The 50879-nt window shown below is 37.8% G+C and overlaps 2 protein-coding genes across 3 annotated transcripts; both read right to left on the bottom strand.

Moving 5' to 3' along the window:
- Positions 1-9885: 9885 nt before the first annotated feature.
- Positions 9886-11875, bottom strand: LOC131547970 (CD209 antigen-like protein 2). Its single transcript, XM_058788795.1, has 5 exons — positions 11704-11875; positions 11332-11487; positions 11078-11181; positions 10899-11002; positions 9886-10550 (listed from the first exon to the last, which is right to left on the bottom strand). Exons 1-5 carry the CDS (start codon positions 11810-11812, stop codon positions 10412-10414), a joined length of 612 nt encoding a protein of 203 aa, XP_058644778.1. The 5' UTR covers positions 11813-11875; the 3' UTR covers positions 9886-10411.
- Positions 11876-15506: 3631 nt separating this feature from the next.
- Positions 15507-33687, bottom strand: LOC131545099 (CD209 antigen-like protein E). Of its 2 annotated transcripts, none has more exons than XM_058783696.1 (5): positions 33564-33687; positions 17128-17430; positions 16909-17018; positions 16548-16651; positions 15507-16306 (listed from the first exon to the last, which is right to left on the bottom strand). In XM_058783696.1, the coding sequence occupies exons 1-5, from the start codon at positions 33673-33675 to the stop codon at positions 16156-16158; spliced, it is 780 nt and encodes a 259-aa protein (XP_058639679.1). In that variant the 5' UTR covers positions 33676-33687; the 3' UTR covers positions 15507-16155. The 2 variants fall into 2 exon arrangements, with proteins under 2 accessions (XP_058639679.1, XP_058639680.1); XM_058783697.1 differs by lacking the exon at positions 33564-33687 and adding an exon at positions 17778-17913.
- Positions 33688-50879: the final 17192 nt, after the last annotated feature.

Genomic DNA, 50879 nt, shown 5'->3' with positions numbered 1-50879 from the left:
CACCTGCCTGTGACCATGTTGTTATACAATATGACAAATGAGGGAGAATCAAAGTATGTACAAAAAGTAGTGCAGCTGATTGAGACAATTGATGCCTGATGTGTTTAAAATTATTTAGATTAAATTTAACATTATTTATAATCCTTCTTACTTGTTTTTAAAAGATAGGTGCTGATCAATTATTATTCCTAAATATTTGACATGTGTCACACATTTAATTGCTTCACCATTAAATACAATGTCTGGATTCACCGAATTATGTTTTCGTGCAGTGAAATACATGCAAACTGTCTTGCTTACATTAAGAGACAGACAAGACATGTTTAACCAATCAAAAACTTCCACTAATGCAGATGTCAATTTGCTTGCAACAAGTTCTTTAGTTCTTGCATGGACAAAAGTACAGTATCATCTGCATACATTAGAACGTTAACACCTAGACATACTTGAGGAGATCATTAATATAAAAAATAAAATACAATAATACAATCAACACAACAAGGAAACGGCGTAAAAGGAAAACAAAGTTCAAATGAACAGAAACCTTGACCGTAAGAACTATCATTATAGTGCACTTCTGTTTTTATGCTGCACAGTACACATATAAAAAACTGCCATTAAAAGCATGTTTAAAAAAATAATTTGCTGCCTAGACAGCAACATAGTCAACATTGGTTGCTGTCTGGGTGGGTATGTAAACTCCCAAATATGTTTTAGGATAACTGGGCCACATTTGTGGCATCATAAGCGGCCACTTTAAGCTCACAGCCACATTAGCCAGTGCTTACCATGCCATATCTTTGCCAAAACTGGCCCAGATACTGTTTAGGATAACTGGGCCAGATTTGTGCCATCATATGCGGGCCACTTTAGACTCTCAGCCACATTAGCCAGTGCTCCCTGTGCCATATCTTTCCCAAAACTGGCCCAAATATGTTTTTAGGGTAACTGGTCCACATTTGTGGCATCATTTAAGGGCCACTTTAGGCTCACAGCCATATTAGCCAGGGCTCACTGTGCCACATCTTTGCCAAAACTGGCCCAGATACGTTTTAATATACCTGGGCCACATTTGCTGAAACAAAAATGTAACTCTGATTACAAGTACTTAATTTTTCGAATCTGATTACGTAATCCAGATTACATGTAATCAGTTACTACCCAGCTCTGATCACTACATATTAAAAACTGTTGGCACCGCTTTCTACAATCCAATCTACTGCTTCCAAAATGGCAACTAACTTCAAGTAGGGCTCGCTGCACAACACAAGATCCAGGGGTCGTGGATGGATCCACATCTAGGGGGTGGAGATTGGTAGGTTTAGGGGTGGAGATGGGTGGGTTTAAGGATCAGGGGGTGGAGATGGGTAGATTTAAGTATATGTAAGGTGGGAGGGGTTGGATCTGGATCCAACCACGACCCCTGGATCTTGTGTTCTGCAGCGAGACGCTCCTCACTAACTTTACAGCATATTCACTTAAATAGTCAGATGTTATTTTACTAATATCCACCTTATACCTTTGCACAGTTCTGGAGGAAATCTCTCCATAGTCAGGTGTCAAATACAGTGAAGCAGATGCACAAGAATATGAAATGAAAACAAAAATGCTGTGCTAATACCGTCAATCAACAGTTTTATTAAAAAAGAAAGCAATGTAAATCAAAAGCAGTTGCACAGACACTTAATATCAGCATAATCGGACGAATAATTGCAACCTCAACACTTCAGACCAACAAATGAGACTCAGCTGAAATAAGGACATATATTAACATGCTGCTATAATGGAGCAACACATAAGAGGTTTGTTGTGCCATAGTACCCAGCCGTTAATATGATGAAATAAACTAAAACAGACAGTAAACTCAATCGGAAATTATACATTCTCATATCACAATAAGAATGACTCCATACGATAATACAAGTAAAAACATGACAAGCCTATGTATTTCTCAGTATTTCTCACAAATCCGTTTCTTGTGTAATTGCATGACAGATCATTCCAGTTGCTCAGGATAGGGCCTGCAGCATTCAGAACAATACAGTCCTCATATCCACCAAGGTTATTTGGCTCACCCTCGACCCAAAACCTGGAGAAAATGTGTCAGATGTTCAATCATAACTTAAGTGCTCAGACCAAACAAGGATAATTAACTAGGCACACCTGAACAGAATAATTTATTTATTTTATTGTTTATTTTTACAGGGACAATGAACAATTAGAAGTAATTGAACCAGAGTTAGCTAATAGCTAATTTACATCTGCTGTCCCTGGGCAGGTAAACAAATAAAATAACATACAATATTACATATACACCACATAAACATCACAATACATATATCCAAAATATAAAATAAATAAAAACAGTATATGAAAAAACACAGAACTTACAACACAGTCATTAATGGTTACAGATTTGTTCAGATAGTAGCCAATGCTTAAGATTAGTTTTAAAAACTGTGAAACTGTCAATACTTCGGATGTTTGTAGGTAAGGAATTCCATAACCTCACTACTCTAACCGAAAACGCTGTTTGACCAAAGACTGTTTTTCTATACTGCGGTACTAAATCTCCCCTAGCAGATGCTCTTGTCCTACCGGCACTGCCGTTATGGACCAGGCATCCCCTAAGAGGAGGGGGAGCAAGATTATGAATAATTTTGTACATCAGGCATACATCACTATAAAATACAAAATTATCAAAATTAAAAAAATACAACTTTTTCAAAATAGTACAATAATGATGGTCCCTTGTTTTTTTGTCTAGCACTTTCAAAATTTGTTTATAAAGAGAGTACACAGGCTTAAGTGTAGTCGCACCTGCCTGTGACCATGTTGTTATACAATATGACAAATGAGGGAGAATCAAAGTATGTACAAAAAGTAGTGCAGCTGATTGAGACAATTGATGCCTGATGTGTTTAAAATTATTTAGATTAAATTTAACATTATTTATAATCCTTCTTACTTGTTTTTTAAAAGATAGGTGCTGATCAATTATTATTCCTAAATATTTGACATGTGTCACACATTTAATTGCTTCACCATTAAATACAATGTCTGGATTCACCGAATTATGTTTTCGTGCAGTGAAATACATGCAAACTGTCTTGCTTACATTAAGAGACAGACAAGACATGTTTAACCAATCAAAAACTTCCACTAATGCAGATGTCAATTTGCTTGCAACAAGTTCTTTAGTTCTTGCATGGACAAAAAGTACAGTATCATCTGCATACATTAGAACGTTAACACCTAGACATACTTGAGGGAGATCATTAATATAAAAAAATAAAATACAATAATACAATCAACACAACAAGGGAAACGGCGCAAAAGGAAAACAAAGTTCAAATGAACAGAAACCTTGACCGTAAGAACTATCATTATAGTGCACTTCTGTTTTTATGCTGCACAGTACACATATAAAAAACTGCCATTAAAAGCATGTTTAAAAAAATAATTTGCTGCCTAGACAGCAACATAGTCAACATTGGTTGCTGTCTGGGTGGGTATGTAAACTCCCAAATATGTTTTAGGATAACTGGGCCACATTTGTGGCATCATAAGCGGCCACTTTAAGCTCACAGCCACATTAGCCAGTGCTTACCATGCCATATCTTTGCCAAAACTGGCCCAGATACTGTTTAGGATAACTGGGCCAGATTTGTGCCATCATATGCGGGCCACTTTAGACTCTCAGCCACATTAGCCAGTGCTCCTGTGCCATATCTTTCCCAAAACTGGCCCAAATATGTTTTTAGGGTAACTGGTCCACATTTGTGGCATCATTTAAGGGCCACTTTAGGCTCACAGCCATATTAGCCAGGGCTCACTGTGCCACATCTTTGCCAAAACTGGCCCAGATACGTTTTAATATACCTGGGCCACATTTGCTGAAACAAAAATGTAACTCTGATTACAAGTACTTAATTTTTCGAATCTGATTACGTAATCCAGATTACATGTAATCAGTTACTACCCAGCTCTGATCACTACATATTAAAAACTGTTGGCACCGCTTTCTACAATCCAATCTACTGCTTCCAAAATGGCAACTAACTTCAAGTAGGGCTCGCTGCACAACACAAGATCCAGGGGTCGTGGATGGATCCACATCTAGGGGGTGGAGATTGGTAGGTTTAGGGGTGGAGATGGGTGGGTTTAAGGATCAGGGGGTGGAGATGGGTAGATTTAAGTATATGTAGGTGGGAGGGGTTGGATCTGGATCCAACCACGACCCCTGGATCTTGTGTTCTGCAGCGAGACGCTCCTCACTAACTTTACAGCATATTCACTTAAATAGTCAGATGTTATTTTACTAATATCCACCTTATACCTTTGCACAGTTCTGGAGGAAATCTCTCCATAGTCAGGTGTCAAATACAGTGAAGCAGATGCACAAGAATATGAAATGAAAACAAAAATGCTGTGCTAATACCGTCAATCAACAGTTTTATTAAAAAAGAAAGCAATGTAAATCAAAAGCAGTTGCACAGACACTTAATATCAGCATAATCGGACGAATAATTGCAACCTCAACACTTCAGACCAACAAATGAGACTCAGCTGAAATAAGGACATATATTAACATGCTGCTATAATGGAGCAACACATAAGAGGTTTGTTGTGCCATAGTACCCAGCCGTTAATATGATGAAATAAACTAAAACAGACAGTAAACTCAATCGGAAATTATACATTCTCATATCACAATAAGAATGACTCCATACGATAATACAAGTAAAAACATGACAAGCCTATGTATTTCTCAGTATTTCTCACAAATCCCGTTTCTTGTGTAATTGCATGACAGATCATTCCAGTTGCTCAGGATAGGGCCTGCAGCATTCAGAACAATACAGTCCTCATATCCACCAAGGTTATTTGGCTCACCCTCGACCCAAAACCTGGAGAAAATGTGTCAGATGTTCAATCATAACTTAAGTGCTCAGACCAAACAAGGATAATTAACTAGGCACACCTGAACAGAATAATTTATTTATTTTATTGTTTATTTTTACAGGGACAATGAACAATTAGAAGTAATTGAACCAGAGTTAGCTAATAGCTAATTTACATCTGCTGTCCCTGGGCAGGTAAACAAATAAAATAACATACAATATTACATATACACCACATAAACATCACAATACATATATCCAAAATATAAAATAAATAAAAACAGTATATGAAAAAACACAGAACTTACAACACAGTCATTAATGGTTACAGATTTGTTCAGATAGTAGCCAATGCTTAAGATTAGTTTTAAAAACTGTGAAACTGTCAATACTTCGGATGTTTGTAGGTAAGGAATTCCATAACCTCACTACTCTAACCGAAAACGCTGTTTGACCAAAGACTGTTTTTCTATACTGCGGTACTAAATCTCCCCTAGCAGATGCTCTTGTCCTACCGGCACTGCCGTTATGGACCAGGCATCCCCTAAGAGGAGGGGGAGCAAGATTATGAATAATTTTGTACATCAGGCATACATCACTATAAAATACAAAATTATCAAAATTAAAAAAATACAACTTTTTCAAAATAGTACAATAATGATGGTCCCTTGTTTTTTTGTCTAGCACTTTCAAAATTTGTTTATAAAGAGAGTACACAGGCTTAAGTGTAGTCGCACCTGCCTGTGACCATGTTGTTATACAATATGACAAATGAGGGAGAATCAAAGTATGTACAAAAAGTAGTGCAGCTGATTGAGACAATTGATGCCTGATGTGTTTAAAATTATTTAGATTAAATTTAACATTATTTATAATCCTTCTTACTTGTTTTTTAAAAGATAGGTGCTGATCAATTATTATTCCTAAATATTTGACATGTGTCACACATTTAATTGCTTCACCATTAAATACAATGTCTGGATTCACCGAATTATGTTTTCGTGCAGTGAAATACATGCAAACTGTCTTGCTTACATTAAGAGACAGACAAGACATGTTTAACCAATCAAAAACTTCCACTAATGCAGATGTCAATTTGCTTGCAACAAGTTCTTTAGTTCTTGCATGGACAAAAAGTACAGTATCATCTGCATACATTAGAACGTTAACACCTAGACATACTTGAGGGAGATCATTAATATAAAAAATAAAATACAATAATACAATCAACACAACAAGGAAACGGCGCAAAAGGAAAACAAAGTTCAAATGAACAGAAACCTTGACCGTAAGAACTATCATTATAGTGCACTTCTGTTTTTATGCTGCACAGTACACATATAAAAAACTGCCATTAAAAGCATGTTTAAAAAAATAATTTGCTGCCTAGACAGCAACATAGTCAACATTGGTTGCTGTCTGGGTGGGTATGTAAACTCCCAAATATGTTTTAGGATAACTGGGCCACATTTGTGGCATCATAAGCGGCCACTTTAAGCTCACAGCCACATTAGCCAGTGCTTACCATGCCATATCTTTGCCAAAACTGGCCCAGATACTGTTTAGGATAACTGGGCCAGATTTGTGCCATCATATGCGGGCCACTTTAGACTCTCAGCCACATTAGCCAGTGCTCCTGTGCCATATCTTTCCCAAAACTGGCCCAAATATGTTTTTAGGGTAACTGGTCCACATTTGTGGCATCATTTAAGGGCCACTTTAGGCTCACAGCCATATTAGCCAGGGCTCACTGTGCCACATCTTTGCCAAAACTGGCCCAGATACGTTTTAATATACCTGGGCCACATTTGCTGAAACAAAAATGTAACTCTGATTACAAGTACTTAATTTTTCGAATCTGATTACGTAATCCAGATTACATGTAATCAGTTACTACCCAGCTCTGATCACTACATATTAAAAACTGTTGGCACCGCTTTCTACAATCCAATCTACTGCTTCCAAAATGGCAACTAACTTCAAGTAGGGCTCGCTGCACAACACAAGATCCAGGGGTCGTGGATGGATCCACATCTAGGGGGTGGAGATTGGTAGGTTTAGGGGTGGAGATGGGTGGGTTTAAGGATCAGGGGGTGGAGATGGGTAGATTTAAGTATATGTAGGTGGGAGGGGTTGGATCTGGATCCAACCACGACCCCTGGATCTTGTGTTCTGCAGCGAGACGCTCCTCACTAACTTTACAGCATATTCACTTAAATAGTCAGATGTTATTTTACTAATATCCACCTTATACCTTTGCACAGTTCTGGAGGAAATCTCTCCATAGTCAGGTGTCAAATACAGTGAAGCAGATGCACAAGAATATGAAATGAAAACAAAATGCTGTGCTAATACCGTCAATCAACAGTTTTATTAAAAAGAAAGCAATGTAAATCAAAAGCAGTTGCACAGACACTTAATATCAGCATAATCGGACGAATAATTGCAACCTCAACACTTCAGACCAACAAATGAGACTCAGCTGAAATAAGGACATATATTAACATGCTGCTATAATGGAGCAACACATAAGAGGTTTGTTGTGCCATAGTACCCAGCCGTTAATATGATGAAATAAACTAAAACAGACAGTAAACTCAATCGGAAATTATACATTCTCATATCACAATAAGAATGACTCCATACGATAATACAAGTAAAAACATGACAAGCCTATGTATTTCTCAGTATTTCTCACAAATCCGTTTCTTGTGTAATTGCATGACAGATCATTCCAGTTGCTCAGGATAGGGCCTGCAGCATTCAGAACAATACAGTCCTCATATCCACCAAGGTTATTTGGCTCACCCTCGACCCAAAACCTGGAGAAAATGTGTCAGATGTTCAATCATAACTTAAGTGCTCAGACCAAACAAGGATAATTAACTAGGCACACCTGAACAGAATAATTTATTTATTTTATTGTTTATTTTTACAGGGACAATGAACAATTAGAAGTAATTGAACCAGAGTTAGCTAATAGCTAATTTACATCTGCTGTCCCTGGGCAGGTAAACAAATAAAATAACATACAATATTACATATACACCACATAAACATCACAATACATATATCCAAAATATAAAATAAATAAAAACAGTATATGAAAAAACACAGAACTTACAACACAGTCATTAATGGTTACAGATTTGTTCAGATAGTAGCCAATGCTTAAGATTAGTTTTAAAAACTGTGAAACTGTCAATACTTCGGATGTTTGTAGGTAAGGAATTCCATAACCTCACTACTCTAACCGAAAACGCTGTTTGACCAAAGACTGTTTTTCTATACTGCGGTACTAAATCTCCCCTAGCAGATGCTCTTGTCCTACCGGCACTGCCGTTATGGACCAGGCATCCCCTAAGAGGAGGGGGAGCAAGATTATGAATAATTTTGTACATCAGGCATACATCACTATAAAATACAAAATTATCAAAATTAAAAAAATACAACTTTTTCAAAATAGTACAATAATGATGGTCCCTTGTTTTTTTGTCTAGCACTTTCAAAATTTGTTTATAAAGAGAGTACACAGGCTTAAGTGTAGTCGCACCTGCCTGTGACCATGTTGTTATACAATATGACAAATGAGGGAGAATCAAAGTATGTACAAAAAGTAGTGCAGCTGATTGAGACAATTGATGCCTGATGTGTTTAAAATTATTTAGATTAAATTTAACATTATTTATAATCCTTCTTACTTGTTTTTTAAAAGATAGGTGCTGATCAATTATTATTCCTAAATATTTGACATGTGTCACACATTTAATTGCTTCACCATTAAATACAATGTCTGGATTCACCGAATTATGTTTTCGTGCAGTGAAATACATGCAAACTGTCTTGCTTACATTAAGAGACAGACAAGACATGTTTAACCAATCAAAAACTTCCACTAATGCAGATGTCAATTTGCTTGCAACAAGTTCTTTAGTTCTTGCATGGACAAAAAGTACAGTATCATCTGCATACATTAGAACGTTAACACCTAGACATACTTGAGGGAGATCATTAATATAAAAAAATAAAATACAATAATACAATCAACACAACAAGGGAAACGGCGTAAAAGGAAAACAAAGTTCAAATGAACAGAAACCTTGACCGTAAGAACTATCATTATAGTGCACTTCTGTTTTTATGCTGCACAGTACACATATAAAAAACTGCCATTAAAAGCATGTTTAAAAAAATAATTTGCTGCCTAGACAGCAACATAGTCAACATTGGTTGCTGTCTGGGTGGGTATGTAAACTCCCAAATATGTTTTAGGATAACTGGGCCACATTTGTGGCATCATAAGCGGGCCACTTTAAGCTCACAGCCACATTAGCCAGTGCTTACCATGCCATATCTTTGCCAAAACTGGCCCAGATACTGTTTAGGATAACTGGGCCAGATTTGTGCCATCATATGCGGGCCACTTTAGACTCTCAGCCACATTAGCCAGTGCTCCCTGTGCCATATCTTTCCCAAAACTGGCCCAAATATGTTTTTAGGGTAACTGGTCCACATTTGTGGCATCATTTAAGGGCCACTTTAGGCTCACAGCCATATTAGCCAGGGCTCACTGTGCCACATCTTTGCCAAAACTGGCCCAGATACGTTTTAATATACCTGGGCCACATTTGCTGAAACAAAAATGTAACTCTGATTACAAGTACTTAATTTTTCGAATCTGATTACGTAATCCAAATTACATGTAATCAGTTACTACCCAGCTCTGATCACTACATATTAAAAACTGTTGGCACCGCTTTCTACAATCCAATCTACTGCTTCCAAAATGGCAACTAACTTCAAGTAGGGCTCGCTGCACAACACAAGATCCAGGGGTCGTGGATGGATCCACATCTAGGGGGTGGAGATTGGTAGGTTTAGGGGTGGAGATGGGTGGGTTTAAGGATCAGGGGGTGGAGATGGGTAGATTTAAGTATATGTAAGGTGGGAGGGGTTGGATCTGGATCCAACCACGACCCCTGGATCTTGTGTTCTGCAGCGAGACGCTCCTCACTAACTTTATAGCATATTCACTTAAATAGTCAGATGTTATTTTACTAATATCCACCTTATACCTTTGCACAGTTCTGGAGGAAATCTCTCCATAGTCAGGTGTCAAATACAGTGAAGCAGATGCACAAGAATATGAAATGAAAACAAAAATGCTGTGCTAATACCGTCAATCAACAGTTTTATTAAAAAAGAAAGCAATGTAAATCAAAAGCAGTTGCACAGACACTTAATATCAGCATAATCGGACGAATAATTGCAACCTCAACACTTCAGACCAACAAATGAGACTCAGCTGAAATAAGGACATATATTAACATGCTGCTATAATGGAGCAACACATAAGAGGTTTGTTGTGCCATAGTACCCAGCCGTTAATATGATGAAATAAACTAAAACAGACAGTAAACTCAATCGGAAATTATACATTCTCATATCACAATAAGAATGACTCCATACGATAATACAAGTAAAAACATGACAAGCCTATGTATTTCTCAGTATTTCTCACAAATCCCGTTTCTTGTGTAATTGCATGACAGATCATTCCAGTTGCTCAGGATAGGGTCTGCAGCATTCAGTTCAATACAGTCCTCATATCCACCATGGTTATTTGGCTCACCCTCGACCCAAAACCTGGAGAAAATGTGTCAGATGTTCAATCATATCAGCCCCAAAGTTTTTACTCTTTCAGCAACTAACAACTGAGGAGCATCACAAGCATTTCATGAATCAACAATACAAACAGTACCGCAAAGTTTAGAGAGTAAACTAAAGTAGTGCAGAAGCTTGAGCAAAAGTGGAAGTGCAGAAAACTAAAAGAGAGAAGTTTTCTGTTAATTTTTTTTTTTTTTTTTTTTTTGAATGGGAAGTCTCTTGAATTGTGGTTGTTGTCGTGATTGCGTTCGTGGAAGAGCAGAGTCTTCTGATTTGTAATTTTTTTTGAAGGTCTCAAAAAAATATTTCTGTGTTTTTAGCACTTACCCTTGTTTCATTGGTGAATTATCCACCCATGTCATGTTGCCCTCGTTCTCTGTGTCAGACAAACCAATCCAAACACTCTCTGTGGTGAATGAAGATATGAGTCTCTGTGTGAATAAAATCAGGAATAAGTGTGATTCCTCTCATTCATTAACAGAAACCTCACCTTAACACAAACTCACCTGCTTCTCTTCAGTGTTGATAATGACCAGATCACCACCACGATCCCTGCAGTACTGCCTGCTGTCAGACCAGCTCTTCAACTCATTGGACATGAAAAACCAACCTGAACCACACATATTTTCATACATAAACACTTTTCAAAGCTATACAAAAATATGTGGGAAAAATGATATAAAAACGGATTTGATCCAACCTCGTTTAGATGCTGCCTACTTCAGTTCATCACTCAAAGACAAGACTCTTTCTAACTTACCTTTCTTCTGCATTAGATCCGTGTTATTGTCCTGTAAGCTCTTTATCAGGTCTCTCTCTGCTGTGATGGTGATGTGCTGCAGTATGATGAAGACCAGCAGAAGAACACAAATGAGCCCGAGACCCACTGTGATCAACACCAAACAACTACTTCCTCCTGACAAACACGAACAAAACACTCAAATATCAGTTAATAACAATTTGCTGAAAAGTATTAGACAACACCTCAAATCAACATGTAAGTAAAGTGTATGTTTATTTATAATAACAAACAACTGGAATTCCTATAAAGTAAAATACGCAAAGACATATGTTGAAAAAGTAAATAGAAAAAAAAGAGAAAGAAACTATATTAAAATGTTAATAAACTTACTGCAATTTTTAGCTTTTCCTTGTACCTGCTTGTGATTTTGTGTTTGAGGTCCAAATGTGTCCTTAATGTCTTTGTGTTCAACATTTTGATAAACATCCTCGTCCTCCATTAGTCACTGTGGATGACAGTCTTCACAGATGAGTTGTGATCTTTAGCACGTTGCCTATAATGTGTCAAACACCCTAAACCTACAGAGGGAGTGATTTCAATCCCTAAACTGGTTACAAAAACATAAGACGTTGTGACAGATGATGTAATCATTATGTTTCTATTGCATGTGCATTTTCTTGTTTGAATCATTAGGATCAGCTATACTCCTGACAAACAGACTTTAGTCACATCACAGGTCTATGTCAGAAAATAACATCAAATATAATTTAACAAAAATCACTCCATTTCCAATATAACATTTAAAATCAACCTTCTATCCACTTTATTATACTTAGATAATAAAGGGCTTGTAGCAAATCAAGCTCAAAAGGGAAATGTATATAAATAATTAAAATTAATTATGATTAATTACAATTATTTATATCGGCTGACAGTAATAACTGTAGCAGAATTAATTTGCCATCAACTGATCTGTTCGTCCAGTGAACATTCAGTCTAAGTTCATATCAACTCTAAGAAAGGATATTTTCGTGGCCACAGAAAATACTTTCCTATTAATTTACATTTCATTTCTTATCGTTTTAACATTATTTATTCTTAAGACATATTCCTCTTCAAATACAATAAGTTATTTGTTGTATACAAAGTGACCAATGTTTTTTATTTATTTATTTATTTTTGACCATGAAATTGGGTAAAATTCAACATTCTGGACATGGAGCCACATTGAGGTGCAAAAATGCAAACAAGGTGTACACATGCCACAAACCCAAATAGGGCTCAAGTGCAGGACAGAAAGGACAAACTGAAGTAAAAATACAAAAGTAATGTTCGTACACTGATATAAATGCTCCATTAAAAAAATAAAATGAAATAAAATATTGCAACGTTTTGACCAGCATGTCTTCGTCCAGATGACGAAAAAACAGTGCAGTGTTGCCAACTAATTTTCACAATAGTATATCTCAATTTTCAGGGGAAGTCGAAGGAAGGTTGACTTGCTGCTTAAGGTTGCAAAATGACGTTGTGACATCACTGCATCAAATCTCAGCAAAAATATACTTTATATATGTTAATTTAGATTTGTTCCTAAAATAATATACATGCATAATATAATATTAAAATGTAAATAACTATTTTTAAATACATTACATTTTTGAAAACGTACCTTTAATGTTCCTTTTTATCATTTGAGTCACTTATCAAAACTAGGGTAGTCTGAAAAGTTGCTAAATTTAGCAACACTTTAGTGTGAGAATGATCTTTGGCGCCCTCTAGTGTATAAACCTTTCTAGCACTGAGTTCAAAGGTGGTTTTTAATATTACACATGAGCTGCTTCTTATTTGGTAAATTGTACATCCTGGTTTCGTTTTCTTCCTTCATTTTCTTGCCTCTTCCAAGCATGGAGAAATGCTGGCTCGTGATCCCTGATGCTCTGAAGTTCCCCTGATTGAACCGGTAAAAGATTCAAAGCCACGGAGGATCAATTGAGTTGCAGAAATTGAATTTCAATTGAATTGAATTGCTTTGAGTCATTAATGTTTTATTTGATTTTTAACCACAGGGGTGGTTTGAGGCAAATAAAGCAGAGCAGATATTGCTCCAGAGCAATAAAGCAGATACAGTGTGTTGTAGGCTATGTTGTTGTAAAGCTGTATGTTGTTGATCAGCAGAAGAACACAAATAATCTTGAATCACACTGTGATCAACACCAAACATCTACTTCCTCCTGATAAACATGACCAAAACATACCAATTAACAAATTGACATTAGTAAGTAACTGACAGGGCTTTTAAAAGTGTGCTCTTTCATAATGACTAACCTCTAGAAATGCTGTACAGTAAAATATCCAACCAAGAAAAAACAACAACAACAACAACAACAAAAACATTTATTATAAAAGCAGAAACATTGACACATTGATCCTAGAAAAGGTCTTTTTTTTTTTTTTTTTTTTTTTAATAGTGCTAAACTTACACAGAAAGTGGTTTTATTATCAGACGCAGGAAAATCTAGAGTTTCTTCCCCCATGTTTAATTTCTCACTCTGTGATTGAATGTTTACTGTACATTTATGTAGACACTGTAAATTTTATTTTTCTCATAATCATGTTGGCAGCTACAAAAGCCAAAAAGTGACCAGTCAAATGAACTCAAAAACCCAAAACAGGATAAAAACTGGACCTGTGTATTTATGACATTATCAGTGTTTTTGCATCAATATCACACTCAGGGACAGAGAGGAAAACAGAAGTAAACAGTCTTGCTTTAAAGCTATTTAACATGATCATGCCTTCATGTTTATTATTTTAATATGTTCTTTGAGGTTCACTCATAATTAGATAGATAGATAGATAGACAATTTTCAACCTTCATTCTGACTCTCTGTCTAAATGACCTGTTTTTAAGGGGCAGGTTCTTTAAGGCTTGAAGCAAGGAAAAGACGTCTTGTGACCCCTGGTACTTAATAGAGTGGTGGAACTATCGCCGGAAGCGAGTGCATTTTAGCACGTCCGGTTCCATCGTCCCAGATTCAATGGGTTTTTTGAATGGGAGTTTGGTTAAATCCCTTAATCCTAAAATTAAATGTTTACGGCTGCATGAAGCTGTTAGAAAACATATAGATTGAGGATTTCCTAGAAGCAAGGATAAAATAACATTTTGTGTACCCACCCTAACAAAACGATAGCTGAAATGTGGTACTTTATTCACTAAAATCAGTTTAATCTTACCATATCTAAAAAACTCATTCACTCTGCTGTTATTTAATAGATTTAATGCACTGGAATTTTATTGAATAGCACGTGGAGACACCTTTTTAATTAAAATATGAATGTAATCAAGGACTTATTGACTTTTAATGAACCTTATTTCGAAATGTACAGAAATACGTGCTTTTATATGTCCTTTAGTTATGATTATTTCATTTATCCACTATACTATTTATTACTAATGTCTCATTTCAGTTTTAGTTTGGCTCTAGTTTTTTATATGAAAAGGTTCATGTAGAGTGGATTACAATTCATATACAGATTAAATCCTTTTCACTGAACGTTAAAAATAAGTTTTAAAAAGTTGTCGGGAGCGCGGTGGTGGTGACGCAGAAGGCGAGCGACCGTGGTGCTGTAGTTCGTTTATAGCTTAAGTTTAGTTTTTAAGTTCTGGCGCTTTTATTTATGCTTCAAAATTCATAAAAGTTATATTATTTTGTGAAGATTATCTTGACGGACAAAATGTGTAAATTTCATGAACTATGGTTGAACACAGATCTTATTTTTTGCAATAATCCAAAAGCCTATGGAAAAATCCTATTGGCTTTTTGTTGAGGAAACCAGTTTCATGCTAACAGCCCATCCGCCTATAAAGTGTCATAGTTCCTCCACTCTATTATGCCTTGAATTAATCACTTAAAGCCTCTGAGTATAGCCAACAGCGCCATCTGCTGACTCATGACATTTGCAACAGCCATAAAGCAAGGAAATATAGCCTACATATGAAAGTGAACTAAAATGATAAACCTTTTGTTTAGGTGAGGACTACAGTGCAATGACCTTACACAACAGTTTCTTCTGTCTCAATTTATTTATTCAATTGCTTGGAATCATGATTCCTTTTGCCAGCCACAGGACTGGTGTAACTGCCGAGAAGTCAGTTTGTATTTCTTGTTTATTTAATTATTTTAGGTGTTTTTGTTTAGGACTTTTAATTTGAGGTTGCTTAGTGTGCGCCGGATAGAAGAGACGTTTATTATGAAAAGGTGCATAGTAAAGGAGAAGAAAAAGTATGACGAATTAAAGTGTTTTTTGACATTTATTCTACTCATCGTGAGTTAAACAACTCCACAAACAGCATTACCAGCTTCACTGACAGTATTATTAACCAGATTGACTGATGTCAGATGTCTACAAAAGTTCTTATTGAGAATTAAAAGGAGTTTAGATGTTGATGTCTTATTGAATATGTTTCGTTTGTGGTCACCATCATGTAGATCAGTGCTTTAGTTGGGCTCTTGACCCTTGATTAATGTTGAATTGCTTTAATACATTTTAATAACAGACAAATGACTGCATTAAAGTGGTTTAAATAACTTGTAACACTGCTGTTGTACTTTAGATGTTGATGCTTGGCAGTGTATAAACACTATCATTGTTATTTTATTTATTTATTTATTTTTTTGTTTAAAATGTCCTTTGTGTCATTACTACACTCACATACATCAACATGGGGCATATGAAACACAACAATGGTGACATCAATGGTGATTAAATAAGAAATCATGCGTTCACAATAAGAATGATAACATTAGATAATAGAAGCAAAACCACAAGGTTGGATGAACCTTATTTCTCACAAATCCCTTTTATCATCTCTGAGCATAAGCGATCATTCCAGCTGTTCAGGGGTGACCATCCCTGCTGCTCTCTTAGATAATTCAGTTCAATACAGTCTTCATTTCCGCCACCATCATTCGGCTCATCTTTGATCCAAAACCTGAACAACATGTATCAGATGTTCTTTTTTTTTTTCAAGAGCACAACTTTATGAATCAACAATACAACAGCACATTTCGAGAGTAAACTAAAGTAATACAAAAGCTTGACTAGAATTGAAGAGAAGAAAAGTTTTCATGATATAATTCACTGTATTTAAAGTGTCTCGTTTAGAGAATCAAAAATACTAACACAAACGAATACAAGGTTTTAATTAATTAATTAATTTATTTAGCTCTTACCCTTGTTTCAGTGTTGAATTATTCACCCATGTCATGTTGCCCTCGTTCTCTGTGTCAGACAAACCAATCCACACTCTCTCCTTGATGAATGAAGATATGAACCTCTGTGTGTGAATAATAAAAGGAATAAGTGTGATTCCTCTCATTTAAAAATTAATCAGAAAACAGGCAATATTTTATATTTTACTATTTTTTGTTTTTGTTTTGTTATATTGTTTATAATGAATAGATTGAGAAATACTAAGAAAGCTGATGTCTAACTTTAAAAAATGAAGGAGGGAGAGGGTAGAGAATTATGTACTGGGTTGCTAAAGACCCGAGGTATGCATTTAAGGATTAATAGACACTCACATAAACTCACCTGCTTCTCTTCAGTGTTGATAATGATCAGATCACCACCATGTTCCCTGCAGTACTGCCTGCTGTCAGACCAGTTCTTCAACTCATTGGATATGAAAAAACAAACTAAACCTTTTTTTTTTTCACACAGAAACACACAATTGCTTTAGAACAGTAAACATAAAAACTAACTAAACTAGAAAAAAAGAAATTTCTTACACTAAAACAGATGTGAACTAACCTCGTTTAGAAGCGTCCATGTTTAGTTCTTCACTCAGAGAAGTGACTTTGCTTTCTAGCTCCAGCTTCTTCTGACTCAAAGAGCTGAAGTTGTTCTGCAGTTGGTGTTTTTCCGTCATTAGATCAGTGTAATTGTCTTGTAAGCTGTTGATAGTTTGATCAAACTCTTCAACTGTGTTCTTGTAACTCTTTATCAGGTCTCTCTCTGCTGTGATGGTGATGTGCTGCAGTATGATGAAGACCAGCAGAAGAACACAAATGAGCCCGAGACCCACTGTGATCAACACCAAACATCTACTTCCTCCTGACAAACAGGACACGAAACACACAAATATCAGTTAATAACAATTTATTGCATATTATTTAGGGATAATATCTCAAATCAACCTTTATCTACCTTGGTTGGAATTATGAGGCTTTTTGAAGACTATATTCTTTTATGATGACAAAAATATGGAATTACTGTAAATGTAAACCGTACTGTTTACAGTACAGTTAAAAAGCCTATGCAAACAAGAATATACACAGAAAATGTAAACAGAAAATAACTGTTTCTGAGAAAATGATTGAATTTTATTTAACAATTCTCATCCCCTCAAACATTAACGATACCCATCACCGCCTTTGCTTCAAACTAAACTTTCTGCTTACTTTGCTTTCGAGCTTTTCCTTCATCCTGGCAGCGACTCTGTGTTCGAGGTCCAGATCTGTTATAAATATTTCTGCATACATAAAAGTTCCCTGATTCCATTATTTGCTCTTACTTACAGTAGAGTACAGTATGTGTGCACAGATGAGGTGTGGTCTTTATAATGTGTAGCGTGTTTTTAAATAGTGCAAACCCTACACAGGAAGTGGTTTCATTAGTTCAGAAAAATCTAGATTTTCATTCTCAGTCTAAATCTCTCTATAAACTCATACTACTTTATGGCTGAATATTTACTGCATATTCAGCTTCATGATGTCAAAGCAATGTGAAGTTTTTCCCGTGATCATGTTAGCAGCTAAAATATCCAACAAGAGGAACCTGTGACCATCAAAATGGACTCAAACACCTTAAACAGGCCTAACTGGAGCTTTGTACTGAAGACAATTTAACTGAAACTGGAATTATTATGGAAATTAATAATGCTTTTAATCTGCACCACTGTGGCATTAAGAGACGGAGAGGAGGATGGTGGAAAATAGAGATTGTGGGATGATGACTTCCTGTTTACAGCTATTAAACACAAATGGGTGACAACAGGATCACATTTTCATTTTCTCAGTAGGTGTCACTGTTCTGCCATTTTTAACTAAGATGGTGTAAATAAATAACTTGAGTTGAATTTGAATGTCAGAAGATCAGCAGATTGTACTTTATTGCCAGGAAACTCAAAACAGTTCTTTTACTGGCATTTCTCAAAAATTATAGTCATTGATTCTGGTCTCCAACGCCAGTTTATTACTCTGCAGCAGACATTTTTCAGTAGTTTAATCACTGTAGCTGGCCTGCAGTCTGAAATCTAATCTGAGCATGAGAGATAATTTGTCAATACAATACTTATTTGTGCCATTCAGCTCACCAATTCATAAATTAACAATACTCACAGTACAGCAATGGCCAAGCTAATGTCAATGTCTTTTTTAATGATCAGTGGGCTTTCCTAATGTGTGTCAGTTCAGTAAAGGTTAAGGTCAAGTTCAGGTGATGTCATATAATCATACAAGATCACATAACAAAATCAGTTTAAGTCCTTCAGCTGAAGCTATGGCTGTGTTCCAGTTCTTTTTTTATGCCCTTCTTTAGCAAACTTCTCTTCGTCTTGTTGACTCGTCATTGCACACATAGCACAAGTGCTCACTAAAGGTGTAACACTTGCAATTGGCAGAACTGGATCTAATAAACTCTTGATCACTTTGAATCCACTATGGAGTAGTGATGTGTCGTTCGTGAACGAGCCGGCTCTAAGAGCCGATTCTTTGTAGCGAACGAGACGACTCCCGTCGGGGAGAGACGGACCTTGTGTGATGGTAAGTCATTTTTTATTTGTTTGTATTTCAATCGGTTAAATCACTTGTTTTTAAACCACAATGCTTAAAAACACGTACAAATTATGAGTTTTCGTGACCATAGCGCACACAGCAATGTGACATGTGCGCACTAAATAGGCTAAAGCTTGCCACAAAGCCCCAGCAAAAGTTACAATGAATGTGTCTGGGGGAAATAGTAAGGAGATATTTGAATGATTTATTAATGAACTAGTGTTTTCTGAGTCAGTTAAAAATCCTGACTCGCCATTTCCTCATTGGACGCTTATTTAGAAAGAAATGTATCTTTACGGATTATAATGAAAAAGTTTTGTTTTGGATATGAATTATCGTATGACATTGTCTCATTTGATGCTCATAAATTTCTTCATATTGCGTTAGTATCTCATAACAGCAAATCAGTAAAAGAATAAAAATTGCACTAAGATCTCCATGATTGGCCTGTTTTTGGCCTGTTTTGTTAATCCCTTGTCCAACAAATAAATACACACACGGTCAGGGACCATTTCTATTTTTTTGTGTGTTATATGCAAGTGAAATCCCAGGAGATAGATAGACCAAATGGCTAAAGACCTAAGCCATCCATTCCGTTATGAGAGCTCGCTCTCTCTCTCTCTCTCTCTCTCTATGGTGACTTTTTTTTTGGAGTGTTTTGTATTGTATCAGACAATAGTTTGAAAAGCAACTAACTGAGGCATTGTAAGTGAGGTAAAGTCTTAATAAAAATGTAATGGTTGTTTTTTATTATTATTGAAAATGTTTGTAAAAGCTATATTAGAATAACATAAAATCTAAATAAACAAAATGGATCGGCATTAATCTAATATCCCCAGTTAAATTTAAATAAACATGACGGATACAATCAAAAAGGCATTTAGGCAAACTCTGTCAGAGGGATACAGTATATCTTAATAATTAGCCATTTACAGTGCAACGTCATATCAATCATGTTACAGTGCTTGTTGTATCCTTATAATAATGGATACAGCACTGATGTGCATCCTGGTGATAACATATGAAATGCAGGCTATTAAATAAATACATAAATAAATAAATAAAGCTTTGAAGTTGCCAGTATAGGTTAAAACATTGTGGATGAATTTAGACATTAAAGTTACATTGTAATGTAATGTAGGTCAAAAACTCTTGCTACAATTACTGTGTTAGATTTCACTTAGACCAAGTCGTTAGACTAAGTCACTTTGGATAAAAGCATCTGCAAAATGATAAAATGTAAATAAAAATACAAATTTATTCGACACCTACTACAGCGCATGCGTGTAAACTACATAGTGGATATAGTCTAGCTACGTCATCGTGCTACCAACACGGAAGCAATTCATCGATTTTCCGCTAGAGACTGGCTCCAAAAGGGAGTTATGCTGCCTTCACGTGCTATTGGAAATTTCCTATTTCCCACTTACGAAGTCGTGATTACGAGCTTGTCATATTCAAGTGCTTTAATGTCGGAAAGAATAAAATATAGCATCCCATTGGTTGAAAATCATATAAACATTAACCATGCTATACATGCAGTTTACTGACAATTCTGGAATTTCAGTCAAATACATGCTTATTTCACTGCTTATAAAACATACAATATGCTTTGAATGATCGTTCATATCTATAAATACTGTAGGGAGTGAATTTATTTCCTTATAAAATTAATTCTGAGGCCAAAACTCAGGAACTCTCCCAAAGACAGATGCCATGCAATAAAGCCATGAAACTAACCTGGAGAAGATATCTCAAGTCAAGTCAAGTTGAGCTTTATTGTCATTCCGCTACATGCGGGGGCATACAGTGGAACGAAATGTCGTGCCTCACAGGACCACGGTGCTACATAAATACAGGCATACAACAATGGAGTAAGACAATATAAACCTATACACAACTATCCTACTGATAGATTTTGACTATAAATATAAATATACAATCTATAAAAAAGTACCTATACAAACTAAAAAATACAAACTATACAAACTATACGAATGCTTCAGATAAGTACTGTACATGTGCAAGGAGAAACATTGAGTTCAAGCAGCTGGCTGGGGAACAGTGCAGGAGGATTTGTAGTGCATGAGCATGTAAACATACATATGTTACGGAGTTCTTTTTGTGGGATTTGTGTACACACAGCAGTGTGTGTGTGAAAAGTGACTAGTGCGCATAGAGGAGGAGAGTGTGCTACTACAGGTGGATTGTACAGGCCCACTCACCTGTGTGTAGCACACTTCGAATTGCACGTTACATGTTACAGGAGGTAGGGGGTTTGTATGGGGTTCAGAGAGGGGCGGGTGATTTGAGTTCAGGGCTCTCACAGCCTGGGGAAAAAGCTGTTGAGCAGTCTGGCAGAGCGGGCTCTGATGCTCGCACCGTCTTCCTGATGGTAGGAGCTGGAAGAGACTGTGGGAGGGTGTGTGGAGTCCTTCACGATACTATTGGCTTTGCTGGAGCATCATGTGAGGAAAATATCCAGGATGGAGGAGAGGGGCACCGATGATCCTTGCAGCAGTGTTCACTGTCCGTTGTAGGGTCTTGCGGTCTGCTGCAGTACAGTTCCCGTACCAGACAGTGATGCAGCTGGTCAGCACACTCTCAATGGTGCCCCTGTAGAAAGTGGTGAGGATGGGTGGAGGGAGACTTGCTCTTTTCAGCCGGCGGAGGAAGTGTAGGCCCTGTTGTGCCTTCTTGGAGAGTGACATGGTGTTGGTGGACCAGGTGAGATCCTCTGTGATGTGCACCCCCAGGAATTTAGTGCTGCTGACTCTCTCCACAGGCGAGCTGTCGATGGTCAGTGGGGGGTGATCAACGGAGTTTCTCCTGAAGTCCATCACAACCTCCTTTGTCTTACTCACATTGAGGGACAGGTTGTTAGTGCCACACCATTCAGCCAGCTGTGCCACTTCCTCTCTGTAGTGCGTTTCATCGTTGTTGCTGATGAGGCCTACCACTGTTGTGTCATCAGCGAACTTGATGATGTGGTTGGAGCTGGACTTGGCAGTGCAGTCGTGGGTCAGCAGCGTGAAGAGCAGCGGGCTGAGCACACAGCCTTGTGGGGCACCTGTGTTCAGTGTGGTAGTGCTCGAGGTGTTGTGGCCGACACGGACTGACTGAGGTCTTCCGGTTAGAAAGTCCAGGATCCAATTGCAGAGGGAATTGTTAAGGCCCAGCAGGTTGAGTTTATTTATGAGCTGTTGTGGGATTATTGTGTTGAATGCTGAGCTGAAGTCAATGAACAGCATTCTAACGTAGGAGTCTTTATTTTCTAGGTGGGTAAGAGCCAGGTGGAGAGTGGAGGAAATTGCATTGTCCGTGAGCGGTTCGGACGGTATGCAAACTGGAGCGGATCGAGTGTGTTGGGAGGCTGGTTTTGATGTTGTGCATGACTAACCTCTCAAAGCACTTCATTATGATTGGAGTCAGTGCTATGGGACAGTAGTCATTTAGACAGGACACAGGTGATTTCTTTGGTACCGGTATGATTGTTGTGGATTTGAGACATGTGGGGACGACTGCCTGGCTCAGCGAGGTGTTGAAGATATCTGTTAGGACATCTGTCAGCTGTGCAGCAGTCTTTCAGTACACGGCCAGGTATGTTGTCGGGACCCGCAGCCTTGCGTGGGTTGATCCTAGATAGGGACTTCCTTACGTCGGCTGGAGACAGACAGAGCGCCTGGTCGTTGGGAGGTGTGGGCAGTTTTTGTGCAGGTGTGTCATTCTGCATTTCAAACCGTGAGTAAAAGTGGTTGAGTGTATCTGGGAGGGATGTGTCGTCATCACAGGCCTGTGGCGGGGGCTTGTAGTCTGTGATGGTCTGAATAGCTTGCCACAGGCTCAGGCTGAATAGCTTGCCACAGGCTCCGTGTGTCACTGCTGTCTGTGAAGTGATTGTTGAAGATATCTCCAAAGACAACGAAAGATCTTCAAAGAGAACAAACACCACCCTGACCAAACTTATCTCGTTGATCATTTACGACCCCATTCTCCCCCTGCCCTCTCTACCTCTCTCTCTTTTCCCCCAAAAAAGCTTCACTCAAAGTTCATTGAGAATAACTATATACCTATCATATATCTTGTGAACCCGTTGCTTTTCACCTTCATGTTTGGTATCATTTTAAAGGTCTCTGTGTGATTGGAAAAATGCTCTCAATTTCACAGTAGTCACTTATATTATGGGAAATATTGGAAACTTAAGTGAATTCTGTACCTCTATTGTGGGGGCGGTCTCCTTTCAAAACCTGATAAACATTGCTCTACAGGTGTGACCATTTGGGGCACGAGAACAGCTCCTAGAGAGGTTTCTCATCCCCCACACAGAGATCTAATCTGTTTTGGAGCAGAGAATAAATGTTTATGGGCCTTTTGCTCTGGTAGTATTTAAGGGAAAGTTGCAAATCAGTCGGGGCGATTTGTAGTCAGATCAGCCCGTAGTGTGGAGGGTATTTAATATGTTCCATACTATGTATTTTCTTCTTGAATTCAGGTAAACATTTTAATCTTAGATTCATCTTTGAACAACTGATGTTATGCATTTTCTTATTTTTGAATTGGCTTCTTATTGTTTTATGTAATTGGCACGACACGTTTACTTGACTAATAATAAATTGTTATATTTGGTTTATTCTGAACCGTCCTGAAATCATTATGACTATTAGACTGTGAGGAGGCTTTTGTTACCGCAAATCTACGGCCAGGATAGATCAAACTGAAGGCTCATGAATGAACGGAGCAGTAGGCACGTCATCGGAGACCTCATATTTCTGTCTATCACTGGTGCTAGCAAGTTGTACGGGAAAAGACTAAGTAAACTACACTTTCTGTCATAAGCAAGCAGTTGGTGGCAGACAGATTAGTCTACCTACATCCTCTGACTAACATCGGACTGGCGAGTTTGTGATCGTGAGACCGGCTCCTTCGGCCGACGCTATAGGCTCAAAAGAGACATTAGGTCCCCAGTGAACGGATAATTGAAAGTATGGGATGTCGAGGATAATCAAATATCTAAATTAATATATAAGCGATATTTGTGACCAGTTTTTAATTAGTCTAAATTTAATGATCACTTGGAATTGGAGTCAGATCAGAATTGGAGCTAGATCAAAATTGAAACTAAATCCTGATAAATTCAGAAGCGCAAGTAAAAGACCGAACATGCATTAAACCTTCGACCAGGCCGCTGGATTCCGTTGTTTGGACTAGCGGGTGGATCCTTACAATACACTACTTTAGCAACAAGAAAAAGGGATGCAGTTGTTGTAAGAACAGCATTGACAGCAGCAATGGTTGTCCCCTCCACTATGTTTAAATTTTATGCCCTGCCCAACTCGGAAACTCTGGTATCAAAATTATTTCAGAATTTCCCAGTAGTAAATACGACTTGAGAGGCCATTCACATCTAATTTCCGATTAGACAACTCATATTTACGATAATTCCAATAGAACGTGAAGGCATTAGTCCTCTTCATGGTGCAATTAGGAAATTGAGATGCACATCAACATGGGTAACTTTGATCAGTTTCTGGGTCATGGGCTCGAGGACAGTGAAGAGAGGAAATGAGGAAGCATCAATCTGAGTATTGAGAAGCACCCAAAGAATGAAGTATGAAATGAAAACCAAAATGCCAAGTTCACTATGGTAATGATGGTAATTGGACATTTTATTAAATGAGAAACCGATTCAACTCAAAAGCTGTTTTACAGACACTCAATATCAGAATAACAGGGTCAAATCAATCAGAAAATAATGACAATTTCACATTTTCCTTCTAAAAACTCGTATCAGTTGACAGTGTTTTAAAAAGCAGGGACTTGAAATCGTAAACCATGCATTAAGAATAATTATATTATATACAATTATAGACGGGATGAATCCTATTTCTCACAGAACCCTTTTCTCTTCTCTGAGCATGGCAGATCATTCCAGTTGTTCAGGATGGGATTTGAAGGCATCAGTTCAATACAGTCCTCATTTCCAGCTTGGTCATTCGGCTCACCATTGAGCCAAAATCTGAACAACATGTATCTGATTTTCAGTTTTTCAGGACCACAAATTTATGAATCAAGACACAGTGATGTTTTGCACTTACCCTTGTTTCAGTGGTGAATTATTCACCCATTTCATGATGCCCTCCTGCTCTCTGTCAGACAAACCAATCCACACTCTCTCCTTGTTGAATGAAGATATTTGTCTCTGTTACATGTGCATGTATTTTTGTTATTGTTTGTCTGCCCGCTAGGGGGCTGGCAATTTGTTACCTATGTTTGTGATTGAGCAGATTACCTACAGCGCTGGACCATCAGCGCGTGTTGAAAAGAAGCCACATAGATGCATTTGAGGGGGCGGAATTTGAGGGGCCGTCCAGACGTGGAGTTCAGTCCAGTGTGGCCGTTCTGTCTTTGATGTGATTGTTTGGATTATTTTTGTTTGTCTGTGGGTAACTATTGGCGTCTCAAGTGAGTATTTGCCCTATTTATTTTTGTAGTCGTCGGGTAGGTTTGAACCTGCCATTTTGTTATTTTGTCTTTCTTATTTTTAGTGGTTATTTGGAGTGGGGGTACGCTTCAGTTCACCTGCCGCTGCTCTTGTTAATGGGATCGGTGTGCAGGCGTTCATGATTTCAGCGTTTAAAGTCGCCTCGAGCCCCTAACGCCACTGAAGACTAGGGAGTAATAGTTAATGCTTAAATGGGGTAGATACATTTGTGTTGTGGGACCATTTGTATGATTGTTGGAGTTCATTTTGAATCCGTAGAATTGTTGTAGTACTTTTGTGTAGCGGCCAAATTTAGGTTATCCTTTGCTTAGTCGGGTAATTGGTCTTTCGAGTGATTTAACTGGTACGTGCTTATGCCGTTTTCGGTTTAAGAGGAAAAAAAAAAAAAGGTGCTATTTTTTTTTCATAAAGCTGCTAATTTACGTGGGATAGAGCTCCTGCTACTTTACCTGTTTCGGCTTTTCAAAAAACTACCAGCAATAAGCCTATTGTTACGGCTGCTGATCGGGTTTGTTTTTATTGTAAGGCTCCTGGTCATTTAATTGCAAATTGTCCCGTTCTTAAGAAGAAGTCTAGCCAAAAGTTTGTGGGACTGATTTCGGGAAATTTTCAGTCTGATTTTGCCGATAATGCTTGTGACACTGTAGTTCATTCTTCTAAGTCCAGTTATGGACCTTTCCTGCAAAATGGAACTGTGTCTGTTCCTGGCCTGAAGGAACCTGTACCTGTTCGCATGCTTCGGGACACTGGTGCTGCTTTATCGTTCCTTTTGGATGGGATACTGCCATTTTCTGATGAGACCGCTACTGGCAGTGTTGCTTTGGTTCGAGGTTTTGAGATGGGAGTTATGGAGGTTCCGTTACACAGAATTCATTTGAAGTCTGAGTTGGTTACGGGGGATGTAGTTGTGGGTGTAAGGAGTAAAATTATTTCCTTTATGAAAATAACTCCTCGTGAAGCCAAAACTTAGGAACTCTTACAATTCAAATGTCAGGCCACAAAACAAACTCTTCAATCAGGCTTTGATCTCTTTGTGAAGCCAAACACCCAGGAACCCTTACAATGCAAATGTCATGCCGCAAGACAATAAACTCTCTAATCAGACAAGAAGATCTGAGAGAAAGACCATTTGGTCCACTCACCCATCCTTCCACCTTGGGCTCATGGTACTGGTCACTGAAAGAACTCAAGTTGCTACTCTTACATAAATATTTACTATATCTTAAGAATTAATGATCTTAACCCTTTCATGTTTGGTATCATTTTAAAGGTCTCTGTGCGATGGGTAAACTGGTGTCAATTTCACAGTAGTTACTTATATTATGGGAAATATTGGAAACTTAAGTGAATTCTGTACCTCTGTTGTGGGGGCGGTCTCCTTTCAAAAACTGATAAACATTGCTCTACAGGTGTGACCATTTGGGGCACGAGAACAGCTTCTACTGAGGTTTCTCATCCCCCATACACAGATCTAATCTGTTTTGGGGCAGAGAATAAATGTTTATGGGCCTTTTGTTCTGGTAGTATTTAAGGGTAAGTTGCAAATCAGTCGGCGCGATTTGTAGCCAGATCAGCCCGTAGTGTGGAGGGTATTTAATATGTTCCATACTATGTATTTTCTTCTTGAATTCAGGTAAACATTTTACACTTAGATTCATCTTTGAACAACTGATATTATGTATTTTCTTATTTTTGAATTGGCTTCTTATTGTTTTATGTAATTGGCACGACACGTTTACCTGACTAATAATAAATTGTTATATTTGATTTATTCTGAACTGACCTGAAATCATTATGACTATTTGACTGTGAGGAGGCTTTTGTTACCGCAAATCTACGGCCAGGATAGATCAAACTGAAGGCTCATGAATGAACGGAGCAGTAGGCACGTCATCGGAGACCTCAGATTTCTGTCTATCACTGGTGCTAGCAAGTTGTACGGGAAAAGACTAAATAAACTACGCTTTTTGTCATAAGCAAGCAGTTGGCGGCAGACAACTAGGTATTAGTCTACCTGCATCCTCTGACTAACATCGGACTGGCGAGTTTGTGATCGTGAGACCAGCGCTTCGGCCGACGCTATAGGCTCAAAAGAGACATTAGGTCCCCGGTGAACGGATAATTGAAAATATGGTATGTCGTAGTGCTGGGCGGTATGACCAAAAATTTATATCACGGTATTTTTCAAAATTATACCGGTTTCACGGTATATGATGGTATTTATTTTTTTCATGTATGACCGGGTGTTAACCACATTTTGTACTGATTGAGGGAGGAAAAACTGCAGTTGATTGACTCAGTTGATAGAATGCCCTATTTTACTGTCATGATGAGCGAATATTGTAGAAAAATTCCACACTAAATAGTGACTAAACACGACTCATTAATACCCTACATGTTAACCAGGAGTCACTCTCATTTATAATCGCGACATCGTCTGATAAAATCAACATGCATCTAACGTTACACTAAAGAGTGGCTATGCGGTGGTTTTGGCTATATTACTTTTTTGTCTCATGCAGTGCACTGCCTGCGTCTGAATAACAAACTAAAAAATAAAAATAAAAACAACAAACAAAAAAGTGCATAATATTAACATACGAACTATGCTCATATTTATAATTCCAAACAGTCAGTTAGCAGCAGGTGCTTGGAAACGCTGTTTTGTACTCATTTACTGACGAGTCTGCTGCGGTACGGCCAGCTGAATGCGGTGCTTCGCTGCCGCTCGCTGCACAGAACAGACGCCGAGAGAGGCGACACTGCGCTGGGAGTCAGATCTCGCGCTCGCGGGGCAGCACTGGCGACATCTTCCAACTGAACCATAGCTAAGGTTTATCCAAAAAAGTCGCTAGGTTTGTCAGTTTGTATGTTCTATGTAAAAAAAGCCGCTAAAAGGGTCTGAAAGTTGCTAAATATAGTGCTAAAGTCACGCTCGTGTGTGTGAGACGCGGGAGCTGATGGCAGCGGGCGGTGGATATTGTGGATGAGTTCTTCTGTGTCATCACGTTCTACTAGTTCTACAGCTTCAGAACTTTCACGCTTAGTAACACATACAGCTGCGTTCTTGCCACAATGCAATAGTGAAAAGAAACCCCTCTCAAACATGTCGCGTTCCGAACGTTATTTAAATGACACCGGTATTGCAGTATTTTAAAAATTCATATCATAAGAAAAATAAACACCGGTATTCGGTATGAACCGGTATACCGCCCAGCACTAGTATGTCGACAATAATCAAATATCTAAATTAAATATATAAGCGATATTTGTGATCAATTTTTAATTAGTCTAAATTTAATGATCACTTGGAATTGGAGTCAGATCAGAATTGGAGCTAGGTCAAAATTGAAACTAAATCCTGATAAATTCAGAAGCGCAAGTAAAAGACCGAACATGCATTAAACCTTCGTCCAGGCCGCTGGATTCCGTTGTTTGGGCTAGCGGGTGGATCCTTACATGGGTGTTCGTCCATCTCTTCCAATTCCTGATGTAACTTTCATCTTGGGGAATGATTTAGCTGGAGGTAATGTGTGGAGTTGTTCTGATGTGCCACCTGAAGTTGTGTCTGTGCCTTTTGTTTCTACTGTGGATGAGTGTGCTTTGAAGTATCCTGATGTTTTCTCGGCGTGTGCGCTTACTCGCTCTATGGCTAGATCTGCTGATATTTGTAAGTCAGATGAGGTGGATTTGTGCGAGACGTTCATGGCAAATCCTAAATTGATTGAATTGTCTTCAGTTGTTCCGCAGGAAAAAGCAGATTTGATCTCCGTGAGCGAAAGAGAGGCTGTTTCTAAAGATGGTGCTGACTTTACTTTGTCACCTGCTAAATTAATTGCTGCTCAAAGGTCAGATTCTACGCTTGTTCCGTTGTTTGAGTTAATTCATTCAGGACAGGGGAAGGTGGGAGATTTACAGGAATACTTTCTCAAAGATGCTATTTTGATGAGAAAGTGGACATCTCCCAATTCTCCTGATGACTGGAATATGGTTAGTCAGATCGTAGTTCCAGAAGTCTATCGAGAGATGATTTTGAATGTGGCACATAATGGTCCCGCTGGTCACTTAGGTGTTGTGAAAACATATGATCGGATTTTGCGAAGTTTCTATTGGCCTGGTCTCAAGAGAGATGTTTCCCGTTATTGTCAAACCTGTCATGTTTGCCAGATGGTTGGAAAGCCAAACCAAATTATTCAGCCTGCTCCACTTTATCTGATTCCGATGGTGTCTGAACCATTTGAGCACATAATGTAGTCTAGCCATAAATACCTGTTGACACTAATGTGCGCGGCAACGCGTTTTCCCGAGGCCATTCCTTTACGTACTATTACTGCAAGAACGATCTCGAAAGCACTTGTTAAGTTTTTCACATTGTTCGGTTTGCCAAAAGTGATTCAAACTGACCGGGGAACGAATTTTACATCTCTTACATTTTCGAAAGTGCTTAAACTTCTCCGTATTCAGCATAATGTTTCTGCTGCTTATCATCCCGAGAGTCAGGGTGCGTTGGAGAGATTTCACCAGACCCTGAAGTCTATGCTTCGTGCTTATTGTTTTGAACTTGAACGAGACTGGGAAGAGGGAGTCCCATGGTTACTTTTTGCTTCACGTGAAGTGGTACAAGAATCGCTCGGTTTCAGTCCTGCTGAATTAGTTTTTGGCCACACTCCGCGCGGTCCTTTGACTGTGCTAAAAGAGAAGTGGCTATGCAATTCAACATGTGGTATCCTCCCCGAGTATGTCACAAAGTTCCGTACTCGCCTTTATCGCGCCCGCGAGTTAGCCAAACAAAATCTCGAGAAGACCCAAAACAAAATGAAGACTTGGTTTGATAAAAAAGCTAGAGAACGGATTTTTAGCCCTGGTGATAAAGTTTTGGTGCTGTTACCTGTACCAGGGGGATCGCTGCAAGCTCGTTATAGTGGTCCTTATGTGGTTGAAAAGAAACTGTCAGATCGTGATTATGTGATTCACATTCCAGATCGGCGTCAAAGTTCCCGAGTTTGTCATGTTAACTTGATAAAGGCTTATCATGACCGGAAAATGGGCGTTCAAAATTTATCAAACTGTGTTCCTTTTGTGATCGATCCAGGTGAGGTGTCTGCGGTTGGGATGACTGTTCAAGAACAGCTGGATGAAGAAGTGAGTCTTTCAAGGTGTGCGGTTGAAGGCAGATTAAAAAATTCTGAGATGCTTTTAACTTTGTCCAGTCAGTTGCCACATTTGTCTCCAGTGGAGAAAGCTGATATCTTGGAATTAGTAAGTCACTTTTCGACTTTGTTCAGTGACACTCCTGGCCAAACATCAGTTATCGTGCACGATATTGATGTGGGGTCCTTTCAACCTATTAAGCAACACCCATATCGTGTTATTCCGTCGAAGAGAGCTCTTTTGCAGAATGAGGTGCAGTATATGTTAGAAAATCACATCGCTGAATCTAGCTCCAGCTCTTGGTGTTCGCCGTGTTTGCTTGTCAGCAAATCCGATGGTACTTATCGGTTTTGTACTGATTATCGGCGAGTAAATGCTATTACGAAAACTGATTGTTTTCCGTTGCCGAGAGTGGATGACTGTGTGGATCGTGTGGGATCTGCGGTATACGTTTCGAAACTTGACTTATTGAAAGGGTACTGGCAGGTTCCTTTGTCAGAACGTGCTAAGGAAATTTCAGCTTTTGTGACTCCGGATGCTTTCCTTAATTATAAGGTAATGGCTTTTGGCATGAAAAACGCTCCAAGTACTTTTCAAAGGCTTGTTAATACTGTGCTGGCCGGGGTGCCTGGCTGCGAAGCCTATTTAGACGATTTGGTACTATACAGTTCCTCTTGGGGGGAGCACTTGAGTTTACTCCAGCAAGTTTTTCACCGACTGGCAGAAGCAAATCTAACAGTTAATTTAGCCAAATGTGAATTTGGTAAAGCCACCTTAGTTTACCTGGGGAAGGTTATAGGAAAGGGACAAGTACGGCCCATTGCTGCAAAGGTTATGGCTATTTGTGATTTTCCACCGCCAGCTGACCGAAGGCAACTACGGCGCTTTTTTGGGAATGGTGGGGTACTACCGTACGTTTTGCAAAAATTTTGCAACGGTAGTGTCTCCCCTTACAAATCTGTTGAGTCCCAAAACATAATTTCAGTGGTCTGATGTTTGTCAGCGTGCATTTGAGAATGTGAAGTCTTTGTTGATTGCGGTACCAGTTTTGGCCGCACCAGATCATTCAAGAACATTTAGCCTCGCAGTAGATGCTAGTGATGTGGGGGTGGGAGCTGTTCTTCAGCAGGTGGGGGCTGATGATGTAGAACATCCTGTATGTTATTTTTCGAAGAAGTTTTCCTCTGCATAGTGGAATTACTCTACTATTGAAAAGGAGGCTCTGGCTTTAGTCTCCGCAATTCAACATTTTGAGGTATATGTAGCTTGCTCGCATCCCCTTATCGTATATTGCGATCATAATCCTCTGATTTTCTTGAATTTGATGCGCAATTGTAATCAGCGTCTTATGCGCTGGAGCTTGTATTTGCAGCCATACAACCTCGAGATCAGGCATATTCAAGGTAAAGACAATGTGGTGGCTGATGCCCTATCCCGGATTGGGTAGGGGCATAGGAGTGTGTTTAAAAAAAAAAAAAATCTTTGCATGTTTTTGGGAAAGGTGTCTTTTAATAGATGCTTGTTCCTTTTATGGTGATAGTTCACTTTTTGGGGGATGAAGGTGTTACATGTGCATGTATTTTTGTTATTGTTTGTCTGCCCGCTAGGGGGCTGGCAATTTGTTACCTATGTTTGTGATTGAGCAGATTACCTACAGCACTGGACCATCAGCGCGTGTTGAAAAGAAGCCACACAGATGCATTTGAGGGGGCGGAATTTGAGGGGCCGTCCAGACGTGGAGATGTGTTCTCCGGTGGACTTTTGCTCGCCTGATTAGTTCCTCCCATTCGTGGTTCCTATTTTTGTGTTACTTTAAATAAATCTCCCTATGAATCGAGCCTTGTTGTGTTGTCCTTCATTATGTTATAGCGTTGGCCGTAACAGTCTCTGTGTGTCAGTAAAAACAGGAATAAGTGTGATTCCTCTCATTCATTAATAGACACTCACACAAACTCACCTGCTTTTCTTCAGTGTTGATAATGACCAGATCAGCTCCACGATCCCTGCAGTACTGCCTGCTGTCAGACCAGCTCTTCAACTCACTGGACATGAACAACCAACCTGAACCACAGAGAAATATGTACTTTATGACACCGTGTACATTAAAGATAAAAAAGTAATAAAACAACAACAAATCATATTTGTACTGACCTTCTTTCTTCAATTCCTCACTCAGAGAAGTGACGCTGCTTTCTAAATTCAGGTTCTTCTGACTCAAAGAGCTGAAGTTGATCTGCAGCTGGTGTTTTTCCGTCATTAGATCAGTGTAATTGTCCTGTAAGCTGTTGATGGTTTGATTGAACTCTTCAACTGTGTTCTTGTAACTGTTTATCAGATCTCTCTCTGCTGTGATGGTGATGTGCTGCAGTATGATGAAGACCAGCAGAAGAACACAAATGAGCCCGAGACTCACTGTCATCAACACCAAACATCTACGACTGACAAACAGGAACAAAACACACAAATATCAGTTAATACTCTTCTTGTTATTAGAAATTAAGTTTAAAATTAGCCTTCTAATGCAATCTACTTTTGTCTTTAGTTATAAGACAAACATTGCTATACAATAAACTATAAAATATCCAAAGAAGGACATGTGGAAAAAGCAAATAAAAACAATTTCATTAATACATTAATTATGGAAGCAAAAACACTTAGGCTACATATTGTTCTTAGACTTTTTTTTTCTTTAAATTGTATGTAGTTTTCATTTCCTCATTAGTAACATAATTTCTGCTTTAAAGTAATTTTCTTCTTACTGCTGTTTAGATCTTTTCCTTCGTCTTGGTCGTGACTCTGAGTTTGAGGTCCAGTTTTCTTCTTAAAATCGATGCGGTCAACATTTCCATAAATGGGATCTAAATCCATCATTCACTGTGTCTGATAGTACGTCTTCACAGATGAGGTGTGGTCCTCAGAATGAGTATTATTTTTAAAATTCTGCTAACTCGAAAGAGGAAGTGGTTTCATTTCACACTAGCCTTCAACAAGAATAATGACTTTAAATTCAGCTTAAACACACTCTTTACTATATGCTTGTGCTTTGTACATTCAACCACATTATCAGCTTCAAAAGCCAAGTGGAGTCTGTGAACACTCAAACTCAAACAGCCTTAAACAGGCCAAACTGGACCTTTATATAGACCACAGCAAGTGCTCTGGGTGCTTCTCTCCACTCAAACTGATGCTTCCTCATTTCATTGCTTCTGTCCTCCAGCCTGTGACCCGTAAAAAGGATCAGATTAAGCCACCTTGAAGGACATGTAAATTTGTAATCTCTAATCATCTCTGTGTCAAACATTTTGCTTACTGCACTTTCACATTTTTATTTCATCCTGTCTTCGACAATGTATTTGAAGTCCTGTTGTGTGATTACTATTTCTGTATTGAACTTAAAAGTTCCCAGATTCCATTATTTGCTCTTATTTACAGTAGAGTACAGTATGTGTGCACAGATGAGGTGTGGTCTTTATAATGTGTAGCATGTTTTTAAAGGCAAACCCTACATAGGCAGTGGTTTCATTAGTTCAGACTCAGAAAAATCTAGACTTTCATTCTCAGTCTAAAACTCTCTGTATACTCATACTACTGTATTATTGAATATTTACTGCATATTTAACCTCATGATGTCAAAGCAATGTGGAGCTTTTCCTGTTATCATTTTAGCAGCTACAGTATCCAACAAGAGGAACCTGTGACCATCAAAATGGACTCAAACACCCTGAAACAGGCTTAACTGGACCTTTGTATTGATGAAAAGTAACTAGAACTGAAAGGCCTACGTCCTACATCGTCTGCTGGAACGCCACTCTCTCATGAAGGTGTGTACAACAGTTAGCGGAAATTAGAGATTACGGTTTATAAAGTTGTAAATAGATTTTTTTTTTTTTACATAAACGTCGCTTTGCTTCAGAAGGCCTTTAATAACCAATCAGAGCCGTGTGGAGTACTTTTTATTTTAGATGGATGCACTTTTTTGGGGTTCAAAATCTCCACATTCACTGCCATTATAAAGCTTGTGTGACGAGTGGCGATGTAAGATTACAAAGGGTTAAAGGAATTACTAAACATTGAAACTTTGCTACTGAATCACACAATCATGACTACGTCACCCGGGAAATTAACACCCGGGAAAACCCACAGGTTCACCCCCTCTCACAGAATGACCCAGAGACGTGAATACCTTGTATAAAAAGTAACAAATCTTTATTAAACAATTTCTCAATTAAAATGAATCTTATTCAATAAGGAATAATGGAAAACTATACACAGCAGATGCAAGAATCTGCCGTGAAAAGCATACAAAACATCAAAAACCCAGAAGAGCAGGAGCTTCGCAATAGGGAGGTGGCTAGACACCGGGCTTCAATAGAGCCCGTACTACTGAAAACCCACAAGTGTACAAGACCACACTTACACCCAAGGAAATTCACTGCAAAGCCACACCACTTTGGAAAAGAGGGATATTTCTGCACGAGAACAGCCAGCCTGCCTTCTCCAAGCCCCTGCTCCCCCCAAATACAACAAAAGAAAGAAAATCAGACAGACAATTAAAGCACAACAAACGCCAAAATGCAGACTTGTTGCCACAAAACAAAGGAAAAAATAATTAAATACCAAACCAAATGATTAACTACAAAACAAACATGAATACTATGACAACCTTAAATGCAAACAAAATAATTACATACAAACATCCATTCAAACAAAACAAATTAACAAATGCAGCCAATCAAATAAATTGACTGCAAAGAAAACAAATGCAAAACAAATTAAAGCAAAATAACTAATTGAATGCAAACCAAATAATTAACCAAAAAAAACTTGCATGCAACACATACATTAAAGCAAAACAAATCAACAAAGGCCAACATAATAATGCAATATTAAGGAGAAACAACTGGATTAACAATTTGTAGAAGCAAAACAGCAGCATCGAAAATTCAAGCCATGCCGTATCCTGCTATAGGCCACGCAGCACCGGGAGCACAAAAGCAGGCAGGCTCACAGGATGATTTAAATACCTAGGACACAGAAAAAGTTACAACCCAAACTAATACCCTTTTATGCAGGCTGGAGAGTGGGTTGTACATACATACCGGATAATGGGAGCCACATCATCTATCCAGCAGCCCTTACTTCAATAGATCACATACAGGCAGCGGCAATCACTCAAGCAGACGGCACCCGCGTTTCTCAAATACAGAGAAACGCAACAGCAGAGGACCGGCGATTTCCCAAATACGGGTGCAACATGCGCCCGAACCAAATGCCAGCGTCGCAAGGATTACTAATATCAAATAACAAACAGTTAAAAATCACTATTAAAAAGTCTACAACCTAAATGAAAAAAACGCCAATACATACCCCTCGTGCAACGCAACGCAACGCCGAATGTGCGATCAGCTGAGTATGACGTAACACCCTTCTATTTTGCCTCCCCCTTTATATACATTCCCATAACTAGGATGCAATAACACACAATTACCTAGGGGGCGTGATCAACCAGACAGCGGCAAACCCCCCACACTAACTGCATTTCACCACACTTGGAAGAGCCAGGACTTTTTAAAATATAACTCTGATTATTCGCCTGAAAGAAGAAAGTCATATAAACCTAGGATGGCTTGAGTGTGAGTTAGTCATGGGGCAGTTTTCATTTTTGCATGAACTATCCCTTTAATAATGATTTTAATCGGCACCACTGTGGCATTAAGAGACAGAGAGGATGATGATAGAAAATAGAGATTGTGGGATGATGACTTCCTGTTTACAGCGATTAAACATAAGTGGGTGACAACAGGATAGTCATGTTATCTTTTTTTCAGTAGATATCACTGTTCTGCCATTTCAACTAAGATGGTATAAATAAATAACTTGGAGTTGAATTTGCATGACAGAATGACTTAATAACCATGAAACTCAAAATGAATCTGTTACTGGCATTTATCAACAATTATAGTCATTGAATCTGATCTCCAACCTCAGTTCTTAAAGAGCTGAAGTTGCCCTGCAGTTGATATCTTTTCAGTAGTTTGATCACTGTAGCTGGCCTGCAGTCTGAAACTTAATCTGAGCATGAGAGATCATTTATCATATCAATACAGAGCTGACAATTCACAAATTAACAATACTTACAGTACCACAATGGCCAAGCTAATGTCAGTAGAGTCTTTCCCACTGATCTGTAAACAGGATTTCTTTATTATCAACTCCCTAAAGGCCAAGTTCAGAAGATATCAAACAATCATACAATATCACGTGACAATATCAATTTAAGTCCTTTAACTGAAGGTATGTGTCTCCCCAGTTGAAACTGACTGTTTTGCATGATTTTACATGTGCAAAGACTGGATATTTAGATAAAACCGGATGAAATGGTATATACATTTTGGTGTTACCCACAACTGAAGAGTTTTAGTTTTTTATCTTGATTTTTATCCACAGGACTGATTGAAGCCAAAATAATAAGTAGGTTTTATTCATTAATCTTCAATTTTGAAGTTACTTTGGTGTTAAAAGTAGTTCTTAAGATTGAAATATAAAAACATCCACAAATTGGTATAAAAACACTGTCTGACTCTGATGTTTCTCTTCCTCTCTGATCACTTCAGTGTCATTAACCCTGCTCTCTGCTGGACTGGACTGGCAATAAACCAGATATACAAGAATAAAGTATAAAATGACAACAAAAATGCTGAAATTTTTAACTGAAAATTTTTATTCAAACAGAAAGGAAGTCAACTCAAAATCAGTTTTACAGACAATCAATATAAGCTCAATACACTTTAGACTTCTGTAGTTTACTGTGATTGTCACCTCAACACTTCAGACCACCAAATGAGACTCATGATAACAGCTAGAATGAGATCATATTAACACAGAGCTGCTTGTGATGGAGAAAACATGAACACATCAGAGGTTTGGTGTTTCAGATCACCCTGCTACACGCCATGAGAAACAGAAGTTTATTACAGCAATAAGAAAATAATATTAATTTCGCATTTTCCTTCTAAAAAATAATATCAACAAGTTTTTAAAGACTCAATCAGAAATTATAGATTCACAATAAGAATGACTATATCATATAAAGAAGCAAATCCACGACAAGATGGGATGAACCCTATTTCTCACATACACCTTTTTCTCTTCTCTGAACATGGCAGATCATTCCAGTTGTTCAGGATGGGATATAAAGGGATCAGTTCAGTACAGTCCTCATTTCCATCTTGATTATTCGGCTCAACTTTGAGCCAAAATCTGAACAACATGTATTTACATTCAGTTTTTCAGGAGCACACATTTATGTATCAACACTGTAAAAATGACTGTGATTTTAATGGTAAAAAACTGTGAAAATGCTACAGTAAAAACCTGTTAAATGCACTGTAAAAAAAGTGCATTTAACAGTAACAGTAAGACTGTAAATTTACAAGAGTACTGTAAATCAGTAATTACAATTGTACTGTAAAAATACAGCAAACTCTTGCATGCTGTAAAATTGCTATGATGGTGTGTAAACATTTGGTAAACTTATTTAATTTGATTCTACTAAGAAGGAACGTTTCTTAATATAAAACTGCAAACACTTAATTTGTAATAGTAAAGTTACTAAAAACATGACTTTAACTCAAATCGTTGCAGTTTATCATCAGCTATAGCACACATGCATGTGGCAAAGCACTTAACAAAGAGATCATCACTGTATCAGCAACTCTACAGTTACTGTCTTTAAATAAAGCAGCAGAACATCAGTGTTTGTGGCTCATCATTGACTGAAGCACAGGCTCTACTCTCCACCACAACGGTGATCCACAAAACTAAATTAGATCTCTCTTGTGCAAAATAATACAGTTCAGTTAAATATTTACTCTCCTTATAGATAACACCTGCTGTTAACAAGCAGAATCACTGAATGAACGAGAAACAAGAACTACAACTCACTTCAACCACAGCCTTAGATGAACTCAACTGAAGTACAAGACATCATTAAATCTCTCAAGATCTGATTAAACAACTCCACAAACAGCATTACCAGCTTCACACATTACAATTTGACTTTATTTCTGTCATATGTCTATAAAAATTATTTGAGAATTAACAGAAGTTTAGTTGTTTTATTGAAAACGTTTAGTTTGACCTCATCATTGTGGTGATCAGGGTTTGCTTTAGTTGACCATCAAACTTTAATCTTAGCTTTTTTCTGGCTGCTGTAACTGTGTTTGTAAAGCACATTTGTTATAGTAAGAAAACCTAGAAAAAATTGTGATTACGTGTTTTTGATTGATTATTGATGATGATATAATCATTATCTAGTGGCCTGATTGTGTGATCTCATTCAGAGGCTGATTTTTAAAGACATGGTGTGGTTTTTATTTGTTAGTTTGGTGTTGTTTACAATCGCTATACGACCCTGAAAGAGACGACAAACTGCTACTGAAATTTTTTTAAAATGTCTTATGCACAAAACTTTTAGTACTACAGCAACAATTAGACACACACAGACATCAAGAATCAGCGTATGAATCTCAACAACTCACTGGACATGAAAAACCAACCTGAACCATGCAAAAGCCTGCTCTTTATAAAACTGTGTACATGAAAAATAAAAATAAAACAGTAAATGCCTAAACCGACCTCTTTTAGATGCTTCTTTCATCACTTCCTCACTCAGAGACCTGACTCTGCTTTCTAACTCCAGTTTCTCAACTCAAAGAGTTGAAGTTGCTCTGTAACTGGCTTTTCTCAGCAGTGAGATCTTTGACTCTGGTCTCCAGCTCCAGTTTCTTCTGACTCAAAGAGCTGAAGTTGTTCTGTAACTGGCTTTTCTCAGCAGTGAGATCTTTGACTCTGGTCTCCAGCTCCAGTTTCTTCTGACTCAAAGAGCTGAAGTTGTTCTGCAGTTGGTGTTTTTCAGTCATTAGATCAGTGTAATTGTCTTGTAGGCTGTTGATGGTTTGATTGAACTCTTTAACTGTGTTGTAACTCTTTATCAGGTCTCTCTTTGCTGTGATGGTGATGTGCTGCAGTATGATGAAGACCAGCAGAAGAACACAAATGAGCCCGAGACCCACTGTGATCAACACCAAACATCTACTTCCTCCTGACAAACAGGAAGAAAACACCAAAATATCAAAATGATAACTGCTGACAACATAATATTGGAAATAATGTTTTAAATCAGCTTTTATAAATAATCTACGTTTTTATTTAGATTATAGACAGGCCTTTTTTTTTTTTAAAGCAAGATTTTTTTATAAGACAAACACATGAATTTCCTATACAGTAAAATATGCATACAATAACATGTTGAACAAGTAGAAAAATAACTCGATATTAATACACTTAATATAAAAGCTGAAACTCTGATATATTGTTCCTAGAAAATATATTAATTTGTATGTGACAGTTTTCAGTTCTGCATTATGTGTGACACTATATCTGCTGTAAAGTACATTTTCTTCTTACTGTGCTACTGTGCTTTTATTTTCCTTCATCCTGGCTGTGACTCTGAGTTTGAGGACTAGTTGTGTTCTGAATATCTCTGCGTTCAACATTTTCATAAATAGCCTCTAAATCCATGATTCATACACATTTGACTGTTTCTGTGCATTTTGACATATAGTTTTAACTGAAATGACTGGGGGGGGGGGAATCCGGTTGCATTCCGTGGTACGCTTAGATAAATAGAGCTCAGACATTTCTGTGGAAAATCAGAAAAGAGCTGTGAAATACATATCGGTTTCATTTTTGGTCACTCTCTGTCTCTCTCTCTCTCTCTCTATATGGGAGATGTGAGAAAAAGAAGGATGAGCAATATCAAAAATAAGGGTAACACTTTAGAATACTGTTCCTTCGTTAATGAATAACTACACAGGAACAAGTGACTAATGCACTATTAACATTGTAGTAAATACCATTACCTAACAAGAAACTCTGATTAATGATTTAGTGAGTAATAGTGCTCAGTTGAAACTGGTAGTTTACTATTAGCTAATCAATAACTACTATTTTATATATATATATATATATATATATATATATATCCTGGAGAACTACTAAGGACTACTGTATACAGGTTCATAATTAATGTGAAATGTGCATAATTAATAATTAATTCTAAAATGAAGATCATGGTAACCCACTAGTAATGACTCAAGTATTACCAAATCCTTCTAAAGGAACTACTAATTACTTGGATCAGTATTCTAAAGTGAAAAGCACCATAACTCCCTAATATTGGCTGATGTCATTGTAAGCTTTGAATATGTATAAGGTTTTGGATAGTAATGACTCATGTGTTACTACATCCTTTTGAAGAAATTATTAATTATTTGGATTGGTATTCTAAAGTGAAGTTCACGGTAACCCACTAGTAATGATTTAAGTCTTACTAAACCTAGCAAAATGAATTACTATCCAGTACTTTATTAAACCTTCAAAAGCTTACAATGACTTCAGTCATTACTAGGGAGTTATCATGTTCTTCACTTTACAATACTGATCCAAATAATTAGGAATTCCTTCTGATGAATTTGGTAATACTTGAATCATTACTAGTGGATTACCATGACCTTTACTTTAGAATTAATTATACATTATGTATTATTCATATTAATTATGAACCTGTATACAGTAGTTATTCATTAATGATGGAACAGTATTCTAAAGTGTTACCAAAATAAGAAGACAATTTTAACAGATCATGAGAACATATCACAATATGTTATCAATATCACAATATGTGCACCCACACATATAATCTGATGGTTGTACAAAAAGGGTTTAAATAACATGACTAACAATGAATTGGGAATAAAACAATGGTAATGCTTTAGATTACAACCCGCAAATAACTACGCAAGTATACTGAATTTACGGTGTATGATGTTCCTGCAATTATAGTGTACCTATAAAGAGTGCATGTGTAGGTTAAGGGAACAATGTGTTACGTTTGGGTAATAAGGGGGTAACAACCAGATATGCAACCTGAAGTAAAGTAAGTAAACTGAAGTTTCAGAGTAACGTTTTTTTTTGTAATTATAGAGTACCTATTCAGTAGCTCCGTGTAGGTATAGGGGAATAATATGAAATGTTTGGGGAATAAAGGGGTAACCTGTAAAATTACAAATCATTTATACTGTAAGTATTTTGAAACTAAGTGTACCTATTTTAATATTATGTGATATGTAGGCTATGACCTAACAACAATTTTATATTTGCAAGCGAGTAAAAACATTAACGAACGCACTAACGAATGCATTAACAAAAACACTAGTGTGCTATTTATGGAGGCTATATCTTTAACACCAAGCATTTCTGCAGACTCTGTTGATCTTCTACTTTATTCCTTTAACTCAAAAGTTAAGAATGTTATTGATGATATTGCTCCCGTGAAAGTCTGCAAGAAGAATGGCAGACAGAAATCACCTTGGAGAAAAGCAACAGCAGTTCAGAGTATGAAAAGACAATGCAGAAAAGCTGAGAGGATGTGGCAGAAGAAGAAACTCAAAATTCACTATAGCATCTATAAAGACAGCCTTCATGCTTTCAATGTGGAACTAGCCACAGCTAGACAGACCTTCTTCTCAAACCTTATAAACAGTAACTTAAACAACAGTCACACTCTTTTTGCTACTGTTGAGAGACTAACAAACCCACCAAGTCAGATTCCCAGTGAAATGCGCTGAGACAGTAAATGCAATGAGTTTGCTTCCTTCTTTTCTGAGAAGATCAATAATATCAGAAAGGCGATTGGCACATCTTCTAGTTATACAGAGGTCACACAGATTTGACCGCAATTTCAAAAAGAAGTAACTATGTCTGTTTTTGAAGCAACTGATAGCAAAACTTTGGAAGAAATAGTACAGCACTTTACATCGTCAACATGTTCATCTTGACACACTTCCCACATCTTTTTTCAAAAGTGTGTTTAACTGTTTAGAAGCAGATCTCTTAGAAGTGGTGAACACTTCACTTCTTTCTGGGACTTTTCCAAACTCCCTGAGTTATTAAGCCCCTTCTGAAAAAGCGCAATCTTGATAACACCATATTGAGCAACTATAGGCCAATATCAAATCTTCCTTTCATAGGTAAGATTATTGAAAAGGTAGTTTTTAATCAGCTGAACAACTACTTAAACTCAAATGGATACCTGGGCAATTTTCTATCTGGTTTCTGAGCGCATCACAGCACATAGACAGCACTCATTAAGATAATAAATGATATTCGCTTTAATTCTGATTCTGGCAAAATATCAGTGCTGGTACTACTAGATCTTAGTGCTGCGTTTGACATTGTCGATCATAACATACTTTTAGAGAGACTGGAAAACTGGGCTTTGGAAACAAAGATGAAGTTATCAAGGTGAATGCATACCGTGACTCTAGGGGTCAATCAACTAAAAACCAAGGGGTGTTTCTGGAGACAGACCTTAGTTTTAGTAGTCATGTCAAAGCAGTAACTAAATCAGCATACTATCATCTCAAAAACATTGCAAGAATTAGACGTTTTGTTTCCAGTCAAGACTTGGAGAAACTTGTTCATGCCTTTATCACCAGCAGAGTGGATTATTGTAATGGTCTCCTCACCAGCCTTCCAAAGAAGACCATTAGACAGCTGCAGCTCATCCAGAACGCTGCTGCCAGGATTCTGACTAGAACCAGAAAATCTGAGCATATCACACCAGCTCCTTACACTGGCTTCCAGTTACATTCAGGATTGATTTTAAAGTAATTTTACTCGTTTATAAATCACTCAATGGCCTAGGACCTAAATACATTGCAGATATGCTCACTGTATATAAACCTAACAGACCACTCAGATCATTAGGATCGAGTCAGTTAGAAATACCAAGGGTTCACACAAAACAAGGGGAGTCCGCTTTTAGCTATTATACCGCCCGCAGTTGGAATCAGCTTCCAGAAGAGATCAGATGTGCTAAAACATTAGCCACATTTAAATCCAGACTCAAAACTCATCTGTTTAGCTGTGCATTTGTTGAATGAGCACTGTGCTACGTCCGAACTGATTGCACTGTATTTTATGTATAATCATTTTCTATTCTTAACTGTTATAAATTCATTTTAAATCAATTTTTATATCATTTTAAAAGTTTCAACAGAAAGCTAAAGTAAATGCTGTGATGGTAAAGAGAATGTGGGCAAAGAAAGATAAGTGTGTTGGTTAATCAGTTGAAAGTAGGTCCTCTGAGTTCTATTTGTTTGATTTATGATGGTCAAAGTAAGTAGGGGGTGAAGTAGTGTAATAGTTAGTTGTTTTGGAAGGTTTTTTTTTTTTTTTTCACGTAGTGCCGAAGAGTTTGAACAAAGAGAATGTTTGTTTTTAAATTCCTTGTTCTTATTGTTGTGATTATTATTTTTTTAATGACTGTTTTACTTCCTTTTATGTAAAGCACTTTGAATTACCACTGTGTATGAAATGTGCTATATAAATAAACTTGCCTTGCCTAAAAAAATACACTGTATAGGCCTACTTTTTAAACACGCTTGGTTATTGTTTCAATCCAAACGCTAGGTTGAGACTGTTGGGTTAGGAAGCTGACTTGATTTGACCAAATTTGGGTTGATATCAGTAATAAGTAACACGACGGTCGTGGGTTAGGAACAGTGTTGCCAAGTCTGCGGTTTTCCCATGGAATTTTTATTGGGTTTAATTTTTTCATTTTTTTTTAAACGCTATTGAGCTAGTTTCGAGTAGAAATTGGGATGGTTTTGTTGTGAAAACCTGGCAACCCTGGTTAGGAATGTGGAGGTTCAAACGCAAACAGTTCTGTGTGCGACGAAATCCGTGTCTGCGGTGCTTAAGATCAGGGCCGTAGCTAGTGGGGTGAAAGGTGGTGACAATTCTAGGGGCCCCCACCGCCCAGGGGGCCCCACAAAATCCAGGAATTATACTATATAGGCCCATGTTCTGTGAATAATTCTAATATTTTATTAGTTGTATAACTGAGATATTATGAAAACCACAAAAAAGCATGCAATTTGGTTAAATAAATTTTCTAATATCTGCTCCTCTACCCTCCCGAAAAATGGTTTAGTCTGATACGAAGTATCCTCAGAAGTCCAACCCCAGATCGTGAACAAGACGACCAATCAGAGTTGAGATGTCAGATGAAGTTAGCGATGTACATTAGTGATGGGAAGTTCGGATCATTTTACTGACTCGGACCTTTGAGTCTCGTTCAGCAAAATGAACGAATCTTTTTGAGTCATTTCGTTCATTTTAGCAAAATATAATTAAAATGTTACGTGCTACTTCCCTAACACATCTACTACTTATGCAAACGTTGATCACACTACACACAATACAAAACTAATGCTATTTGAAAAGATTAATTCATTGTTTACCTGGGTCTTGATTAGCTCACCTCACCTCTTATCTGAAAAGTCTTCGGGTTTGAGTCGTTCGTTCATCACGTGACAGCCTCATAAGCTAAACCTACACTCTCAGAAATAAAGGTACAGAAGCTGTCACTGGGGCTGTACCCTTTCAAAAAGGTACATGTCTGTACCTACAGGGTCCATTTTGGTACTTTAAAAGTACATATTAGCAGAGGCGGACAATCCAGGGGTCAGAAAGTAAAAGTCCTGCCATGTGTTTATTGCACCCATGAACTCTGCAGCTGATTTCACCAGAGGAGGAACCAAGTCATTCCTTTCAAGTCACAAGCAAGTCTCAAGTCAAATCCCAAGTCCTCAAAGAGTTAAAGTTAATGAGATAATTAAGTGTATAATTAAATTATGATTGTGCATTAGTGATGAACACCTGCTGTTATTGAGAATTACAGAGGATCAGATGTTGATGTTTTATTGGTTAAAATGATGCCACCATCATGGAGAGCAGTGTTTGCTTTAGTTGGGCTCTTGGCCTTTGACTCCTGTGTTAGATCTCTCTTTGCAGCATTACATGTGTTGCTGTAAAGTAAAGAGATCAGGGCTGCACAATGAGAAACCATGCTTTTACAGCTGTACGTATTGTTTGTTTTTTTCTTCTTTGTGTTGTATGTCTAGGTTTTGAAAAATCAACCTTGTGAAATAGCGTGCAAGAAACTTGTTGTTCTAATAGGTATGATGAATTCATTTGAAATCAACTGTATTTAATGCATATAAACACTTAAACTCTTCTGGTATTTAGACACATGCAGACATAATGAACCAGTATATGAATCTCAACAATGGTGACAACCAACAAAATTCTTCATGCTGCAATGTATGCTGGGTAAGACCATAGTAAAAACTCCCATCATGCACTGCAGTATGAATTATTATTGTCACCACCGTTGAGGATCATATGATAAGTGTTCATGTCTAAAAGCCTGAGCTGATGCTGTTCTTCCTCCTAATATGTAATCACTACAGTAGCATTTGTTTGGTAGGACTTTTTTTTTTCCTGAAATTCAGTAATAGCTGAATATTACTCAATAAACCAAAGCGAGACACCTTCATGATGCTCATTCAAATTATTTAAAAGCAGAAAGCGCAAACTAATCTGCTACGTCAAGTTCTTGATTTAGCAATGCACAAATGTTTGTTGTGAAACAATATTGCACTTGCTTAAAAGCAAATTACTTTGATTTACTAAAAGGGTCAAGAGCCCAACTAAAGCAAACACTGCTCTCCATGATGGTGGCATCATTTTAACCAATAAAACATCAACATCTGATCCTCTGTAATTCTCAATAACAGCAGGTGTTCATCACTAATGCACAATCATAATTTAATTAGTCACTTAATTATCTCATTAACTTTAACTCTTTGAGGACTTGGGATTTGACTTGAGACTTGCTTGTGACTTGAAAGGAATGACTTGGTTCCTCCTCTGGTGAAATCAGCTGCAGAGTTCATGGGTGGAACAAAAATATGGCAGGACTTTTACTTTCTGACCCCTGGATTGTCCGCCTCTGCTAATATGTACTTTTAAAGTACCAAAATGGACCCTTTAGGTACAAACATGTACCTTTTTGAAAGGGTACAGCCCCAGTGACAGCTTCTGTACCTTTATTTCTGAGAGTGTATGCTGTCAGAGCCGGAAAGAGAATTGATTAGTTCATCTCTCGAGTCTTTCGAGTCGTTCGTTCTTTTGTCACGTGACGTGACAGCATTGGACAGATAAATTAGTTAATTTACAAGCTTCCTTACAAATGGGTGCATAGTTATTATTATTATTATTATTTACTCTTACAGTTACGTGATGCGTTTCTGGTCTCAAATTTTAATTACAGTTTATAAATGTGAATTTCTGTCATGATGGTTCTTTTCCATAACACTGAATGTGGTAACAAAGGTAATAAACTAAAGAGTTGGTTATTATTGTTATTATTAAGTATTTTTCCCTCAGACTGAACAGGTGTAGCTTATGGGGCTGTCACGTGATGAACGAACGACTCAAATCCGAAGACTCGAAACAGGTGAACTAATTCAGTGCAGAACCTATAGGATGTTGCGCATGCGTGACTGAACGAATCACTCTCCGAGACGCCTCGTTCTTCCCGAGTCACATTAAAGATTCGTTCAAAAAGAACGAATTGTTCAAGAACGACCCATCACTAATGTACATGCTGACTGACAATGTCGGGGAAAAGAAAATAGAAATCAGGTTACCAGAAACAGAATGAAAAGAAGGAGAGAGAGGCCAGGAGAATTGCTGTATCACAGTCTATCAAGACCTTCTTTAAGACAGGTTATGTTGTCATGTGAACTATCGACCACCGCTGCCGCCATCACATAATTTTATTTAGGCTACTGGCGCGTATCGGCCGCCGACCATATAGCGTAGTCAAAACCCCAGGTTTTATTTTTAGGGGTTCAAGCACGCAGTGCTGAAACCCTATTGTATTTGTTAGGATTTTTATTATTATTATTATTATTATTCCACGGTAAAACTGATCGTGCAGCCCAAATCGTAAGAGTTAGAGAGCTGAAACTTGGTCAGATGGTAGTAGTCTGGCTCGCTACTCAGGCGCAAAGGCATTAGGCATTAGGTTCAGTAAAAAACCTTTATATGCATTTATTTGTTAACTGTTTTGTTATCTTGTAAGAAACACCTATTAGGATATATGTGGGCCTCCATGCTTGTATATTGTACAGTATATGATATGTGTGTGTGGGGGGGGCCCACCTCAATATTTTTTCAGGGGACCCCCAATCCTCTAGCTACGGTCCTGCTTAAGATGGAAACGTGTGGAGAGTAGGAAAAAATAATCGAAGCGCAGATGAGGGACAGTTTTGAAACTGGAGCAGTGAATGTGGTGATCGGTAACTGGAAACAGCTTGAATGATGCTTGAGATGAATCTATCCATGTTTGCGGCGTTCATGACAGGAATATGTGTCGAAGAAAACTAATCGAAGTGAAGAGGAGAGATATTTTTTAAACTGACTGGAACGTGTTCTTTTAAAACTGGAGGGTTTTGTCCGAGTATGTTCTCACAACATTGAGCAGTGTTTGAAACCGGGAACTGTGAACTGGTCAAAATAGTGCTTAAGGACGTGGATCAAAACGGTAAAATTAAAGATGGTAAAATCCTGTCAGTTCGCTATAATACACAGTTTCATCTTGACTTTCAGTGTTTATTAGTGTGTGTTTATTGGGTTTTTGTAATGACTTTACAATTGCAGTGAGTACTAGTGCTGTAAATATGGTGCAGTTTTGTTTTCTGTTTCCGGATTCAGTGTTTATTTTTCATTTCCCTTCCATGCTTGTTTGGATTGCATTCCTGTACCTGTAAATAAAAGCATCCACCTCACTGTAAAGTCCTGTAGTATGATATAATATGTGTCAGCTCCCTAAAGGTCAAGTTATGGCAAGTTCAGAAGACATCATGCAATCATACAAGATCACTGGCAGCAGATAGACACAGGACACAGAGGTAAGTGCAATACAATTAACAGGTTTATTGAGCAGCAGCAGAGGGGAATGAGATGAGCTGAATGTCCAGGTAAGCAGGCGGGGAATGGGAATGCCAATAGGGGCTTATCTGAGTGTGAATGTCCTTTTTCCTTTTACAGCGGATCCGGAGGGAACAGCGGAGCGTGGAGATGGTGGAGAACAGGGATAGGAACACTGGAGCAACTGGTAAGTAGAGTATGTTAGAGAATGAAAAGATAAGTGGGTCAGGTAAGTCAACATGGAATGTTTGAGAACAGAGAGTGAGTGAATGGGAGGAGTGCAGGGATATAGTGCTGTTGATGAGTGCTGACAGGTGGCGGTGATTAGAAATCAGGGGATTGGGATCTGGTGAGTGTCGTTAGTGGAGACTGCAGTGACTGTGGTGAATTTCTGACAATCATGTGACAATATCAATTTAAATCCTTTAGCTGAAGGTATGTGTCTCACCAGTTGAAATCCACTGTTTTACATAATTTTACATGTGCAAAATTGGATATTTAGATAAAACTTGATCAAATGGTATATACATTTTGGTGTTACGCACAAGTGAATGGCAGGGATTCAATCAAAAAGTATGTCTTCACAATAAGAATGATTAGATTAGATAATAGAAGCAAAACCACAACAAGGCGGGATTAACCCTATTTCTCACAAATTGCTTTTCTCCTGTCTGAGCATGAGTGATCATTCCAGCTGTTCAGGGGTAACCATGCCGGCTGCTCTCTTTTATAAATCACTATGTGATCTTTAGAATGATGATTACTTTTTTATATGTAGCCTAATATTGCTAAATTTACACATTTAAATTTCATTTGACTCTGGCCTTTAATAAGGAAATAAACTTCCAGTCTGAAACTCTCCTCAGACACAGCCACATGCACGGAATTACAAAACTATGTTAGCAGCTACAAAATCCAACAAGAGGAATCTGTCCACCCAAAAGACCACCCTAAGCAGGTCTAACTGGACCTTTATTTTTGATGACAATTAACTGAATGGGGATAATAATGGGCATAATAATAATTTACATTAATGGCTAGGGACAGAGGATGATTCTAGGTAATTGACAGCTCTTTTCTTCCATATTGTGATGTACATCTGTGTTTAACGCATAACCAAAAACATCTATGTTTTGGTTGTTCTTTGGCTGCAGAGAATATCTTAATAGTTTTTTTTTTTTTTTCAGAAGAAGAAAGTGATTTTGGGGTTATCTGATTGTATGGGGGTCTTGTTGAAGTGTTACATGTCTGTGTGTTTTGAGTTTCTGTTGTGACCTAGTTTTGCCTGTGTCTTGATGAGTTAATTGCTCCCACCTGTTGTGTCATTAATTATCCCATTAGTCCCTGTGTTCTTAAGTCCTGAGTTCTCCCCAGGTCATTTGCCAGTTACGCTTACATGGACATCAATACTCAGATTTCAATATGATTAAGACAATACTCTGATTAGGAATCTACTATGTAAACATAGATTTCTGATTACCTTAATCCAGCTGAAGTCATAATTGAAGTAAACTCAAATCGAATTAAGTCATATGGAGTATTCCTATTTTAGACGCATTATTGAAGTGCAGTTCAGACATTTTATTTTATTTAATTTTTTGCAGTACACACCGTAATCAAACGATAGAGAAAGTGAAGCTATGTCACGCCACCTTGCATGTTGGGGCACCGCCGCCATTTTGGGAGGATCACGTTCTGCAAGTTCTGAAATTAATACGGATACCTGCTTATCTTTTGTTTTGTTTTTGCCTCTAAGTTAAATATTCACATTCTTCATTGGATCGTTTGCAGGGAAGAGAAGCTATTTTATCGCTTTGCATGATAATTAGATTTTTTTCTCTAAAGATTTGTAGAATTTTGTTTACTTTGACCTGATTACTGTGAAAACAGCGTTGCCCGCTGGACACGTGCTGCTGCTTCAGCCATCGTAGATTATCCAAATAAAGTGTTTGTTCAACAAGCTGACAGAAGTCGATCCATTTCTTTGTTGGAAACGTTTTAATGATGAAGTATAACTGTTGTCATTGTAAATATAAATTTTTCCATCGCTACGGAGGAGAATCAGAGATTGTGGGTCACATTCATGTAGGATCAGAACGAGTCAGACAATCTAAGATTCGATCAGAACATCGAAACATGAGGAGCCGAAATTCCAGAGAGGCCCCAAG

This window comes from Onychostoma macrolepis, chromosome 01, assembly GCF_012432095.1.
Source record: "Onychostoma macrolepis isolate SWU-2019 chromosome 01, ASM1243209v1, whole genome shotgun sequence".
Lineage (NCBI taxonomy): Eukaryota > Metazoa > Chordata > Actinopteri > Cypriniformes > Cyprinidae > Onychostoma > Onychostoma macrolepis.
Note: the sequence above shows the minus strand (reverse complement) of the source record. Positions and strands in the feature narration are given on the sequence as shown.

Coding starts and splice junctions, on each gene's coding strand:
- LOC131547970 (XM_058788795.1), bottom strand. CDS start 11,812: ATGGAGGACGAGGATGTTTATCAAAATGTTGAACACAAAGACATTAAG. Junction 11,182..11,331: donor GGATCTAATGCAGAAGAAAG/GTAAGTTAGAAA, acceptor TGTGTGGTTCAG/GTTGGTTTTTCATGTCCAAT. Junction 10,551..10,898: donor AATTCACCAATGAAACAAGG/GTAAGTGCTAAA, acceptor CATTTTCTCCAG/GTTTTGGGTCGAGGGTGAGC.
- LOC131545099 (XM_058783696.1), bottom strand. CDS start 33,675: ATGATGGATTTAGATCCCATTTATGGAAATGTTGACCGCATCGATTTT. Junction 17,431..33,563: donor AGGAAAAGATCTAAACAGCA/GTAAGAAGAAAA, acceptor CCTGTTTGTCAG/GAGGAAGTAGATGTTTGGTG. Junction 17,019..17,127: donor CATGGACGCTTCTAAACGAG/GTTAGTTCACAT, acceptor AAAAAAAAAAAG/GTTTAGTTTGTTTTTTCATA.